We start from the raw sequence: 53,895 nt of genomic DNA on the forward strand, positions 1-53,895 counted from the left end.
TTCTTATTCATACGTATTTCTTTATATCTTATCATATCTCATTGTGATATTAATAGAATAAATTTTTATTTTTAGCTATCATAATAATTTCATTTTTATTAGCATGTAGGGTTCTTATTCACACGTATTTCCTTATATCTTATCATATCTCATTGTGATATTAATATTGCTTTACAGTATTGCCATTTTGAATGGCATTTTTTTATTTCATACATTATGATCTCAAGTCTTCTGTTACAATACATAGGCCATGAATGCAGTGTAATAGGCTATGAATGCAGAGTAATAATGTTAATGAGTTCTGTGATATAATTTATGCAATTAATTATCTGTGATATAAGATTATAACTTGTCTAGATTTATTATCCTTGTACTTAACAATTTTGCTAAACTACATGACTATTCCATGGTTACTCCCACCAGTTTTTCAAGGACCACAATGGAAATAAGTGAAAATCATTTTTCTCTTTTTTGTGTCATCCTTGGTATTGTGTGTGCATTTCATGGTTTCTATTGTCTATGCATTGATAATGATATGTTATAATTTGTCTGCATTATGACGTGCCATGTAATGTTCAGGTCTTTTTACCGAATAAACCTACTAGTCTGACGAACAGAGCCTCTAAGAACACCTTCATCTAAGATAGGGTCTAGCTATGAAACACAGTATTTCTCTTAAAGATCTTAACTCTAACCATAATACAATGTTTGAAACAAGATAATCAGATATATTAGAATAAGTTTGTTAAAAAACCCATATTGTCTATGGAATGGTTTGTCTAGACTCAAGATCATTCTACAAATAAGTGAATAACAACCATTTAAAAAATGCAGATAAAACATGTTTTGTTGTCTATTCGTTAGATTTGTACACAACAGGAGGGGCGGATCCAGGATTTGACGTCTGAGGAAACATAAGCTTGAGGCGCAACTTCAAGCACAACCCTTTCCCCGATACCAACAATGTGCTGTTATTGGTTGTTGGTACTCAACCAGTAAATTGGGCTAATATCAAACTAAAATGGGGATTCCTCGACCATTTTTATCGAAAACAACCTCGGATGTACTTGAACGGTTTACATGTTTTTATATTCAAAAAGCGGTACGTTTAAGTCCGCTGCAAGTAGATCTCGCAGTAATTCTATTTAGCAGTTAAACTTTTTGACTTAATTCGTGAGAATCTTAATATTTGCAATAATACAATTCACTGTCAATCATTCTAAACTTAGATCTATAAATATAATTAAAAAAGTACGACCTACTTCAACTGATGTACCGGCATACATCCGAGGTTGGACGTTGCTCCCATTATTCGAACAAAACTAATTTGGATCATTTATATACCGTAGTTTATATAATAAACGTGAACGACATTTCAAAGTAAACGTTTTAAAATGTCTTGGATATTTCCAGTAAAGACGAATACGTTCCAACAACAAAACCAAAAAATCCAAGTAAAATTATTGTTATATTTAAAGTCCATGTCATTTTGCTGCATTGAAAGGTGACGAGCTGTATGAGTGGAGGAAAAATAAGAGCGAGGAAAGAGCTTGCAAATGCACCAATCAGTGAGATGAGAAGGTCTAAATGTGGCACCAATGCCGACATTCCACCTGAAAAAAGAACAGGTACTTCAGCGGCATTCAAAATTAGATTCAATGTTAATTGAAACCTATAAAAACAGTATGGGCCGTGTATGACGTTGACGTCACTTCCGTCTATGATTGTTTATTTATCTACTGATGAAGGAATAACGCCAAAACGTATAAATATAAAAGTTTCTAAACAACATAAAAACAAATAAAAATTAGTCGATTTTATATGCAAACAGTCTTATATTATACAAGTCACGTGTTTTGGTTATATGAAGCTGCACTCGCACAGATATACCAGTTTTACAACTTTTTTATTTTTCGTTTTGGAAAGAGCAATTTTTTGCCTAAATATCTGCAAACGAACGATAAAAGATTGCTGACAAAAGATCAGATCGCAGATTTTCATACTTCCGTACGAAAATTAATGTTTTATGGCTCAACCGTTACTAACGGTTTAAGAAAAATGCTTAAAACATAAAATTTTGAACTTAAATGTAAAAATCTGCGATCTTATTTTTTGTCAGCAGTCTTCTATAACTGTTTTTCATGTATTTTCGCAAAAATTGGCTCGTTCTAAGACGAAAAATAAGAAAAGTGTAAACATGTTCAATGTGTGAGAGTGCAGCTTTAAAGAGAACTTGATGGTTTATACGGACATTATCATCCCGGGTGTCCGGCTCTTAAATGTTGGAAATATAAGGTTTCTATTTATATATGACGCCAAAACTACATGATGAATCATTGACTGTCAGTCTTTAGTAATTCACTATTTATTTCTAGATAGTTTTATTCATTTCATGCTTTACGGTGATTTTTTAAAAAAATAACGGTGGATTATATCTCGATACACTCACCGTTTGAAACAATATGACGTAATTTGGTTGAAGTTTCGCGTGGTTTTCCAATAAAACATCAATTAAATTTTGTTTCTGTTAAATTAAAAGCATGAAATAAAAAGAAAAGAAAAAATGTTTGTTTCAGTGTAACATTGCGAAATATAATCACCCTGTGAACACCAAAAGTAAATATTTCACTCGTGGCAAAGTCACTCATGAAATATTACTTATGGTGCTCACTCTGTGAAATATATTGCAATCTTAAACTGAAACAAAAAATATCCTCCCTATGTAAATCTAAATAAAATGTACATTTTAAAAACAGAAAATATATTTTCATTCTTAAAACTGTTCCATTCAAGTTATGAACATACGAATATCAAAGTCATTCAAAAATAGAAGAAAATTAAACATACTTCATTACTTACATATCACACACACGAGGCTAAACCTGCAGACATACTCAGCATACTTTGGCAACTCTTTTTTCGTTCGAGCTGTGTATCTTTTTTCCAGAAACGGCCAAATAATGTTAAAAGGAACGTAAAACATTAACCCGTAGCTTATGAAAAGAGCGACAGCAAACATCAGCTTTGTTGAAAGGTATAACCTAAAAGGGATACAGCATATTATTATTATTATTATTATTATTATTAATAATAACATTATTATTATTATTATTATTATTATTATTATTATTATTATTATTATTATTATATATAATGAAGTTTTGCACTAAGCCAGAGCGATAAGTGTACAGAACTACAATTGGTATGTATTGCCAAGTAAAAAGAGAAGTAGGACCGTTGCTATGAAGCACATATAAAGAACGGGAACAGGTCGAGGTCAAAGTTGTACCATGCTAGTTTTATTAAAATAACAATAGATGAGTAACATAGCTTTAATCGTCCATTTTTGAATTGTAACCATGATATGATCAAAATTAGATAAACTATTGAACGAACGATCTGATCTTCCTCCTGTATGAAGTATTTGATTATGATGACCACATGTACAAGGTTAAAAAGTTTTTGAGGTACAAATTTAAGCTCAATATTTCAAACGAAAATGAACGAGAATACTTTTCTTTCTAACGCCAAAGCCAGTAAAATAATAATAAAGGTTTTACACCTTTCCTTTCCACAAAATGCTCTCAAATGATACTAAAATTATATGGGGGTTACCAGGCATAAAACATTGCTTCGACCACCAAAAGTAAATGAGAAAGAGAAAGCAGCAACAAACTCCAGCAACAAAACATTTCATTGACTAAAAAAGTAATATAGTGCTCAGGCGCGTAGCTAGGGCCAATTAAGGAGTACGCTGATCGATGACGTACATCATATCCTCTTTTCATCCTTTCCCCCCCTACCACACTTCGGTTTCTTATTTCAAATTCGGGGTTTTCGATATGACGAAAAATTCGACCTGTCACAATTTCAGTACGCAACTGCGTATTTGCGTGCAGTCAGCTACGCGCCTGGTGCCTATTTGAAATTGAAATACCTAGAATAAAGAAAAAGTCCCGAGTACAATAGTTTAAACTATCTTCACTGACCCTGGTACTTTTAATGTCCCCAGAATGAAATCCACATGAAATATTGCACTCATTATAAGAGCACTATTTAAATCCGACAATAAAAGTTTGAACTATAATCCTAGCAGAATAATTCAATTAAATCCAATAATTTAGATATGTTTCTAGCACTGGTGAATTTTTATAAAAACAACTTTTATTTTACCTCCAAACCCAAGATTAGAGAAGTTTGCTTCTATTTACCAAATTTAAGGAAAATTTCAGAACATACTCTAAAATTCCTCAAGAACTTTCAAATTCTATAAGAGTATTGTTTGTTCTAAAACTTCTTTACTTGAAATAAGTACATGTAGAAATTTCTAAGCAAATTCTGTAAAATTCATTCTTAAAATGTCATATCGGAAAACACAGTTTATTTAAATAAACATAGATAACCTTACACTGGAACTAGATTATTTAAGGAATGATTTGCAGGACATATGTCATTATCGGAGTATGCACGCAGTTGGGCTGGTTATTTAAAGTGTGCGGAGACCGAGGACTCCACGCGTACTTTAATCAGCCCAACTGCGTTCATGTCCCCGATAATGACATTAATCGCGCAATTAATTTCTCATATTTACACCAATAGTTCGTTATTTCATTCAAGAATTGTGAAAAAAAATTCATTTTATTCACCCATTCTGTAAATAGAACCCGAAATAGTTCATCAAATGAAGTCACAATAACGCGGGAAAAAATTAATCACTTCAAATCACTTTTAAACGTAAAATTGAAACGCTAATGACAACAATGCATTTAACATATGATATAACTCTTTTTAACATGTGTATTTACATTTTTCGGGGCCGGTTGACACAAAACAAACAATAAAAAGATAAACAATTTTCATTTTTCATGTATATTGTTTTGCGATGATTCATGGTCCGAGCACATCCGAAGGTGTTGCGTTCATCGGAAAATATTCGCAATTGCCGAAAATCAGTTCATTTAAGGAAAGGAAGTTTAGGTGTAAATATTGAACAATGAAATACTGAATTTAAAACACATGTACTTGCAACAACATAACTTATGATTGATCGAATACCTAAGAATATTTTGTTTTCCAAACTCACCAATTGTCTGAGGGCAAGTTCAATGTCACGCTCCCCTTGGCGTCATCGCCATATTTCAGGTAACCATAGAAACCAACCACATTGTATAAGCAAATGGTTATGGTAAGCCCAAGCGTCAGAATTCCTGTCATACCTGGAAATGCGGCAGGGGTTCGCATTTTGTTGTGTAATGGCAAAACCTGGATAACATTTATATAAGATGGATATAACAACAATTTGGAGCGAAACCGTCGCCGTAACCTACGAAATTTACTAATGACATTAAAATATATCAGCAAATAGAATTTGTATAACAGCTTCAAGAACTACTTTGAACTACTTTGCTGTATTATGTTATCCGGCTGCTGAGTCTTTTTATGCCAGGGACTGGTTTTGTTGTTCCTTGAGGGGGTTCTTTAAGTAAACCACATCAATAAGTATACTGTTGCTGTAAAGACTTTATTAATTAACTGTGTTCAAAGGGAAAGGGTAATGCTTTACAAATCAATATTCATTGATAGGAAATTCACTATGTGTTACCATGTGTTACCATTCTCACCATTTGTTGAAATCCTGAGGGCAATAAGGACCAATAAAACCGGGGAGAGGGTTAAAGATGCACTCTTACTCCCAAATAAGATTTACCACAATTAATACAATTGTTTAAATATACCAAAACGGATGAATAAATGTCAAAACAATATTTACACCTCACCTTCCATTTCTTAAATAAACTGCATTTCGGCAATTGCGTTTATCAATCGATGAACGCAACATCTTCGGATATGTTCGGATCGCATTTCATCGCTTAACAATAGACATGAATAGTTTTGATCTAATTAGTGTTTGTATTATGTCAGCAGGTGTCGTAAAATATAAATAAACACTTTAGAAGGTGTTAAATAATGATATGTATCGTTACCAAAAGTGTTTCAATTTGACGTTTAAAAGTGATTTCAAGTGGTTGATCTATTCCCGCGTTTACGTGACGTCATTTGATAAAACGTTTCCGGTTACAATCGGGTTTCTATTTACAGAATAGGTTAGAAGGGATTACTGAATGGTTTTCTTAAATGAAATGAAGTATTTTTTAACAATACTTCAATGAAATAATGAACTATTGGTGTAAATATAAGTAATGAATTGCGGGCTTGATGTCATTAGCGGGGATATAAACGCAATTGGGCTGTTCAAAGAACGCATGGAGTCCTTCGGACTCCACACACTTTGACCAGCCCAACTGCGTTCATACCCCGAAAATGACATCAACCCCGCAATTCATTCCTAAACTATTCCGCAACTAAGATTCTTGATGGAATTAAAATTAGGATCTAAACACTTGGTGAGGATGGTAACATAGTAACACACAATGAATCAAACGTAGATGTATTAATCAGTGTATGTCTTTTTACATTTTTCGAAATCATGCAACCGTTCAGTATTCAATAGTGAATCTTCATAAATAATTAGATTAATGAAAATCACACAGAAATAGTACAGCGTTGCTATTTAATTTTACATTTATAATTAACATATACTCAACGCACAATTAAATATATCCTTATATTCTTACCAAACCAATTCCTTCAAAAGAATAAATGGCCTGGCCAAAAAACAAAGGCAACGTGTTGAGTTTACCCACTGGGCTGCGTATTTTGTAATCGGGCAAATCCTGGACCAAATTGGCAATTACAACGATTATTCCAAACCAGTTCAGAAGATTAGCGACTGAAAACAAAACATATTGTTTCAAATTAAAATAAGGTATATTTATATATGTTATGTCATTTAATTAAACAGCCAAATACGACTATACAATAACAGTCCAAGCTAGACGAATAAGAATTTGAAATTGTTATTTTCTTAGTAAGATCATTTTCGTAGGTATATAAACCCAAATGAGTATTTATTTTCAATATGAACAATAATGCAATAACAACTACAATGGAAAAAATCAAGCAACTGACAATTAACTGTGGTGTTGTTTAATACATAAAGATCGAAGGCCTAAACCAATCAGATAATCAACAATGGGCACACAAGACAACAAAAAAATGCGACACACACACACATTAAAATATCGTTTATCGATAAAAGTGTGGGTTACAAACTTTGAACTATTTGCTGGGGTTAGGCCGGTTTCAAACGCCAAACATAGCCAAACTCATCCTAGTGTCGATAAAAGCGAAATCAAACATGTAATCCTAATCTGCAACTTGGATCATGTTCAATTTTATTCTCAACCTTATCCTAAGTCATGCCTTAAAAACTGTTTCTATTCATTGTATTGGCCAATTAATTTTGTATGTCAAGCAAAACACTCAGATTTTTCTCTTAAATGTAAGTTAGATCCAAGTTGTTTAGTCCCTGATGATTGACTATTAAGCAATATGTTTTGAGTCGTCTCCAGGACGTTGTACTCGACTCAATACAATTCCAAGCTTAGGTAATTATTTTATGGTGTCCATAATTCAGCTTTATGGTGACGGATGTCAACGTTTATCTACTGTTAACGTCATTGACGGTCGTTTGATCAATGCATATCGAATGATATAAATAAATGAAAGATGAAATAATTTTTGATATCAGCTCGATCCTTTCGTTTTTCTCAATTATAAATGTGTTTGGCAATGCTATTTAATGCATTCAATAAGCTTAAACTAAAAAAACAACATTTTTTAAGAGCGTTATTAACCAAGTTGCAACTTATTGTTATTTTTTGAAAGTAATCTTACACATCACCGGCATTGCATTTTATTTTAAGCCCGTAATCGTTTTCAATGTATTTAATAGCTTTCCCTTAAAAACTCACCTGTAGAAAAAGGAGCAAGCGTTTTCAGACTTTTTATCATCACGTATGGAACAACCAACAAGCCGACAAATGCAATGTATGCCTTGTCATTCAGGGAAAAATCGTGCGCATGCTCAACAACCTGTAACCAATCAGAATAACGCATTGACATATGAAGGGTCACACTCGTGCGCATGCCCAACAACTGTAACCAATCAGAATTACACATTGACATATAAAGGCCAACACTCCTTCGCATGCCCAACAATATGTTACCAGATACCAATTAGAATAACACATTGAAAAATGAAGGCCAACACTTCTGCGCATGGTCAACAATGTGTTACCAATTGGAATTACACATTGACATATGAAGGCCAACACTCCTGCGCATGCTCAACAATACGTTACCAATTGGAATAACACATTGACATATGAAGGCCAACACTTCTGCGCATGCTAAACAATATGTTACCAATTGGAAAAACACATTGACATATGAAGGCCAACACTTCTGCGCATGTTCAACAATATGTTACCAATTTGAATAGCACATTGACATATGAAGGCCAACACTTCTGCGCATGCTCAACAATGTGTAACCAATGAACAACATTTTACATAAAATTAGAATACTGCAAACTATTTATTACAACATAATCACCCAAAATCGGTGCTTATGAACAAAATAAAGTGATAAAAATCCATCAAAGGAGAACACGCATGCATGCAGAATCCTTTCATTTGCATTGTTCTTGTGGGAAACTGGACAAGTACCACAATGTAATTATAACAATTGTTCTTAAGGTACACATAAGAAATTCCAATATTCAACAACTTTGCTATTTCAACATATTTGAAGGTTTCTTATTTCTTAAACACTTTCCAATATACGAGGGGGTATGTCTAATATTATTTACCTGCTGAATATTCTCTGCAATGAAGACATTATAGACGCAACAGAACCCGAACTGCGTAATCAAGAGGAAGACGTTTACTGAAATCCTGTGAAATATAAAATACACATCGGTAAAGTAAATGTTTATAGTTATGTAACATCTCATCAATGTTTATGTGTAGGCACATATTTACAGAAAAAAGTAACTCATGATCAACCTGTGTACCAATTCTACTGAGAACTGCAAGAGGCTGACAGGCAAAACCATCAGTCATATGGGGTAGTAACTAATCTAGTCTAAAATACTAGACGTTCAAAACGGTCTTCTTCTAATCCTGAAGGATTTGCCATATAAAAAAATCGCAAAAATATCCTTCTGAATACAACCATTCGGACTAAGGCCCATCTTATGAATGTACATATGCGAATATCGTAATTATGTAGTCGAATGAACATAAGGCAAGTGTCAACAATACATTTAAACTGTTAATTTACAAATTTAAATACACTAAGTATAACTTTTCCATCCAATTTCTTTTTGAAAGGTATCGCGTAACAACCGATCCTGAATCTGAATTCACTTTGCATGTTGAACGGGAAGTTGTATTGTTCAGTTACTGATAGTGAAAATATTGCCCTCTGTGATCACTCGGTGAAATACATTTTAACAAATAAGCCTATATACATTCCAGAACTGCATTGCTTAGTATTACAGAATAGTGTTGGAATATATACCTTGCAACCTTACTCCATTTCCTTGTTCTGTCGTTGGTAGCAAACGCTTGCTCCATTACATCTGAGTAGTCCAAGTCCGTCAGGCCTGTTCTATAAAAGTATTGCATGAATAATGTTTTAATTCACCTGTTCCAATTGTAGGTAGGAACAGTAAAACAATCAGAGTCGTAGCTCGTCAAAGTGGTTTGACTGGCTTGTCCTCGAAGCTTGCACCTCCTTCCATCACCGTGGATATGTTTATTCCTTTAAGAAACAACAGAAGCGTTTTGCGACTCCAACAAATATAACTTTTAGTAGCACATTTTTGAAAAAAGGTATGCAGGCCCAGGACATACAGTGCTTAAATGAAGCTACACCAGTGTCTACATAGGTTTTAATGGCTGTGGTCACTTGAACATGACTGAAATGTATGTTTGCTGTAAAAGAACACGTAATGTTGTGACTTATCTTTGTAAATATTGACTTCTTTGTAGAAGTCAAGAATGATGAAGTTTTGTGAATACGGTTAGATCACTTGGGGAGTGCCTTAAGTGAATGTTATTGGAGTGTGAGTGGTGACTCAAAAAAACTACAGGAACACGCTCAAGCCTTAAATTTTCAAAACATCTTAAGTTAACAGGATTAAGCTAAGCTTACTATTTTCCTTTCGCCAATTTGGCAATTGGTGTAATATTTTATTTCTAGAGAGTTTTAAATGAAATCGTCTTTATGATAATCTCGGAGAACTATTCTTTATTTGGTGAAATCAAGAATAAGTAAAACAATTGGCTTAATACATTTTGCTACATAGGCTCGTTACGCTTAAGAACTTTCGAGAAATTCAATATCATTTACAAGTCAATATTTACTAAACGTTGGTGTTTTGCATGACTTGTCAATGTTTTATGTAATAGGTAAGGTAGAACATATTAATGTTATATGAAATCATGCAAGAACACGACCATGCACATGTTTATAAAGTATTACGTGCTTGGGAAGGGGAAATTAAAGTAAAAAGACAAAAACAATCAATAAATCAGTTAAACTACAGATTGAATACCTAGTATGAACGTCTCCGTTAAATTGAAAAATTGAAAATCTGTCAACAAACTCAAAATCCACTAACACCGGTTTTAGCCGTATTTCAATTTCATGAATAATAAAAAACATGTGTTGTAATTTCTGAACACAAAACAAATACAAAAAACATCAGCTTATCCACCGAGATTCTTACCTTTTTGTTAGTTCAATCCCAGCCTGGACAAGGATCTGCATACAGTGGGTACATATAACACCGATCAGCAGCACTACTCCCAGGCTAACCTTGCAATGCAGAATATATCACCGACTAACAACACCACACCCAGGCTAACCTTGCAACATAGAACAAAACTGACCAAATATGCTCAAAGCAAAACGTTTTAGTTGGTACCCTCAATCTGTGAGACACTGAGCCGATTGTTCAGAACTTTGTTTACATAAGAGGTGAACAATTTATGATGTGCTCATATATGCAAATAAAACTAGTACAGCAACCTTCGAGAACAAAAATGATTTGAAAGTTAACGAAGGTGACCTATACAACGTTAACAACTTAAACTAAGTTCTGAACATGTTTAATTTTATATACTGTTAATCCAAGACTCCACAAAAGCTTTTATGATGCTCACATAATTTATCTTACTGACTAAAAGACTATAAATCCGAAGATAGTTAAAACGTGTTTAATAGATTCTTTAAATAGTGTGTGAGTTATTTACAATATTTTCCTGCTACATCTACTGGGATAAACATAATGTTTCCTCTATCTCCTCTAGCCGCTCAATGGAATTTAATATATCTACTTTCTCCATAGGAAAAATACGTATTTTCAAGACCAGTGTGTGTGTACCAAGTGATAAAGTACGTCATTTATGCTACGTCGGAAGGCAATATTTTGCTTAAAATGAAAACTTAAAACAAAGATAACTTTTCTTTTACAACACCATTTTAAATGAAACAAAGGGCAGTCTATGCCGCTTAAAGAGCACCGCCTTTGTTTTATTACCGGAGTTTGATAAGGTGATTAGATTAACCAAACACTTCGACAAACCTATTTCAAGATAATGTTTTGACAGTGCTCCGTCAAACGGCCAAACTGTGAAGAGGTTTGTCGAAGTGTTTAAAGAAACTAAACTCTCAATCAATCACCGTAAGCGGCGTAGACTGCGCAACGTTTAATTTAAAATGGTGTAGAAAAAGTGAAGATATCTTTGTTTAAAGTCTTCATTCGAAGCAAAATGTTGCCTTCCGACGTTGCATTTATGGCGCAATTTGTCACGTGGTATACACACACTGAAGACGGTACAAGGACAAATGAAGCGGAGTAGACTTAAGTAAGATTTAAGTAAAAACTAATTATAATACGAATCACGTTTTTCTTGATTATGGTAGAAACACATACCCACAGTCCGCCGTTTTTGTATGCAACGGGCATAGCAAGAATTCCCGTTCCTAGCATTCCTTTCAGAAGATGCATTATACATTCTGTGTTCCTGAAGCAAATAAACACGTAAAAATTAGCAACAACAACAACAAAAACTAGAAAAGAAGTCAACGCGTTTAAAATCCTGTCGTCAGAAGATGAACACGGATAACAATGTAAGTTTTTGGATTACCATACGTGTTGTTCCAACTCAAAGTTTATAAAAATATTCTGATTAAAGTATAAGGTATAAATGTTACACAATATTAGTTTGCTCTCATACAGGCTAGCTAGTAGGAAATATATAGTCCAGGAACTTTCTCCTATATGGTAAACTTTCCTTACAAATGTATAAAAACACCGTTTAAACTGTAAAAAAATGTTTTAGCTTTCATTCGATAATGTGTTTTCTTTTTTATGACACTAATGGTCCAGATACTGGGCAAAAGTAAACCAGTTCAATCGTCTGTGATACGAGAAAAATACATATACGTTGAATCTAAAGCCGGGTTTCTTTAAAAATGGGAACTACTGACAATATTTTTGTTTTACATAGTTTGAGAAATCATGTCCTTTATACGAGTGAACAATTGTTTTGTTAATTTATTAATTATGCTAAAGCATTTGATTATCTTGTTAACATTTGGTATAAATCCTATAAGTAAGGTCTTCGAGAGAAACTGTTTAATAGTATAAAAGGAATAAATAGTAGTGTCAAAACAAAACATAAGCTTCTTGGAAAAACTGGTGAATTGTTCGAAAGTTTCCGATGTGTTCGTCAAGGGGAATGTTTAAGCCCTTTTATTTTTTTTATGTATCTAAATGACTAAGAATATGAGTTATTTTTGAATGGAGCCAAGGAAATAAATGTTCAGACAGTTATTTCTATTGATGTATGCAAATGATATTTGCCCAAACAAGTGAGGAAATGCAACACAATTTATAATTAAATTACAAGACCATTGTTACAGATGGAAGCCTTCTGTAAATAAGAATAAAACGAATGTTGTAATTAGAACTATTAGTAACTATTTCTATCAGAAATAGACGTTCTATCAAAATATTGTTATTTAGGTATTTTCTTCACATCTGGCGGCTCTTTTCTTGAATGTTATAAAACACTATCATGTCGGGCAAATAGGCTCTTTTAAATCTTAAACATTTCATCGGTAAAGTTTTTATCACAGCACTTTTTCACTTTTGTTTTGTCACACACCAGATGGTTACGAGTATAATTTACTGACAATTTATCTCACAACTGGTAAATGAACACTTTCCTTCAACTTTGGTGTTGGGATAACATCTAGTTCGTAGCTTGTCGACTTTACTTCTTGAATTAGACTCAATGTGTGCTGCAGATTCGATGCTTATATTATCTTAGTCGTTTCTCAACTTTGCAATTTTATCAACAAAAAAGATACAGAAATTCGTTGGTAAAAGATATACAAATGTAACATCAGTTACATGCGGTTGAAGTGGATTTTCCTTTGTGCAAAGGGAAGTCACCCCATATAGATTTTTCCGTTCAGGAATAATTCGGGCGTGTAAGTCACATTTCCATAAAGATATTCAGTATTACTTTATAATTTTGTGAAAAAGAAAAAAGGGAAAAACTATGTACATGTGTTATATATTTACAAACGGCAATATTCAAGACTCATCCTCTTGAAAAGTACAAGTTTCACATTACCGGACTATTATTTTTTTCCGCATCTGTACTGAATTATAAGCACTGCTGGTTTGGACCTTGGTGGATATAGAACAGAACAGAACAGAAAATAATAGATCAGAACAAAACATTATTTATTCACCAGGCCATAGACCCATGCGGGCGAATATAAAGTAAGAAACAGCAACGACAATCGTTGTAACAGCCCCACAGATATCGTCGGCACGTGCAGGGATGCTGAGATATCTTCGACATTGCCTACCCCATTTTAAGGCATTTTTGGCGGCATTTTAGCGTATAAAACAGCCTTGTAGGCGAATGGAAAAGGTGACGCAATGACGTCAGAGAGATGCGCCGACGGTCGCGTAACGTAGGGAATCGAGAGACCTAAATAACAAGACCAGTACCGACCTCCTAGCATTTTTTGTTCCGGAGATATCTTCGAGATAAGCATCCCTTTACAAGCTATGTTGGAGCACGTTGAAATGTACGAAAAGTCGCGAATTTGGGGATACTTTGACGCGTTCGAAACCGGTGACCAAATAACGTCCCGGGCACCCCGACGAGTGCATCTTGTAGGGTATAGGGTCCCCTAAATGTCAAAACTGGTCCCAGTCTCAGCACGTGCGGGGATGCTGAGATATCTTCGACATTGCCTACCCCATTTTAAGGCATTTTTGCGGCATTTAGCGTAGGTCAAAGCCCTGTTTAGGCCAGGTAAATCTCTAGTTCTATGGATATTTATGTTTTCGAAACTAGAAGACTTGTTTTCTTGATCGGCCGAAGGTCCCAAAATGATTTTCAGGCACCGAATAGAAAATAGGTCATATCCCTGTGTGCATCATATAAAGGTGAAGTTACATTATTTAAGTAGTAAGTATTTACTGATAACCTTACTGATAGCCTATCGAATGATAAAAATAAATGTGACAGTAGGATATTTAAAAGTAGTCCGATGGTTTGCAATATGATACTACATATGCATATTAAGTCATCTTTTAATGTAAATAATCATCACGACGCTCCATAAAATGAAATTGAAAATATGAGTGACACTCTTTAAGAGAGTAAAGTTAGAATATAAAAAAAAACGTACGTCACAAAATATTGTTTTTGTTCTCTTACTTATTTTATAACAAAAATACTAAACAATTCTTTGAACCTACGTCGTTTTTAATGAAGAGCTTAAGCCTTCCTCGTCCAGTTCAATATCTGTACCCGGTGACGCTTTTGGTCCATCGCGTTGGTCCATGACGTCATCCTTCATATTTTGAATACTGCCCGAGAACTCACCATACGTTTGGTAGGTTTGACCTTGAATGGTTAAAACAGATTGCATATCTAAGGGTGTTTAATCAAACTTAATTGATGAATAACTTAATTCAATATCCACTATTGATTTGAAATTTTGTAAATTATTTGTAGTGGTCAATGTGAAAACTTATAGCTTGCTGCAGAAGTTACACGCTACCATTACAATTTCCAATACATTTATATGTAAATAGACTAACAACCATTAAAACTATTTTCGAGCGTATGCAGACTTTGATAACCATCATGTGAGTCCTACGAAAATATCTCCACTTGAAAAAACAACAACTAAATGCTCACATTGTCCAAATATTCAATGGATGATATACAGTTTAAATATGTGCAATGCACACTATACAGATATACAGATATCTGCTTAAAGGTCAATTTTTGTAGTAACCAATATGTTTATATACTAGTAACAAGTTTGAAGACCGTAGGTCCGAGCGTTCTCCTTATATTGATCGGATAAGGGTTTTCTGTTCAAGGTCAATGTGACCAATATATATCCCGCTTATTCGATGGGGGCATAATTACAAATCAATGAATTTTGTTACATAAACATGATCCTCCGAACATCGGAATGGAATTCATTTTTTAAAAAGAAAATCTTCCGGAGAAAAATAATAACGAGTATAATATAATAACAACAAAAAAGAATATTACAATAACGAAACCAAAGTGCAAAATTAAAGCCTAACCTTCTGATGCATCTAGAATAGAGCGATTTTCGGTTTCCTTCTCCATTTTCAAAACATTATGATCCCTTATTAATCAAAAAGTGAATTTTACACTACTGTATTTTTCCAACGCATTTTTTTCTTCAAAAATTTTCCATTGATTTTAACTAATTGAGCCTTTTTTATGCAAGCCTGTTACACTGAATATATAACAGCCGTTTTGAATAAATTAAATGTTCATTACATTAATGTGAGTCACATTCGTCTATGCCATTTGATAACTATGAGCAGTATCTTTGTAAATACTTCCTTTATCGACCATTTCAATTACAGACGTAATTGCGATATAGTTTATACTTGATTTGATACATTATCGTATTTACTTTGTTAGTACTAAGTAAAATGAAGTAAAACAAAAACAGTACGTCAGAGCAATGCGCAGATGGGATTCATATTTTGGAGCTAAGGCCGATTTTGTTTTTATCTTGTCACTCATTCAAATGTTTTGAAAAAAAAAATACGGACGGGGTGGGGTTAGGATTTTTTTCATTCATATTTTTGTTTCTGTTTTCTCAAAAATAAATGTGGAATTAACCATCTGAAAATGACAATTAAAACAGTATAGCTAATTTTAAACCTGATACGCATGTCTGTATCGACTTCTAAGTATTTCAAAAGTCTCATACATATATTTTCATACGTCCAAATATGTGTATATATTTTTGTGCTAAACACGGGAAAATATATTTAATATTTTGAAAACAATAATAAAGCGGAATGTAAAGGGTTGCTTGCGAATTTAGCAGTGCTTGAGAATCATTTTGGCTTAAGACAGGCTTGGCCGATACAACCCTCCTTCAACAGACCTGTATGACCCACACCTCGAGCACCTGCTTAGGGCTATCTTTATATTGAGGTGTGCGTCTTCCGTTGATGCTGATGTGCACGCATGTTGCATGATGACAACATCGAAATTTGGTGATGTCAGTTTTTTGTCACTTTTATTTCTTTTACCATATTACGTAGATTATGTATATTATGTATAAAGAATATTATGGCGTACCAAGGGGCTCAAATGTTACAGTATGTCATCAGTGACCTACATATGTATCAACTGAAGCTTCAACTGTATTTATAAAGCTTTAACTGTCATATACAGCTCAATGACAGAGCGTTCGCTTCGGGTGCAAACCCCGGCCGCGTCAAACCGAATGGTACCAGTACCTAGCGCATTTAAAGGATAGCTCTAGGAAAATGGTGTACCAAGGAAAGTCGTAACCCGTGTTTCGGCGCTTTAAACCGAGCACGTTAAAGAACCAACGGTCCTCTTGGCAAAGAGCTAGGATATCGCACCCGGATCTCTTGTATCTCACTCTGTTTTTCAAGTCTTCCAATGTCTGGATTTCACTGAGATCGAATTGCTGTCACTTCTATCTCATGTCACTTATGGCATTTAAACACAATTTAAGTCGTGATGGCGTCACGGCGGGGTCAAGCCATAATGCAGACATTGATAAACTGAAATAAAATAAAAATATAGCTGTTGTTGTTTTCCAAAATATTATCCATTTCGGCTTCAACAAATTCGGCCTACTTTTGTATTTTGAATATATTTAGTTAAATATTTTTTTGGTTCATTTTGCATGGAAATGCAATATGTCACGCAAAATGAATTAAAGGACCGACACACAAATAAGCTAGTTCTCTGATGACGAGGATGGATGGATGGATGGATAGATGGATGGATGGATGGATGGATCAGACAGACCGCTTATACCTAGATATAAGTTATAATCAGACGCTACGTTTTAAAGTTATTATACAGTAATAGAACATTTGATCATATGGACTACGATGCACCATATATATGTCTATCATGCTCAGCAGGCGACATAAAAATGATTTATACTTAGTTCCTTTAACATAAATGTAAGAAGCTGCAGGACACTTAATTGTTTTACCGTAAGCACAATGAGTGTTCCTCTTGCCATCCTGTTACAAGTATGATTTAACTTAGCTTTCACGACTCGTAGTATTTCAAATTCAACTGATTGTTTTTATTTTTATTAAAATATGTTTGGCATCACTTGAAAATTTCAGATTATTTTGTAAATGATGAAAACAGTCCATGTATATAATTATTAAAATACTAACGCTGGCTGACCAATTCCTCCTGCGTGTGTGGCAGTGAAGTGACCGGAGACTGGAGACCGGGTTTGGCACATTTCGAAGCTAAAAACGCGGGAAGAAATGTCAAAACTTGACAACAGGTAAACATCGATGACATTTATTTCATATGAAGAAAAATGAACACGATTTGGGTCCTATTATATGATCCTTAGCGTTTCAGTGCATACTTTTCTTCCATTGTCCGTTCAAGGGTAATAACTAGGATAATTAATCACGCCAGATTTTGACGTGGTCGCGTTTTTCATATAATTTCGCGAGTCTTTAATAATGTTCACGGGGTTTGGCTAGTCGTTAAATGTAGACGCGATGAGTACTTTGTACTATTTTTGGGTCTATGTTTCGCACTGTACATTAAAACCGTCAGAATGATTTTTTGGCATATTCATGTAGTTGGCTACATTTAAATGTAGATGTAAATAAAACTTGGGAGTTGTAATTATTGGTCCCAAGAAAACATTGTCATGGATGAGAGTAATACACATGAGCAGCAACCCACAAATCCCCCCCTCCCAGACCCTTGTACACACCCCACTGGCCTGCTTATGTTACATCTGGATATGTTTCATGAAAGTAAAAATTAAGAAGCACTCAAATGCAAAGAAATTTAATATTTCTGAGGTCTAAAAGAATTTAATTAAAGGGCAATTTAATATGTTACAAAACATGTGAATGGGTGGAATTTCATTTTATGGTAAAAACACATAAAACGATACAGTCCTGTTATGTTTTCCACTGTTATGTTAATGTTGCGTTTATGTTAAACACACTGTAGACACACACACGCCAGGTAGACTGGTATTTTGTGCTCAAGTTTTAGACGGCAGTATATTGACTTAAGATACATGTAGTTGTGGGCACCCAAAATGGGGAGAAAAAAAACACAATGTTCATGTAAATCTGTGTTAGACTTTAAGCTTAGTTTTATATCCTACTACTTTCCATACTAAATGACCCTTCAAACGCCATAACTTTCATTTTAAATAGGTATAAGCACTTGTAATTGTTAAATAACCATTTTAAAATCTTTGCACATCATTTTTTTGTTACATTTAAGGACCGTAAAGTTTTAACTGTTTGATTTTCTACTTATAAGTATCTTATGATCTCACTATTTTATAATTTAATGCTGTTTAAAATACTACATGTATTCTCCGTTTACCTTGCTGTACCACGTACCATCTTTACCTTATAATTAATGAACAATAAATCCAATTGGCCAAGTTTATGAATTGTCCCAAGTCAGCAGTGTTGGCCTCTCAAAGATATCACGAAAACTGTCAGCTCAACTGTGTGAGTCCTGACCAGTAATTTTTTACCTCGTCCGAGAAAAATTGTAAAATGTTAAATATTGATTTTAAAAGATGCAACTTTTTTGTATGTGCCATTTTAACTAGCATTGCTGTTTTCCAATTATAATAAAAGCCTTTGAGATATTATTTTTTGCATAAGGATGTTAAATGTTGAATGCCTATATAAATTCTACCTAATAAAATAATTCTTTGCGGCTACTTATCATTGATCAATTATTTTAAAGGGACTACCGGTATACACCAGATTGGCACCAACAAAAGTTTTTTCAGTAACAAATCTCAGGACAATTATTTAATAAAATGTTTTACTCTTTGATATCATAAAAAATTACCAAAATGTAAAAAAAAAATAAGTCGGAGACCGGGTTCGAACTGGGGTCGCCAAAACTCCAACCAGTGTTGTATCCACTGTGCTACGAAGGCTTATCCTTAAAGTGTGGAATAAGGTGATAACATCGACTAGCCAATCACACATGAATTCTATGTATACATACATAGTACAGGGTTCGAATTTAGACTCCCATACTCGCAATTGCGAGTGACTTTTATTCAAGCTCGCAAAATTCTGCGAGTGGCTTTTTCTAGACCACAAAATGTTAAAAGGAAAGTAGAATAAACATGAACTTAATTCCGCTATGTAGTCGAGTGTAAACAGCCTATAAGTGGCATGTTTACACTACCGGTATAAAGAAGACATTACGGAGTCACGCTCTAGTAGGTTTTCAAAAATAGAACAAATACGGAAAAGGCCAAGTTTTATCTCGAATCTTTCCGGGATGCTCCGAGGCGTGCATAATACAAAGTAAATACGAATGACGTAATCACCTAGCTCAGTCATTGGCTAAATTTAGCGCTTTTGCGCACTACATGTACACCCCATCATCCTGTCAAAATGAATAGACTTCGTTGATCGATATAGTTCATGGTCCAAAGTATCCACGCTACATTTACTGTTGCTTTTTTGTTTTAAATTTATTATTTTATTGTTTTTAATACTTATAGACTTAATGAAATCTGTAGCGTGCTTGTCGAATGGGTATTAAATTACCCGATGGCGAGGGTAAATATACAAAGTGAACAATGTCAAATTATTGGACAGCTTTGTTATCAAAAAGCTGCCAGCATCAGACGAGTCTTTCCATACCCTCCAAATAGAATACGCCATCAACAAGTTCTAGTAGTCGAGTCACTCAAGATTGATACTTTTTAATATTCATAAAATGTCTTAGGTGTTAATTTCTACTTTAATTAGACAATATTATAAGGGAATAAAGCAAATAATAAAATTGCAGGTTGATTTGTCATTTTGCGAGTTGCCTCAAAATGCACTCGCAAAATTTTGCGAGTGCTCCTCAAAGTTAAATTCGAACCCTGTAGTAATCTTTTTTTATGGAAAAATACGAAAAAACTGCGAAAAAATTAATTAATTGTAAATATGTGGTCGTAACTTCAGTTAGTTAGTTTCTATGCATTGTACACATTGATACTAAGTTTATGTTAGTTTTCAACAATTTTCTCTTTTTTTCGATATTTCATCATACGGTGTATAGCCCCTTTAAAGAGTTTGACTCACAAATAATTTTAAGCTAGTCTAACACTAATGCTAAATTTTGATGCCTGGTGATCCTATATATATTTGGTATCAATCACTGGCACCGGATTTTCAAACTCAAGTTATTTTTTTAAAAATCTTATAAATTATTGAAAAATATTTTTTTCATAATTATGCACGTTGTATTGTCTATATATTGTAACAGTTAGAATATAAAAAAATATTAATAATATAGACAGAACATTAAGTGCATATTTATGAAAAAAATATTTTTCAGTAAGTTTTCGCATTTCTGGCATTGTAATTTTTAGTTTGGAATTATAAGATTTTTTGGAAGGCACTGTAGTTTAAAATAAGTATAAATATCAATTATAGGCAATATAATTATATAGTAACAGCTGCTGGACTGATGTGATTGATGTCCAGCATGATGTCCCCTGCTGCTTGTGTATTAATTTTTTTTTCTTTTTATTTTAACTAAAATTGGATGTAAAATGACGTATTTTGCACTCTTTCGAAGCCATTAGTTCTTGTTATATAATTATATTTCGTTTTCTTTTTTTCTTTGCATAAAACCTTTTCAAATGTCATGAAAAATATAGTCACCAGGCCTTATTTGGTGCCAGGATTTAAACCCTTTCGTGGGTCAGATACCTCACTGTTCATCTTTCAGATGCGGATTACCCTTGATAGCAGTTTGTAACGAAGGATGGGAAACTTAATAACAAAATTCTTCACAAGAACAAGCTGGTATAAAGTACAGAATGGAACTACAGATAATGCAAAATTGAGGATCGGGCAGCCTCTTCTTAATGAAAATGACAAGGACTTGCTTGAATTAAAATCAAAGGGCAGTAACTGTAAAAACTTCATTGAAGAAGGAACATCTGTTGATGGAGTTATCTTTTCCTGGCTAGAGATACAGCTTTTGGAAAAGATCATTGCTGATGTGAAGAGCGGGAATTATCAGAAAGCTGGAAAAAATGTTGATATCTTACATGGTATAAATGGTATGTATCATTACAAAAACAAAATGGAAGAAACTTGTAACTATTAAAGCTGCACTCTCACAGATGGACTATTTTAACAACTTTTTTATCTTAGAATGAGCCAATTTATGCGTTTTTCATATTATGTTCGAAAGTTTATGTTTTATGCCGCGAAACTCATTTTTTTAAAAGCGTAAGTAATGCTTTTCGCCATAAAACTTTAATTTTTTAACGTTAATGTTAACAACTTTGAAACAGTATTATATCACTGGTTTCCAGATATTTATATAAAAAAAATGTCAAAGTGGTCAATCTGTGATAGTGCAGATTAAAGGGAATGTAGAAAATCTACTTGTGTACAATGTATATCTATATTTTATTTCAGGCTACTTTTTAAAGTAGTGAAATGTTGCTGTGTCAAGTATTAAAAGTGATAACATCGTTCATTTCAAGTTAACATGTTATTAGTGTTGTAGGCACATGTTTTCTTTTTATGAGAAAATAAATTATGGCCAATCACATAGGAGTGTGAAAACTAAGATACTTGCAGCTGGAACCCTTCAACAAATGTTGATATATATGCTCAAATATTGTCTTTGAAGTCTGCGATTTTGAATAGTGTTAGTAACGCGATTCAACAAAAGGCTTGAACATTAAGTTATCCTTACATGTGTATGTTTGTGTATGAGTCCTTGTGGGCGTGAGGTTTTATTGTCAGTTTTCTTATTTTTCCTTGACTGTACCGGCTTGGGTGGTCACCCCACTTAAAGTTGATTGTTTTTTACTTTATATGTATTCTTTTCTGCTATTTCGGCATCAAAGAGTAAAATAGTTACGAGTCTTTTAGATGCTGAGTTCCTTAAAGTGTCACTTAGGAAAGCTAAAATTAAACCAAACTGGATTTCTACAAAAACAAACTGTAATATAGTATACCGACATTATTAACACCACCATGGGTATATAGGACTGTGATACCACAGGGGGAAGGGGCTTGGGTCCTTCCAACATGGAACATTGTCTGCGAAAGTTAACTTTGTATCAACTTTGTACAAGCAACATCAATCGGACAAAGCTGATGGATTTTCTATTTGCCTAGTGTAACTTCAAAGTAATCCAGACCAAACCATTAGGCATTTCAACTGCATGAAAATTTAACATACTAACAATTTTTACTGTAAGAACAATAATTGCATTGGACATTAACTGGGTTTTGTAATATAATATAAGTGATGTTGTGTTGCATAATCAAATAATTTAAGATGCATTGAATGAGATCCCTAATTAAAAATGATTTTTTTCTCATTTTATTTTTTCACATAAGAGATTATATTATACTTAGGATAAACAATTTTGTTTACAAAAACAAAAATGCTCACACACACACACACACACACACACACACACACTCACACACACACACACACACACACACACACACACACACACACACACACACACACACACACACACACACACATACATTCTCAAACCCTAGCGCACGCATAAAGAGACAAACAAAAAAAACAAAAACACAAGCGCATATAAACATACACATCCTCATACACATGCATTCACACATGTATGTTCATATAATATAATTTATTTTAGTGCTAATTTTACTTTGTCCTGCATGACATAAAAATGTCCAACATGTATTTAAGCTACATAGACTTTGGACAAAATGTCCTGTGTACTGAAACAATAACATGCATACTCTATTAAGGTATATATAGGCATTCTTAAGGAATCTGAAAATCTTGTTTTTATTTGTACCAAGATCAATATAGACATCAATCACTTCTTTCCAGCATGTTTCCTTCTCAGGTTCCAGCAGCTGTTACTATATGTTGATATTTATACTTCTTTTAAACTACAGTGCCTTCCAAAATATTCATGTCATTAGTACATTTTTTGATTTTTTTGTTGTAAAATTATGGAAACTGCAGAACCTCGATTAACAAATAAGAAACAGGTTTTAGTTGAGAAACATTAAGCAGATTGCAAAATGTAGATTTAGTGTTATTGAATCATTTAAGTTGCTACAAATGACTGTAAAAACAGTCTGCTTACTGAAAATGAATGAAAAGCTCACACTAAATGCAGGCTCTTTTCCACTCTTCCCTCTGGTCAGATTATTACACATATATCCCATTGGAACATTCTTTAAAATCATGCGGAATCCTCACATTTATCAAATTATTCCCGAAAAACATCACTTTTGAAATACATGATTTTTCAAGCCCAGGGCTTATTTTAGGCTGTTTTTATAGTCATTCTTCAACCTTTTTTCTAAGCCCCAAAAAAGTGTATTTTACTTAATTTGAAATACAAACTTCCCAATGAAACAGAAATTTTAAAGAGGTGAAATTTGTTTAAAAACATACTTTTAAAATACAATAAAAGAATTTCTCTTTCAATGATTGGGTGAGTGTTATGCATAGATTTACCGAGCAATTAACTTCTTGCTACATGTATAACCCGGTATCTTTTACATTATTATATTGCAATACTGAAGTATTTTCCCCAAGTTATTCCAAACTCATGCAAAACATCCCAATTTTACATGATTGTATAAAAGCCCTCTTTCCCAAAATAATTTTACAAGCTTAGAACTTGTTCCCTGAAATGCAAAGATAAAAATCTGAATTGTGATCATTATTAATTAGCAGTTTAGACTTTATGCTATATTATCGATATATTTCATTCAGCAGCCAGTCATTATGAAATAACAGATTTCAACAACCTTTTAGCTCACCCTTTATATATCTATATTCTGTACCTTTAAGCCAGCTAATCTTTTAAGTCTATAACAGCTTGCACCATCTGAGTCATACAGATATATGTATTATTTCTTGCCCAGAACTATCCAACTAATTATTTGCGCTGTAAACAGTTATTATAAGATGGACTATTCATGAAGATAATATAGATGAAGAAGCAAAGTGTCTGGGAATATTTCAAAACCTTGGCAGTTTTGATATACTTTACCAATATGTTTAAATACGTTTGGCCGAGTGAGTTAATTGAATATTTTTTCTATTTTGATTTTACATTTGAACAAAATCATATTTTTTATTTTTTATTTAACTTGGTTAGTCAATAGATGGCAGTATTATCAGTCAGATATGCCTTAAACATACTGTTTTCTGGAAATTGAGCCAATAATTACCGGTACATTTCGACCATCTCCTGCAAGCTTGGCATCGACCTAATTTTTTTAATAGGCTTCAAAGTATAGGAAAATGTGATGATGGTGCCAGGGATTAACTATATTATCACTACACTAAGTAGAATCATTTTATAATGTTATGTACTGACTAAAATGAATGATTTTGATTCGTGTCTTAATTACTCCATGTTGAAATTTAAAAATTAACCGTCAGCACCGGAATTACTGTCACTACTTCTCCTCCCAAAAACATTGAATATGTCCCTTGATGGTTGCAAACATATAGAATTTTTTTTTAATATGGATGACACCATGATGGACTATTTTAAAAGACCAGTATTTATAATTTCAAAGGTCATATCTGTTGAATAATGGCTGAGCTGATCTGATAGGAAATTGAGCAAACCCTGAGGATGCATATAACATATGCAGGTACTTGCAGGCTAAGTATTATATGTTAAATTTGACCACTGTACTTGCAGGTTACTGGAAAGGCACTGGTGTGTACCAGAAAATACCCATAGAAGAAGGTAAAGAAGATGTGCCAAAGATAGACAGAGAAAAGGAGGAGGATGCTAATTCAGATGACAGCAAATCTGAACTGTTAGAAAGTTCTGATAAAACTGATGATAAAGAACAAAGCTCTTGTACGGTTGCAGATAATCTTACTGCAAGTACTAGTAATAGTTCATCTGTTTTACAAGATGGACTTAGCAGTACAATTGATGATGAGTATGCCACAGAAAGAGTTGAAGCCTTTGAAAAGACAATTAAAAAGACAGTAACTTGGAACACAACTGCAGAAGAAAATGCCATCAATGAGAACAAAGCAGAAAAACTGCAAGTCTCAAGCCTGCAAAGTGAACATGATGGTTCTGGAGAATCCTGCAGGCCTCATGATTTATTTCTGGATTTGGACAATAATAAAGACATCGAAGAAGATAGTCTTGAAGAAGATGATGATAATGCAGATGAAACCAGTCCTAAGGGGTTGTTTAAATCTGGCAAAGCAGGGGCTAGTTGGGAGGTTGAATTGGGCAATGAAAGGTCAAGAATTGCAGTTGCAAGATCAGGGCTAGATGGTAAATTGAATAAAAGACTGCAGGCATTAACCCAGGCCAGATCACAGAATTCAGGAGAGCGATACATTCCACCAAGGGTTTTGGTGTCTGCGAACCAGATAGCCCAGAGAAAGGTTCTTGATTTAAAGAGATGGTAAGTTGGTATTTTTTCTTATGATTTTGGAAAAATATAGTTATGTGAGTATTGAAGAAAGTCAGAAATGCATTTTTAAGGGACTTGCTCATGTATTGGCACTATTTCTTTTCCCTGGTAATGCATCTGAAAACACTAACTGGTATAATATTATAACTATTTTAATCTGTGATAGAACACATATACCCGTGCCAAAAAAGGTTCGCTAAAGCTAAGCTAAAAGCTGAGCTAAAAGCACAGCTAAAAGCATAGCTAAAAGCTTAGCGGTATTGGCCCGAAAAAGCGCAGCTTTTTTTTTATAAAAAACGCAGCTTTTTGGGAAAAAAACAACACAGCTGCTGCGCTAAAGCTATGCTTTTTTGCCAAAATAGCTTAGCTAATTTCTTAAAAAAGCTCAGCTCTTGGTGATATTGGGCAAAATAGCTAAGCTTTTTTATGAAAAGCGCAGCTTTATGGCGGTATTGGCCCAAAAGCTAAGCTTTTTGATGGAGCTGCGCTTTTTCTTAAATAGCTAAGCTAATTATGAAAAGCGCAGCTTTATGGCGGTATTGGCCCAAAAGCTTAGCTTTTTCTAAAATAGCTTAGCTAATTATGAAAAACGCAACTTTATGGCGGTATTGGCCCAAAAGCTAAGCTTTTTGATGGAGCTGCGCTTTTTCTTAAATAGCTAGGCTATTTTATGAAAAGCTCAGCTTTTTGGCGGTACTGGCCCAAAAGCTTAGCTTTTTCTAAAAATAGCTTAGCTAATTATGAAAAGCGCAGCTTTATGGCGGTATTGGCCCAAAAGCTTAGCTTTTTCTAAAATAGCTTAGCTAATTATGAAAAGCGCAGCTTTATGGCGGTATTGGCCCAAAAGCTTAGCTTTTTCTAAAATAGCTTAGCTAATTATGAAAAGCGCAGCTTTATGGCGGTATTGGCCCAAAAGCTTAGCTTTTTCTAAAATAGCTTAGCTAATTATGAAAAGCGCAGCTTTATGGCACAATTGGCCCAAAAGCTTAGCTTTTGGATGGGACTGTGTTTTTTCTTCAAAGTAGCTTAGCTAATTATGAAAAGCGCAGCTTTATGGCGGTGTTGGCCCAAAAGCTTAGCTTTATGATGAAGCTTTTCAAATAGCTTAGCTAATTTAGCGCAGCTTTTAAAAAAAACAACGTAGCTCCTATTTTCATAAAAAAATACCACAGGTGAAGAAAAGATTTTACAAAAAAAACGCACTAAATACACACTTGAGTGTATCTAAAGTGCATTTTTTAACAAAAATATACGCTTTAAACGGAATTAAACAAAAAAAAATGCACCAAGTGTGTTTAAACCGCGTTATATAAATATATTGAACCATCAAAAATAGAACACATTTGAATAAATACATAGACATTTTGCTTTATTTAAATTTCCTAAACATGAGTTTGTGTTACATATATTGTTATTATTTCATATTTAATTTTACATGACACCTTGTAACTGGACATAATGTATTTACAGACAGACAAACAAGTACATATTTGTCAAATTTAGCAATAATAAAATAACTTTTTACTCAGTGGCAAAAAAGAAATTTAAGGAATAATAATTCTATAAATGTTGTTATTACATGCAATTGATTATTGCCTATAAGTAAAATGTGTTCTTTTGATTTAAATAAAAAAAATATAATATATTTTTGATTTTTAAAATAATCTTTCTTTTTATTTCATTATTTTATTTTATTTTAGTTTGAAGGTATATTGATCAATAATAAAATGCTTATTTACTGAATGATTGATTGATTGATTGATTGATTGATTGATTGATTGATTGATTGATTGATTGATTGATTGATTGATTGATTCATTCATTCATTCATTCATTCATTCATTCATATTCTTGTATTTATGTGGATATTTCATAAATGTTTACTTTATTACACAAAGATACTACTTTTTTTTACCTAAACTAAAAGATGCACTTCTTAGTAAAAAGATACACTTAAAATGCACTCTTTAATGACAGTAGATTATCAATAAAACTAAAGATACTTTTAAAAGGGATGCCAATAAAAAAGATGTATCTTCTGTTCCTGCCAAAATATTTATGCCAAAAACTACAGAATAATGTGTTATAAATAAATAATAAAAAAATGAATTTCACAATATAAACCTTTGTTTTTCTCCAAAAGCTTAGTCTTTTGTTTGAAAAGCTTAGTCTTTTAAAGAAATACTAACCCAATTTTAATTTTGGAAAAGACGCAGCTAATATGAAAAAGACGCAGCTTTTCTAAGAGGCAATCTTTTACCTAGTCAAAAGACGCAGCTTTAGCGAAGCTTTGAATTAAAAAAACGCATCTTCATAAACAAAAAGCGCAGCTTAGAAGAAAAAACTCAGCTTTTAGAGAAAAGAACATAGCTTTTGTGCAGCTCTTTTTTAAAAAGCGCAGCTTTGAAGAAAAAGCGCAGCTTGTTAGAGAAAAAAACATAGCTTTAGCTAAGCTATTATTAAAAAGCACAGCTTTTGCTAACCTTCCTATAAAAAACACAGCTTTTGCTAAGCTTTTTCAAAATAGCTTAGCTAAAAAAACGCAGCTTTTTGAAAAGCATAGCTTTAGCTAAGCTAAAGCTGCGCTTTTTAGAAAGCTGAGCTTTTTTTTGGCACGGGAACCTTTAAGCCTTCTGTTGAAATCATTATTAAAGCTATTCAAAATCATGGACTTTCAAGACAATATTTGAGCATAATTTTTATATCAACATTTGTTATCCAGCAATTAGTATCTTAGTTTTAACACCCCAAATGATTTGCCACACTTATTTTCATCATTTGAAACTTACTGTCATCATTTTTTTGGCCGTTTATTTCCAAGTTTGTGGCTAAAAGTCAATATCATTTTAAAGTCCAATCAAATGTTATCTGTTTTACTTAAGTGTTAAAATATATCTCTCATATCTTTTTTTTCTGTTAGAAATCGTCGATTTATAAAAAACAGAATCATATTCAGATGTAATTGACTGATTTTTGACAATCTTGGCTATGTTTCCCCAGGTATTGCATGAGTAGGCCACAATACAAGACCTCCTGCGGGATCTCCTCCTTAGTGTCATGTTGGAACTACCTGTTCAGCACACTTGGACATGGCAAGTATGTACTTTAGTAAGATAGAAAATACATTAGTCACCTAGAATCAACTTCAGTCTGTGAGCTAGACAAAATGTATGTACTTAAATCAGCTAGGGGGTGTACTTAAGTCTGCTAGAATGTACTTTTGTTGGCAAATGTCTACTTCTGTTGGCAAATATGTACTGTAAATGGCAATCACTTAAGTTGACAAGTCTACTCCAGTCAGCAAGTATGTACTTAAGTTTGCAAGTTTCTACTCCAGTCAGCAGGTATGCACTTAAGTTGACATTAGTCTTTACTCTAGTCAGCAAGTATGTACTAAAGTTGGCAATTAAGTCTTTACTCCATTCAGTAAGTATGTACTTAAGTTGGCAAGTCTTTACTCCAGTCAGCAAGTATATACTAATGTTGGCAAGTCTTTTCTCCCTTCAGCAAGTATTTACTTAAGTTGGCAAATCTTCACTCCAGTCAGCAAGTATGTACTTAAGTTGGCAAGTCTTTACTCTAGTGAGCAAGTGTGTACTTAAGTAGACAAGTATGTACGTAACTGTACATACATGTAAGTATATGACCAGAAAGGAAGTGAATACTATTCCGAAAGAATGTATGAAACATCACAGTTATAAAGTAAAACTTTAAAGACAAATTTTTAGCTTTCAAATTTCATTTTGAAATTCTCATTACTGATAGGCTTTTAGATTGTTTGCAATGATTTAGGGTCATTGTGTTGTATGATGATATTCTTGCTTTATGAAAATCTTGTTGTTTCCCTTCTTATAGTAGTCTTGTTTTAATGAAATGTTTCCATCACCAAATGTCTATGTATTACTACTTCAAGCAAAAATGTGCAAACGCTGAATAACTTTGTGTACATATAAATGTTGGATTTGAATTTAATTCACCAGTCAATTGTTACCACCGCCCACAGGTCAGGGGGTATACCGTGGATAGCCGGGAGAATGGGCGTTAACTAGGGTCCCTGGGGTGCCGGGCATTTGGCGGGGATTTTACCATCAGATTGTCTCTGCAAGGCGGGGATTTTACCCGGGCTTGGCTGGACTGAAAGTCAAAGTCCCAGCTATTCCCCGGACCTGGGGGTCGTGTTACAATTGAATGGTGCATTATTAGACTGTTCATGTATAGGACAAGGTATTCCATAGAACCCTCATTACGTGAAATTCAATCTAGGCTGTTGGAGTGTTGATCATAGGATTCATAATTCTCTTGTAGTTTGCACCCCATCACCCAGGAAGAGGCACTAACAACTCTTACTTTCCGCCCACCATTTAGCGACATCAGATTTGGGCCATTCACTGGGAATGGAACACTCATCAGGTAATTACATGTGTTATATACTCATTATAAATCTAAATGCAATCATACCACAAAATATGGTAGTCAGTATTCCACTTGACTGCAATACAGCCATTTTTCACTGTGTTGATGCAAATAATGATGCATTTTATTGCACGATGTTAAAATGACATCTTAAACAAAAAAGTGCATCATTAAATGATATTTATAATGAAACCAAGAGTCCTTTAAGTGACTTAACCAATAATATATAAAAAAAGGATTATTTAAGTAATGCAATTAGATCCAGAATGTCGTATTCAACTCTTGTGGATTTTTGCAGATTTTGATTTTACTCAGCTTGAGTCTCGTGAAATCTGTACCTGCAAAAATCATATTGAGTTGAATACAACCTCCCAAATCAAAACACAACTACCAATAACCTTATTGTATTTCTATAAAATATCATTTCTTATTAAATTATTAACAATTAAGGATGGATCACATTTTTTATGCAACTTAAATTGGGCGCTCCCTGGTTGTTTTCTGGGGACCCCCCCCCCCCCCCCCCCCCCTGCCAACACCATAAACCTAATAAATTTTGCTTGGGAGCAAGGATCACAAGTCAGATGGTAACGCCCCTTAGTTATGCCCCCTCTAATGTCAAGTCCTGGAACTGCCCCTGCATAGAGTTTGAAAACAGGATCAAGCACTCAAGAGAATGCTATGAAGCGCACTTGTGCCTCTAGGAAGTTTAATGTGCGTGCTCTCCTGCTTTCATGCAGCATGAAAACATGCAAAATGGGATAAATCCTTAACATTTACACTTTAAATAATTATTGATCATCTAGAAAATGAATTCAACCTGAAAAGTAATTAAATCTTCAGCATCTGAATATTTATAGTTAAAGCAATGGGTTATTGATTGACAATTTGTGTTTGTATAAAAGAATAGCCAATAGTTGTAACATTGTGTACCATTGGTTAATAGAGTTACGCTAATCCAATCAGAGTGCATAATTGAAATAAATAATGATGTCATAACCCCTAGCAGGTTATACAATGACATTACGTTTGCATACAATTTTGTGCTTTTTTCTGGAAAACTACAATGAACTATCATTTTAAATCCTTTTTAGATAAAAATGATAAGACAATAACATAACCATAACGTAGCCATTAAATTTTATTCAAATATAATTACTTTGGCAGATGGTTTCGTCACCTGAACGACCATTTTAAAGTGCGTGGCCGTTGTTTCTACGTATACAAGCCCCATGGAAAGAATCGAACAGAAAACGTGACAGCAGAAGATGCTCTTGCTGCCATGAAGAAGGGCCTCCAGGACCAGAATACAACCTTCATCTACCATTGCCAGAACCACTACTTTTCTCCTATTGGCTATGAGGATGTGCCTCTGTCACCCACTGAGGCCTACGCGTATGACATACATTTTATTTATTATTTTTGCGAAAGGGACTCTCCCACAGATTCTACTGTCTTTTATAAACAAAACACCAAACTGCAACTGGCAGATGCACATTCGATAAAATTTGTAAATTCAAGCCTAGAGGTAATTCAATTTTCAATTAGATTTCTAAACTTTTTTGGCAAATCAGAGTGTTTATTGTGTGTCAATATTTTAGATATTTACTTAACTGAATCAATTGGAGGTCTAATTTTAACTTTTAATGATGTGTATCATTGTTACAAGCATTTTGTTCACATTTCACACAAACTCTTTTATTTTGATGTGTATCCCTATAAAACGAGGACGAGTCCCTTTAATGTAAAAACTATACTTGATGTTAAAGGGACTAGACACCATATGGCCCAAGATCGGCAAATACAGTATTTCCTCAAAACAAGCTAAGAATTGTCGGTATGAGATATTTTGATGCCGATAAAACCTCAATTTACATGATTAAACGAATATTTCATTGCTGTCTTAGCTGAGCTACCTGTTTAAAAATAGTGCATCATGGTTTCCCAGTTTAAAGTGTGTATATCTAGCATGTGAAAGTCACCTGATTAGTACAGATAGATATGCCAACCCTACTTTGAACTTTACTGACATTTACGTGGTAGACAGACCCAGTAAATTTCCAGTTGGAAACATACCCAAAAAGATTCAATTCGTTGTACACAACAATATCAATTGTATGTTAAAGTCTTCGACTAATTTCTTTTTTCTTGCAATTGTTTCATCTGGTGTCTAGTCCTTTTGAGGGAAATGCATCATCATTTTCCTGTAAGCTAAAAGTGTCGTTAACATTTTTTTATACGAGTCTTTTTATCAGAATGTTTCGTTTGATTGCTTCAGAGAAACATGCATTACATGTATATACTATGTTTTAAATAGGAATCAGAGAGGTTCTGAAAAACAGTTGTACATGTATCCACAGGGGGCAGAAAGAATTTTCTTCTTCTAGTCTATACTCTATATATACTATAAAGGCTAGAAAAATAAAAAAAATACAATATCTGCACCCTGTGCATACAACAATTTTAAATTTAAAGTTTACTTATCAAGTTTGCAAACTTTTTAGCTTCAACTTGTACATAATGGTTTGCATCTATTTGCATTGTTCTAACATGTCTGTTTAAAATTGTGCAACATACACATTAATGCACCTTGATGACTTAGTGCACAAAAAATAGCACACATGTACACATACACATACAGGAAGTGGTTCGCAAACCTCTGTTTTTATCTTTTAATGATTAATCCCTTGAAATAGGTACATAGCATTGGAAGTAAGCATTAACCAATAATCTCCTATGAAGTAGGGGTATTGATATGTACTGATAAGCCATACAGTGGCAGGCTGGTCTAATACGGCTTGGTTTGACACGAAGTAAAGGGTTTACAAGGGTGTCTGATCATGAAATATTGCTTGATTGCTACAGAAGCAGTGTGGAGGATTCTGACACATGGATTCTTATTGGAGATCCCAGCAGAAAACACCCCAGTGTTCACTGTAAAAGGTACTGAAAATGGGTTATCTGTTTCCTTTTTATCATTGTATATAAGGGAAGTAAATCTTGTATGCTTTATTTAGTTGATGACTCTCCAGTTGGAGGTTAGTTTCTTTGTGTAGCATGTGTTGTGAAATGGACAGAGTGTATGCCCAAACAGGGTTTTGATCCCCATACCTTTCGACCTGCAGTCGACACCACAACCGTGTCACTATAAAGGCTAGCTAAACTGCAAGGCTGTTAGGAGCTCCCTATACACCCAACATGAATAAGCTATAAAAAGAGTATCTGAGTAAACATTATCTTTCCATTATATTGTATTTTATTTTGTCTAATTATGTTCAGTGTGAGGCTGACTGTTTTGACTAGTATGAAACTGCTGTGTTCACTGAAAACGTATTGATAAATGTGATTGATGATTTGAATTTAGTGATATTTTATGTTAGAAGCTTTGTGAAGGAAAATGACTTACTAATAACCTAGCTTCAGCAGCCAATTGTATAAAAATGGTTATTGATTTGTTTGGTCAAGGTTATCTGAAATTGTTATTGATTGGTCAATATTTCTCCAAGAATAAGTATTGACCAATCAAATCATTTAAATATAAATACTTGCCAAAAGATAACCTGTTAACTGCATAACCAAGTTTTATACAACTGAATGCCGATAACTCCCTTGACCTTATTTTTTTTTATAACTTGTAACTTGTCCGTCCTGATTGGATCCAGTCCATATCTTTCTCATTCATGGTTGGATTTTAGAACTATTTGGCAGAAGTGACAATCATACCATGTGGATGTTTCGGGCACAAGACCCATGTCCCTACCTTCAAAGTAAAGGTTTCAGCAACCTTGGTTTGTGAACTTTGTATGTGTCTGTCAGTCTGTCCTGTTTTTGTCTAGTTTCATATCTTTCTCATTCACAGCAATAGGAATTGTCTCGCACAACACTTGTATCAAGACCACAGCAACCTTCTGAACCTACAATGTAGTATGTTTTGCTATATAAGTCTTACTAATAATAGTTTGTGTCTGGTCCATATTTTTCTCATTCAATTGGTCAGATTTTAAATTATTGGGCATTCCGGCACTTGGGAATGTGAGATATTAATCACATCTTATGATAGATGTATTTAAAACTCAATGATAGAATTTCTTTGATATTAAATTATATAAATGCTATAGGCTACGTATTTGTTGAAGTTGTCCCTGTGAATGTTGTGTGAAGTTGTTGTCACCATTTCCTATACATATCATTTCTTGTATTGCATCGAACCTGAGGGAGGCCAAGCTGACAGAAACTTTATATGTTAAATGCTTTAAGTAATTACTACCAGCCAAAAGGTGGCTTTTTATTTTTATAAATTTTTCATTTTGCTCATGGTAGTAGACATTGGTATCCTGGACCCAATTTCTTGAAACTCCTCAAGCTTAACAGGCTTAAGTAGCTTTATTCAGTTAGCCAAAATACGTACTTAAATTGAAATTTTATAAATGAAAAATGGTTTATTGTGATTATCATAAAGATAATTTCCAACTATAGTAAAAACACCTTTAAAGGAGTAAATATTACGCAGATTTTGGAAAATAAAAATAGTGAGCTTAGCTCAATAGTGTTATAAAGGACTTAATAAGTTTTGAGAAATTAGGGCCAGGATGATCACATTAAACTACTTTTAATTGCCTTGAGGTATAAATGTTGTTGTTTTTTTTTTATTTTTTTTTATGCAACATAATGTAATATATATTGTAAAAAGCTTTGGTGGTTGTAATATTTGTTGCACCTTACACTTCAGATGGGAGGATATAGTTGCAGACCTCAACTGTCAGAACCCGGAGTATCTGGATATAAGGAGACTTGACAAGGGCATACAGAAGAGAAACACTAAGAAGGTTTGTTCCATTTCTTTTGTTGATAGCAATTACATTGTTTTACCATGTACATGTACCGTATGACAGTTATTAATGAACAGTCTCATGTGTTGTCATTACTTACTATGTTTGTTTTATAATTAACTACTTTTTTATTGCACAATTATATAATCATAAATAAGCCATCTCTGAATTGGTATATGAGTGATGCATACTAATATAGTGTTTCTGTGTATGTGTCTGTATAAGTATTTCTTGTTCTATAAACTTCAATTGTTTACGCATAAACTGTCATTGTATGATGTTGCCACATGTATGTGATTGTTTTTTTTTTATCTTAAATGATGAGGGCGTTATGCTGAAACATTGATATGTAAACTTTATAAATCATAATGTTTCTCTGTGATCTTCTTCATTTTTGTTAGACATTTTTCATAAAAATATGAGCGTACAATGAACTTAGGTGACTTTTTTGTCAAGCCTGCTTGCGAGACATAGTTGTCACAATGACAGTTCAGTGTATATGCATGTTAGCGAAAGTGTGTTAGTCTATCGAGACTGATTTTGTTCGGGCTGTATCTGACCATGTATTGTAGGATTTTCAAAAACCTTGCCATGAGGCGGCGTGCAGTGCACAAGGGCCTGGTCTGTAAGTCAAAGGTCAAGGTCAAGGTTAGAGATCAAAGGTTGGAATGATCCTTGTCCAGGATGTATCTTGACCATGCATAATAGGATTTTCAAAACACTTGCCATGAATGATTCCCATTTTGAGGTGGAGTGTTGTGCACAAGGCCCAGGGGCCGTATTCAATATACTTCTTAGTTATTTTTTAAGAAAATATCTTAGTTCACAATTTTTAACTTATGTAAGATTTTTCCCTAAATCCTTATTCAATATACAACATAGAACTTTCTTAGTGAAAAGGTCAAGGTCATGCTTAGAGGTCAAAGTTTGATCCTTGTCCAATATACAAGCAATTGCTTTATTTTGTGTCGACCTGTCTAATACTGTCAAAAATATATAGTGACATTATTTAATAGTGTTGACATCATTTATAATAGAAATATTGGCTGATGTATTAAAATATAAAGAGTATAATTTACTGGACTTTTTCAACATTTATCAAAATAGTATTATACTTCAGAAAGGAGGAAACCTGCACTGTATCATAGGGTTTCAAAGAAGTCCGTTTCTGAGCACAAGGAGGACCAACATCCCAATGCTTACCAGTCGTACGCTGAGCCCAAACAGGGGTTGTAGCCATGAAGCTCGGACACTGAGCCCAGGGAGGGTACACGACCATGTGCGAGTGGAGAGAACTGTTAGCCCTGTGAGGAAATCACCCACATCACCTGGCCCTCATTCTTTGGCTGATAAGCCAGCTGATGTTGAAATGAGGTAACATTGGAGTACATTTGTATGTCATTGTAAGATGATCTGTGAGAAACTTTATTTTTCATTGTCTTAATGATGGTGTTGTTAAAGAACTTTAATCTTGTCCAGGACTCAAAAACGGATCAAAACGTTTGAATGAGACCAGCTATATCACTCAAGTCACCCAAGAGTTATTGCCCTTTATAGAAATTACCTAAAATCAGCCTTGTCCAATTTTGACCAAATTTGTCAGAAAGTGTTTTGGAATAAGATCTTAATAACAGTTTGATAACCAGCCAAATCACTTGAGTCACTCGAGAATTATCGCCATTTAATTATAGAAATTACCTTAAATAAGTCTTTTTATCCTGTGTAAAGCAACCAAATATTTTAGCAGTCCTGCTCAAATTTTACCAGACTTGGCTCGTGAGTAAGACTGCTTTCTCAAACTCTGACCTTTATATTATACAGGTATGAGTTGTTCCTTCCTAACGATGAAGAGGATGACGAAGGAATGTGTGATGATAGCACGACCTGTTCAGAAGGCAGCATGTTGTTATAAGATTGAATTGGGCTGTCTGTACATGTCCAGGTTGTCCGATTGCTTGATTTCCTAGATAACAAATATTGTGTTTGTTATTACGATGGGGTATCATTGTTACGAGTGACTAACAAACCCACATAATGGAAGGCCACACATTATTATGTTATAATGGAATGCTGATTTTTTGCTTCCTTTAGGTTTGAATACATTATGTTTAAATGTTTTATCATATTATAGAACTATCCTTCAAGCGGCTACTATTTTCAAATTTATGTTGCGTTTTACAATTTTTGGAGTAGAGTTATTTGTTTTTGTCTATTGAAATGACCAATGACCGTAGCCTAGTGATTAGGGTGTCTGCATAGGGAGCTGGAAGTCTAGGGTTCAAGCCACAGCACCTAGTTAAATAATGGCTATCGATTGCCTTCCTGCCTGGCGCCCAGCATATAGGATAAGAAGCGGGAGTAAAGATGTTTATTAATCAAGGTGTCTCATAAGTCCAGCCGACTGACCCTTAACTGAGAGGGGTGACACGGTCATAAAACAAACATGTTGCTGTACATAAACACTTGTGACTATGAATGTGAAGCATATCATTAATTGAGAAGCATCAATTTAAAAAATAAAGGCCTCATATATAATAGTAGATGCACATTGTGTGCAAGAAAGCTTTTTTATTCTAAGGCGTGTAAGTGACTTCTGGTTATAACTGGTTTTCATCTTTCGAAAAGATTCGACAACTACGCTTCATCTGTTTTCTGCTTAAAAAAGTTGTTAACAGTGTAAGATTAATTATAATTGACACTTTATGCACCATTTCTAAATATTGTTACCCCCCCCCCCCCCAATCACCAACACTTTTAACAAAATCAATTTAGATTCTAAGGGATGGGCGCAAGTCAAAGGATACGCCCCCTAAGTAACGCCCTCTCTAACAACAAATCCTGTTCCAGCCCCTGGATCTCCTGTAGATAGGGACACGTTCATATTTCATTGAGTCAGACTTTTCACTCTGTGCAGTTCTCATTTAATGTCTGTAACGCCTTGCTCCTTATGACTTTGTGCATCTCTCGTTCAGTGTCTGTAAGGCCTTGGTCCTTGTGACGTTGTGCATCTCTCTTTCAGTGTCTGTAAGGCATTGATCCTTGTGAAGTTGTCCATCTCTCGTTCAGTGTCTGTAAGGTCTTCTTGCTCCTTGTGACGTCATGCATCTCTCTTTCAGTGTCTGTAAGGCCATGCTCCTTGTGACATCGTGCATCTCTCGTTCAGTGTCTGTAAGGCCTTGATCCTTGTGACGTCGTGTATCTCTATTTCAGTGTCTGTAAGGCCTTGTGACGTCGTGAATATCTCTTTCAGTGTCTGTAAGTCCTTGTGACGTCGTGCATCTCTCTTTCAGTGTCTGTAAGGCCTTGCTCCTTGTGACGTCGTGCATCTCTCGTTCAGTGTCTGTTAGGCCTTGCTCCTTGTGAAGTCGTGCATCTCTTGTTCAGTGTCCGTAAGGCCTTGATCCTTGTGACGTCGTGTATCTCTATTTCAGTGTCTGTAAGGCCTTGTGACGTCGTGCATATCTCTTTCAGTGTCTGTAAGGCCTTGCTCCTTGTGACGTCGTGCATCTCTCTTTCAGTGTCTGTAAGGCCTTGCTACTTGTGACGTTGTGAATCTCTTGTTCAATGTCTGTAAGGCCTTAATCCTTGTGACGTCGCGTAACTCTTTCAGTGTATGTAAGGCCTTGCTCCTTGTGACGTCGTGAATCTCTCGTTCAGTGTCTGTTAGGCCTTGCTCCTTGTGACGTCGTGCATCTCTTGTTCAGTGTCCGTAAGGCCTTGCTCCTTGTGACGTAGTGCATCTCTCGTTCAGTGTCTGTAAGGCCTTAATCCTTGTGACTTCGTGCATCTCTATTTCAGTGTCTGTAATGCATTGATCCTTTTGACGTTGTGCATCTCTTGTTCAGTGTCTGTAAGGCCTTGATCCCTGTGACGTCGTGCATCTCTCTTTCAGTGTCTGTAAGGCCTTAATCCTTGTGACGTGCATACCTCATTCAGTGTCTGTAAGGCCTTTATCTTGTGACGTCGTGCATCTCTCTTTCAGTGTCTGTAAGGCCTTGCTCCTTGTGACGATGTGCATCTCTTGTTCAGTGTCTGCAAGGCCTTGATCCTTGTGACGTTTTGCATATCTCTTTCAGTGTCTGTACGGCCTTGATCCTTGTGATGTCGTGCATCTCTCGTTCAGTGTATGTAAGGCCTTGCACCTTGTGACGTCGAGCATCTCTCGTTCAGTGTATGTAAGGCCTTGCTCCTTGTGACGTTGTTCATCTCTCTTTCAGTGTCTGTAAGGCATTGATCCTTGTGACGTTGTGCATCTCTCTTTCAGTGTCTGTAAGGCCTTGATCTTTTTGACGTCGTGCATATCTAGTTCCGTGTCTGTAAGTCCTTGATCATTGTGACGTCGTGCATCTCTCATTCAGTGTCTGTAAGGCCTTGATCCTTGTGACGTCGTGTATCTCTATTTCAGTGTCTGTAAGGCCTTGTGACGTCGTGAATATCTCTTTCAGTGTCTGTAAGTCCTTGTGACGTCGTGCATCTCTCTTTCAGTGTCTATAAGGCCTTGCTCCTTGTGACGTCGTGCATCTCTCGTTCAATGTCTGTTAGGCCTTGCTCCTTGTGAAGTCGTGCATCTCTTGTTCAGTGTCCGTAAGGCCTTGATCCTTGTGACGTCGTGTATCTCTATTTCAGTGTCTGTAAGGCCTTGTGACGTCGTGCATATCTCTTTCAGTGTCTGTAAGGCCTTGCTCCTTGTGACGTCGTGCATCTCTCTTTCAGTGTCTGTAAGGCCTTGCTACTTGTGACGTTGTGAATCTCTTGTTCAATGTCTGTAAGGCCTTAATCCTTGTGACGTCGCGTAACTCTTTCAGTGTATGTAAGGCCTTGCTCCTTGTGACGTCGTGAATCTCTCGTTCAGTGTCTGTTAGGCCTTGCTCCTTGTGACGTCGTGCATCTCTTGTTCAGTGTCTGTAAGGCCTTGCTCCTTGTGACGTAGTGCATCTCTCGTTCAGTGTCTGTAAGGCCTTAATCCTTGTGACGTCGTGCATCTCTATTTCAGTGTCTGTAATGCATTGATCCTTTTGACGTTGTGCATCTCTTGTTCAGTGTCTGTAAGGCCTTGATCCCTGTGACGTCGTGCATCTCTCTTTCAGTGTCTGTAAGGCCTTAATCCTTGTGACGTGCATACCTCATTCAGTGTCTGTAAGGCCTTTATCTTGTGACGTCGTGCATCTCTCTTTCAGTGTCTGTAAGGCCTTGGTCCTTGTGACGATGTGCATCTCTTGTTCAGTGTCTGCAAGGCCTTGATCCTTGTGACGTTTTGCATATCTCTTTCAGTGTCTGTAAGGCCTTGATCCTTGTGATGTCGTGCATCTCTCGTTCAGTGTATGTAAGGCCTTGCACCTTGTGACGTCGAGCATCTCTCGTTCAGTGTATGTAAGGCCTTGCTCCTTGTGACGTTGTTCATCCATCTTTCAGTGTCTGTAAGGCATTGATCCTTGTGACGTTGTGCATCTCTCTTTCAGTGTCTGTAAGGCCTTGATCTTTTTGACGTCGTGCATATCTAGTTCCGTGTCTGTAAGTCCTTGATCATTGTGACGTCGTGCATCTCTCATTCAGTGTCTGTAAGGCCTTGATCCTTGTGACGTCGTGCATCTCTCTTTCAGTGTCTGTAAGGCCTTGATCATTGTGACGCTGTGCATCTCTCTTTCAGTGTCTGTAAGGCCTTGATCCTTGTGACGTTGTGCATACCTCATTCAGTGTCTGTAAGGCCTTTATCCTTGTGACGTCGTGCATCTCTTGTTCAGTGTCTGTAAGGCCTTGCTCCTTGTGACGCTGTGCATCTCTTGTTCAGTGTCTGTAAGGCCTTGATCCTTGTGACGTCGTGCATATCTCTCAGTGTATGTAAGGCCTTGATCCTTGTGACGTCTTGCATCTCTCTTTAAGTGTCTGTAAGGCCTTGCACCTTGTGACGTCTCGCATCTCTCGTTCAGTGTAAGTAAGGCCTTGCTCCTTGTGACTTCGTTCATCTCTCTTTCAGTGTCTTTAAGGCATTGATCCTTGTGACGTTGTGCATTTCTATTTCAGTGCCTGTAAGGCCTTGATCCTTGTGACGTCGTACATCTCTTATTCAGTGTATGTAAGGCCTTGCTCCTTGTGATGTCGTTCATCTCTCTCTCAATGTCTGTAAGGCCTTGATCCTTGTGACGTCGTGCATCTCTCTTTCAGTGTATGTAAGGCCTTGCTCCTTGTGACGTCGTGCATCTCTGTTTCAGTGTATGTAAGGCCTTGATCCTTGTGACGTTTTGCATCTCTCATTCAGTGTCTGTAAGGCCTTGATCCTTGTGACGTCGTGCATCTCTCTTTCAGTGTATGTAAGGCCTTGATCCTTGTGACGTCGTGCATCTCTCATTCAGTGTCTGTAAGACCTTGCTCCTTGTGACGTCGTTCATCTCTCGTTCAATGTCCGTAAGGCCTTGATCGTTGTGACGTCGTGCATCTCTCATTCAGTGTCTGTAAGGCCTTGATCCTTTTCACGTCGTGCATCTCTGTTTCAGTGTATGTAAGGCCTTGATCCTTGTGACGTCGTGCATCTCTGTTTCAGTGTATGTAAGGCCTTGCACCTTGTGACGTCGTGCATCTCTTTCAGTGTATATAAGGCCTTGCTCCTTGTGACGTCGTGCATCTCTCTTTCAGTGTATGTAAGGTCTTGTTCCTTGTGACGTTGTGCATATCTCATTCAGTGTCTGTAAGGCCTTGATCCTTGTGACGTCGGGCATCTCTGTTTTGTGTCTGCAAGGCCTCGATTCTTTGTCATATTGTGCATCTCTTTCAGTGTCTATAAGGCCTGGATCTTTGTGATGTTGTGCATGTCTCATTCAGCCTTTGAACAGGATTATGATTCAATTTCAGGCTGCTGAACTTTTACATGTAGTTTGCAGTGCATACTCATACATTTTCATGACCGAGTTATTGTCGATTTTACATTCTCTTCTTATTGAGGTCATCCCTATTATTTCTCAATTGATGGAACCTGTTTTTGCTTGGGTCCCAAATTTTCCAATATCATCATGTCCCTTATAGCAGGATCAAGTAAATCTCACTGTTTTGATTAATTACAACTGCACGTAGTGTTTTTCTTTCGTTTTGAAGTTTTGAGACTTTGGAGGATTTTATAAACGATAATCATGACGTGTTATGTTTGGTTTACAAATGCAAGATTTAGCAAATTACTTGGCTGATTGAAAAATTATACTTTAACCTGTTAGATACTCATTTCGAGATACTTAATTTTTATTTATTTGGAGAAATTGGAGTAAAACATCATGTTCTGATAAATCAAATATATTTAAAAAAAAATTGCATGTTGTTGAATTTGTTTACTTTAATATTATATTGAAAACATTGACCAGGAGTCACTTGAACCTTTTGTATCACTTGTTGTGAGGCTGTAGGCTGTAGGCCTTCAAATTTTAGTATTGCAAATTGAAATCAGGTATCGGTAGATCTTCTTTTTAACATGACATATTAAATTAATTAATACGCTGGGGTTACAAAATAGGACGAAAGGTGTTATGTGGTTTAAAAAAGTGCGAATTAAACTTTAGTTAATACGTTCATAAGATTGCAATGTTAAAGTGAATTTGAAAGCGAGCGGAATAATCTTAGATAAATCTTGGTGAGTAATCGAGGCGAATAGATTATTATAGATAATTACGCATGAAATAGAAATGTGTTTTCCAACAGACGCTGTCTTACTATGCCTACTACAAATAGTCAAAATGTCACAAGCCAAAAGGCTTTCATTTGATTAACTTTACACTAGCAATTACCTTGTGAGATGGAAGCAATGTTCATATGCCCAAGTACATAAAGACTTCTCGTTTTTACTGTTATGAAACTAACTAATTGAATTAAAAAATCATCAGTTTACATTAACTGTTCTTAGGTTATGACAGGCACTTATCGGTTACAGTTTAGGGCCATGAATAACATCTTTTGGAATCGATTTTTATTGCATGTGAACAGAAATGTTAAAATAGTATAATTAGGCCTGTCGCGCCTGCAAACTTTCAGCAATTCTATCTCTACAGTCGAATCCCGTTGGCTCGAACTCACAGGGACCGGCGAAAATACATCGAGCCTAAGAAAATTCGAGCCAAGTCTTCAGTTTAAAGAAATCGGTCCTTTATACACAGTTCGAGCCAACGAGGAATTCGAGACAAACGAGCTCGAGCCAACGGGGTTCGACTGTATTTATATGTGGTGTGGGCAAAACAATGCATTGAACTTTGTTGTTTCTTAAACAGAAATACGACGCCATCATTTTAATTATAAATATATGTATTTATTTGATTTGTATACGTTTATTCTTCTTAATATATTTTGTTGAAACACTATTATATTTAAAATAAAATGGTGAAAGTGTCCGGATATTGCTCTTTATTTAATAAACACTCGTTTGAAGATATATCGTAGAATACAACTGGAAGAGATCAAAGTACGTGTTGCCTACCGTTGTTTACATGTATCACTTTTTAAGTGCTTTATAATCTGCATCACACATTAAGATGCTCTTGTTCGTTCGTCCCACAATTGCGTCATGTGGCCGATTTGCTTCAAACGTTTACAAATGAGTAGCTATCATGTATAGATGAACTTCCACAAAGCAAAAGTGGTTCGGACACGTTAAATAACAGAAATACGAAGATACTTACCAGAATTCACGAAAAAGTTACCAAAAGACGTTACACGAAATCAAATTTTATGTTTTTACATTAACATGATATAAATACCCCACCAACCTAAATTATAGGGAAAAAATAAAATAATGATATTGTAGGTGGGGAAGGCCAAAATTTAAAATGTTTGAAAAGTTAATGTCAAACCAAGTTTGGAGGAACAACCTTTTTCAGGAGTAGAACGAACAAAATTTTCAGCATATTTTGGGACAACAAGAAGTAGTGCAAATTTTAAGAAAAATATTTATCATATTTTGGTTCAAATCCACTACTACTACTACTACTTCTACCTCTACTACAACCACCACCACTACTACTCCTGCTACCACCACCACCACCACCACCACAACCACCACCACCACCTCAACCACTTCTACCACTCATCCTATTACTCCTGCTACCACCACCACAACCACCATCACCACCACCACCATCACAAATACTACTACTCCTGCTACCACCACTACTACCAACAAAACCACCACTACTACCACCACCACTACCACCATAACAACCAATAATATTACTCCTACTACTACTCCTGCTACCACCTCAACCCCACCACCTCCACCACCACCACAACTACAACAACTACTACAATTCCTAATTCTCCTTCTACTTTTACTGCTACCATCATGACCACCTCCACCACCATCACCACCACAACTACTACTACTCCTCCTACTTCGACTCCTCTGCCACCACCACCATATCCACAACTACTATTCCTACTTCTACTACTACGTCGACTTCATCTTCTACCACCACCACCACCACCACCACCAGCATCACCACCAGCACCACTTCCACAACTACTACTACTCCTCCTCCTACTCTTGATACCACCACCAACAACACCACAACTACTACTGCTAATCATACGTTTACTGCTACCACCACCACCACCACTACCACCACTATCACGTCTTCCTGGTCTTCCTCCTACCGCCGCCATCACCACCACCACCACCACCACCACCATCATTACCACTCCTACTTCTCCCCCGCCTCCTTCTCTACTACTACTACAACTACATTTTCTACTTTTACTCTTGCTACCACCACATCCACCACAACCACCACCACAACAACCGCAACCGCCATCACAACCACTAACCACCACCACCACCACCACCATTACCACTTCTCCTCACCCCCTCCTCCTCCTCCTCCTACTACTACTACTCCTGCTACTATTCCTGCTACCACCACCACCACTACTTCAACCGCCACTATCGCCATTACCACTCATCCTTCTCTTCCTCCTCCTCCTACTACTACTTCTACCACTACCACTACAACTCATCCTACTACTCCTGCTACCACCACCACCACAACAACCACCACCGCCACCAAAACCATCATTACCATTCCTCCTCCTCCTCCTCTACCTCCTCCGCCTCCTCCACCTACTACTACAACTCCTCCTACTACTCCTGCTACTACCACCATCAACACAAATCGTTCTACTACTACATCTACTTTTCGTTGTTCTCAACATGTTTGTATGAATTGAACATGAGAAAGTAAAAATGAACATTGAATGTAGGAAACAAAATTATTAAAGATTATTGATAATATCCTTAAATGAAACGGGTGTCAAAAGAATAGAAAAACAAATTCCTCACTGTTTACCGTGTTAATGGTTAAATATAGAACGCTTGTTTTTCATTTTTTTGAAATTATAATTGATCTTGTTCAGTCATGAAGAATGTTCATGTTCGTTTGAATATATATAATGTAGATATTGATGTTCACAATATAAGTGCTTTAGGACAGAAAGGGTTATTGTACTCAAGAGAAAGTTTCAGAAAAACAACATGTGTTTCTATCGACTGAAATGAAGTCATTTAAGGAGTGCCATTATCATTTAATTGTATCGAAATAAATAATGGCTAAATCATATTCGTCATTGGATAACAGCTGGGACTGAATATAACAAGTCTTATTAGTGTTATTTTATTGTTTTATAAAGATACCATTTGTTTTAAGTTTACAAGTTTTGAACAGTCAAACTGTTTTATTTAGTGTAGTCTAACAATCAAATTTTAGTATTTGATAATAGGCATTGGTGAGGCTTATATTTTTAATGTTGTAAGTATTAATAAATGTTGGGATCAGTGTGACATTAGTTATGGCCATAGAGACTACTTTAAGCCCAAGTAGACTCGTGTTCCAGTGATCTCGTGTTACACTGACCGTTCTCAGGGTAATCCCATCATTTATGCACCATACAAAGGTCTCTAAGGTCCGGGGAATAGCGGGGACTTTGACTTACGGTTCAGCCAATCCCAGGTAAAATCCCCGCCCTACGGGAACAAACTGCTGGTAAAATCCCCGCCAAATGCCCCGGCAACCCGTTGACATCCTAGATAAGACCAAATTCCCAGCTATTTTCTTCGCCAAAACAAAACTTACGCACTCAATCGGCACTGCAGGGCAACCTGAAAGGTAAAAACACCCAGAAAGCCCAGTTTTGTTGAATTTTGGTCATTGTACGTTGTAATAAGACCATAGATAGATGTTTTGGACTTGTGAGGGTTATTTAATTATCCCGGTAATAACAATGTGGTTGTTTTGGACATGGGAGGGAAGGTTATTTATGTACCCCATGGTTGACACTGGTTGTTTTGGACATGGTAGGGAAGGTTATCTATTTACCCCCATGGTTGACCCTGGTTGTTCTTGACATGGGAGGGAAGGTTTTCTATTTACCCCCATGGTTGACACTGGTTGTTTTTGACATGGGAGGGAAGGTTATCTATTTACCCCCATGGTTGACCCTGGTTGTTTTTGACATGGGAGTGAAAGTTATCTATTTACCCCCATGGTTGTCACTGGTTGTTTTTGACATGGGAGGGAAGGTTATCTATTTACCCCCATGGTTGACCCTGATTGTTTTGAACCAGGGAGCGAGGATTATTTATTCCAATTGTTGAACCTGGTTGTTTTGGACCTGAGAGTGTTATTTATTTATCCCCATGGATAAACCCTGGTTGTTTCGGACCTGAGAGGGTTATTTTTTATACCCATTGTGTACCTGGTTGTTTTGGACCTGAGATGGTTATTTATTATACCCATGGATAAACCCTGGTTGTTTTGGACCTGAGATGGTTATTTATTTATCCCCATGGATAAACCCTGGTTGTTTTGGACCTGAGATGGTTATTTATTTATTCCCATGGATAAACCCTGGTTGTTTCGGACCTGAGAGGGTTATTTTTTATCCCCATGGATAAACCCTGGTTGTTTTGGACCTGAGATGGTTATTTATTTATCCCCATGGATAAACCCTGGTTGTTTCGGACCTGAGAGGGTTATTTTTTATACCCATGGATAACCCCTGGTTGTTTTGGACCTGAGATGGTTATTTATTTATCCCCATGGATAAACCCTGGTTGTTTTGGACCTGAGATGGTTATTTATTTATTCCCATGGATAAACCCTGGTTGTTTCGGACCTGAGAGGGTTATTTTTTATACCCATGGATAAACCCTGGTTGTTTTGGACCTGAGAGGGTAATTTATTTATTCCCATAAATGAACCGTGGTTGTTTTGGACCTGAGATGGTTATTTATTTATCCCCATGGATGAACACTGGTTGTTTTGGACCTGAGAGGGTTATTTATTTATTCCCATGAATGAACCCTGGTTGTTTTGGACCTGAGTTGGTTATTTATTTACCCCCATGGATGAACACTGGTTGTTTTGGACCTGAGAGGGTAATTTATTTATTCCCATAAATGAACCCTGGTTGTTTTGGACCTGAGTTGGTTATTTATTTATTCCCATAAATGAACCCTGGTTGTTTTGGACCTGAGAGGGTAATTTCTTTATTCCCATAAATGAACCCTGGTTGTTTTGGACCTGAGAGGGTAATTTATTAATTCCCATGGATGAACCCTTGTTGTTTTGAACCTGAGATTGGTATTAATTTATCCCCATTGTGAACCTGGTTGATTTGGATCTGAGATGGTTATGTATTTATCCTCATGGCTGAACCGCGGTTGTTATGGACCTGAGATAGTTATTCGTTTATCCCAATTGTGAACCTGGTTGTTTTTTATTTAGGAAGGTTATTTATTAATCCCCATGGTTGAAACCTTGCTGTTTTTGATTTGGGAAGGATTATTAATTATCCCCGTTGTAAAAATGTGGTTGTTTTGGACCTAGGGGGGTTGGGGGGTTAATTTATTTATCTCCGTGGTTGATCCTAGTTGGTTAGGACCTAAGGAGATTATTTATTTATCACAATGGTTGACCCTCGTTGTTTTGGACCTGAGAGGGTTATTAATTTAACCACATGGTTGAACCGCGGTTGTTCTGATCCTGGGAGGGATACGTATTTATCCCAATGGTTGAACCGCGATTGTTTTGGTCCTGGTAGGGTATTTGTTTATCTCCATGACTGAACCATGGTTTTGTTGGTCCTGGGGGGTTACGTATTTATTTCCATGTCTAAATCGCGGACGTTTTGGTCCTTGGAAATATAAGTATTTATTTTCATGTCTAAAGCGCGGACGTTTTGGTCCTGGGAGGGATCAGTATTTATTCCAATGGCTAAACCGTAATTGTTTTCGTCCTAGGAGGGATGCGTATTGATCCCCCATAGCTGAACCGCGGATGTGTTGGTAGGGAGGGATACGTATTCATCCCCATGGTTGAACCACGGTTGTGTTGGTCATAGGAGGGATACGTACTTATCACCATGGTTGTTTTGGTACTGGGAGGGATTCGTATTTGTCCCCATGGCTGAACCGCGGTTGTTTTGTCCTGGGAGGGATACGTATTTATTCCACATGACTCAACTGCGATTGTTTTGGTCCTGGGAGGGATACGTAGTTATCCTCATAGCTGAACCGCGGTTGTTTTGGTCCTGGGAGGGATACGTATTTATACCACATGATTGAACTGCGATTGCTTTGGTCCTGGGACGGATACGTAGTTATCCTCATGGCTGAACCGCAGTTGTTTTGGTCCTGGGATGGATATGTTTTTATCCCTATGGCTGAACTGCGTTTGTTTTGGTACTGTGAGAGATACATATTTATCCCCATGGCTGAACTGTGCTTGCTTTGGTCCTCGGAGAAATTCGTATTTATCCCCATGGATAAACCGTGGTTGTGTTGGACCTGGAAGGGATCCGCATTTATCCTCATGAATCACGGTTATTTAGGTCCTGGGATGGTTATTAATTTATCCCCATGGCTGAATCGCGGTTATTTTGGTCCTCCGAGGGATACCTCTTTATCCCAATGGCTAAATCATAGTTGTTTTGGGTCTGAAAGAGATACAATCTTCATGGCTGAATCGTGTTTATTTTGTGCCCCTTGGAGGGATACATATTTACCTACATGGTTTAACTGGAAGAGTTATTTATCCCTATGGCTGAATCACGGTGGTTTTGGTCCTGGGAGAAAAACGTATTTATCCCAATGGCCAAACCGTGGTTGTTTTGGTCCTGAGAAGGTCATTTATTTATCCCCATGGCTGAACTGTGGTTGTTTTTGTCCTGGGAGGGTTATTTATTTATCCGAATGGTTGAACTGCGGTTGTTTTAGTCCTGGGTAGGATTCATATTCATCCCTATAACTGAACCGCGGTTGTTTTGGTCCTGTGAGTGTTACGATTGTATTCCCGTGGCTGAACCGCGGTTGTTTTGTCCTGCGACAGATACGTTTTCACCCCCCTGTATGAACCGCGGTTGTTTTGGTCCGGTGAGGGATACAATGTTATCCCCATGGCTGAACCGCGGTTGCTTGGTCCAGGGACTGATACGTGTTTATCCCCATGGCTGAACCGCGGTTGTTTTGTCCTGCGACAGATACGTTTTCATCCCCCTGTATGAACCGCAGTTGTTTTGGTCCGGAGAGGGATACAATTTTATCCCCATGGCTGAACCGTGGTTGCTTGGTCCTGGGACTGATACGTTTTTATCCCTATGGTTGAACCGTGGTTGTTTTGTCCTGTGAGGGATACTTTTTATCCCCATGGTTGAACCGCGGTTGTTTTGGTCCGGTGAGAGTTACAATTGTATCCCCATGGCTGAACCGCGTTTGTTTTGTCCTGTAAGGGATACGTTTATATCCCCATGGTTGAACCACGGTTGTTTGTCCTGCGACAGATACGTTTTCATCCCCCTGGTTGAACCGCGGTTGTTTTGGTCCGGTGAGGGATACAATTTTATCCCCATGGCTGAACCGCGTTCGTTTTGGTCCTGAGAGGGATACGCATTTATCCCCATGGCTGAACCGAGGTTTTTTTGGTCTTGAAATAGTTATTTATTTATTCCAATGTCTGAATTAGGGTTGTTTTTGTCCTGGTAACGATACGCATTTATCCCCATGGCTGAACCGCGGTTGGTTTGGTCTTGAAATAGTTATTTATTTATCCCAATGGCTGAATCAGGGTTGTTTTTGTCCTGGGAGGTTTATTTATTTATACCCATCGTTGAACCGCTGTTGTTTTGGTCCTGAGAGGGTACGTATTATCCTGAATGGCTGAATTAGGGTTGTTTTTGTTCTGGGAGGGTTATTTATTTATCCACATGGCTGAACAGGGGTTGTTTTGGTCCTGGTAGGGATTTGTATTTATGCACATGGCTCGACCATAGTTTTTTTGGACCTGGGAGAGAAACATATTTTCCTTATAGCTGATAATTTTTTATGTGTTTATTTTGGTCCTGGGGGAGATAAGTATTTATCTCAAGGGTTGAACCGCGGTTGTTTTGGTCTTGCGAGGGTCATTTATTTCTCCACATGGCTGAACCATGGTTGTTTTGGTCCTGGGAGAGATACGTTTTCATCTCCATGTTTATACGCGGTTGTTTTGGTCCTGGGATGGATACGTATTGATTCCCATGGCTGCACCGCGCTTGTTTTGGTTCTGGGAGTGATAAGTATTCATCCCCATGGTTGAACCGCGGTTGTGTTTTGTCCTGCGAGGGTTATATATTTATCTCCATGGTTGAACCGTGGTTGATTGGTCCTGCGAGAAAATTTATCTCTCCCCATGGCTGACCAACGGTTGTTTTGGTCCTGGGAGGGTTATTTATTTATTCCCATGGTTGAACCGGGGTTTGTTGGGTCCTGGGAGGGTTATTTGTTCATCCCCATGGCTGAACCGTGGTTTTGTTGGTCCCGGGATGGATCCGTCTTCATCCCCATGGTTGGATCGAGGTTTTTTGGTCCTTGGACGGATTTGTATTTATCCCATGGTTGAAACGCAGTTGTTTTGGTCCTGGGATGGGTACATATTTATTTATCCTAGAAGGGATTTGAACTCAACTCCATGGTTGAACCGCGGTTGTTTTGGACCTTGGTGGGTATTTATTTATCCCCATGGTTTGAACCGCGGTTGTTTTGGTCCTGGGAGGGTTATTTATTTATTCCCATGGTTGAACCGGGTTTGTTTGGTCCTGGGAGGGTTATTTGTTCATCCCCATGGCTGAACCGTGGTTTTGTTGGTCCCGGGATGGATTTGTCTTCATCCCCATGGTTGGATCGCGGTTTTTTGGTCCTGGGACGGTTTCGTGTTTATCCCATGGTCGAAACGCGGTTGTTTTGGTCCTGGGATAGAAACATATTTATCCCCATGGTTAAACCGTGCTTGTTTTGGTCTTGGGAGAGTTATTTGTTTATCGCCATGGCTGAACCGTGGTAGTTTTGGTTCAGTAAGGGAAACGTTTCTATCCCCATGGCTGAACCGCGGTTGTTTTGGTCCTGGGAGTGTTATTTATTTATCCCAAAGGTTGAACTGCGATTATTTAGATACTTGGAGGGATACATATTCATCCCAATTGCAGAACTATAGTTGTTTTGGACCTGGGAGAGATACGTGTTTATCCTCATGGCTGAATCGTATTTATTGTGGTCCTGTGAGGGATACGTATTTATCTCAAGGATTGAACCGCGGTTGTTTTGGTCCTGCGACGGTCGTTTATTTATCCACATGATTGGACCATGGTTATTTTGGTCCTTGGAGAGATACGTTGTCATCCCCATGGTTGAACCGCGGTTGTTTTTGGTCCTGGGGGTGATTCGTATAATATATCCACATGGCTTTACCGCGGTTGTGTTTGACCTGGGTGGGATACGCATTTATCCGCATGGTTGAGCCGTTGTTGTTTCGGTCCTCGGAAGGATTTGGTTAAACCATAGTTGTTTTGGACCTGAGGGTGAAACGTATTTATCCTCATGGCTGAATCGTGATTATCTTTGTCCTGGGAGGGATACTTATTTATCTCAAGGTTGAACTGCGGTTGTTTTGGTCCTGTGAGGATTATATATTTATCCCGATGGTTGAACCACGGTTGTTTTGGTCCCGCGAGTGTTATTTATGTATCCCCATATTTGAACTGCGGCTGTTTTGGACCTGCGAGGGTACTTATTTATCCCAATTGCTGACCCGCGATTGATTTGGTTGTGCGAGGATTACTTATTATCCTAGGAGAGATTTGAAGTCATCTCCATGGTTGAACCGCGGTTGTTTTTGACCTTGTAGGGTATTTATTTATCCCCATGGTTTGAACAGCGGTTGTTTTGGTCCTGGGAGGGTTATTTATTTATTCCCATGGTTGAAGCTGGGTGGTTTTGGTCCTGGGAGGTTTATTTTTCCGTCCCCATGGCTGGGTGGTTTTGTTGGTCCTGGGAGGGATTCGTATTCATCCCCATGGTTTAATCGCAGTTGTTTTGGTCCTGGGACGGATTCGATTTTATCCCTTGGTTGGAACGCGGTTGGTTTGGTTCTGGGATGGATACATATTTATCCCCACTGTTGAACCGCGCTTTTTTTGTCTTGGAGGAGTTATTTATTTAGCCCCATAGCCGAACCGTGGTAGTTTTGGTCCAGTAAGGAATTCGTATTCATCCCAATTGCTGAACCGTGCTTGTTTTGGTCCTGGGAGGGAAACGTTTTTTCCCCTGGCTGAACCGCGGTTGTTTTTATCCGGGGAGGGTTATCCATTTATCCCCAAGGTTGAACCGCGGTTGTTTTGATACTGGAGGGAAACGTATTCATCCCAATTGCAGAACCATAGTTGTTTTGGACCTGGGAGAGATATGTATTTATCCCCATGGCTGAATCGTGGTTATTGTGGTCCTTTGAGGGATACGTATTTATCTCCAGGATTGATCCGTTGTTGATTTGGTCCTGTTAGGGTTATTCATTCATCCCGATGGCTGAACCGTGGTTGTTTTGGTTCTGGGAAAGATATATTCTCATCCCTATGTTTGAACCGCGGTTGTTTTGGTCATGTGAGCGATACGATTTTATCCCCATGTCTGAACCCCGCTTGTTTTGGTCCGGGGAGTGATTCGTATACATCCACATGGTTTACCCACGGTTGTGTTTGACCTGAGAGGAATACGTATTTATCCCCATGGTTGAACTGTTGTTGTTTTGGTCCTGTGAGGAATACGTTTTTATTTCCATGGCTGAACCAAAGATTTTTTTCACCTAGGAGAGAAACCTCTCTATCCCGATGGCTGAATCGTGTTTTTTGTGGTCCTGGGAAGGATACGTATTTTTCTTTATGGCTGAACCGCGGTTGTTTTGGTCCTTGCTAATCTTACTAAATATACCCATGGCTGAACCGTGATTGTTTTGGTCCTTGCTAATCTTACTAAATATACCCATGGCTGAACCGTGGTTGTTTTGGTCATGAGGGAGATACTTTATTTCCCCATGTTTAAACCGTGGTTGTTTTGGTCCTGGGAGAGATACGTATTCATCCTATTATATTTGTCACTAATAAAGTCATTTTTAAATAACTTTATACAAAGCATCATTACATTAAAAGGATGTGTCGCGCGCAATTTCCAGGTCCAAACCTCAAAGACTAGAATCACCATGGGGGTGCGTTAGCAAATCCGTGTCCGGACCACAACTTGGTCACTAATAAAGTCATTTTCAAATAACTTTATACAAAGCATCATTACATTAAAAGGATGCGTCG

General features: G+C 36.6%; 2 protein-coding genes across 3 annotated transcripts; one reads left to right on the forward strand and one right to left on the reverse strand.

Moving 5' to 3' along the window:
• Positions 1-1,339: 1,339 nt before the first annotated feature.
• On the reverse strand, positions 1,340-15,765 carry LOC128220253 (proton-coupled amino acid transporter 2-like). Its single transcript, XM_052928574.1, has 11 exons — positions 15,611-15,765; positions 14,765-14,912; positions 11,909-11,999; positions 10,700-10,788; positions 9,487-9,576; positions 8,774-8,858; positions 7,875-7,995; positions 6,636-6,790; positions 5,084-5,262; positions 2,860-3,041; positions 1,340-1,613 (listed from the first exon to the last, which is right to left on the reverse strand). The coding sequence occupies exons 1-11, from the start codon at positions 15,654-15,656 to the stop codon at positions 1,390-1,392; spliced, it is 1,410 nt and encodes a 469-aa protein (XP_052784534.1). The 5' UTR covers positions 15,657-15,765; the 3' UTR covers positions 1,340-1,389.
• Positions 15,766-17,832: 2,067 nt separating this feature from the next.
• Positions 17,833-43,628, forward strand: LOC128220251 (basic immunoglobulin-like variable motif-containing protein). 2 transcript variants are annotated; one of them, XM_052928572.1, is made up of 10 exons: positions 17,833-17,859; positions 21,315-21,651; positions 25,282-26,014; positions 29,024-29,119; positions 30,329-30,433; positions 31,604-31,831; positions 33,302-33,379; positions 35,166-35,262; positions 36,386-36,639; positions 37,087-43,628. In XM_052928572.1, the coding sequence occupies exons 2-10, from the start codon at positions 21,351-21,353 to the stop codon at positions 37,175-37,177; spliced, it is 1,983 nt and encodes a 660-aa protein (XP_052784532.1). In that variant the 5' UTR covers positions 17,833-17,859; positions 21,315-21,350; the 3' UTR covers positions 37,178-43,628. The 2 variants fall into 2 exon arrangements, with proteins under 2 accessions (XP_052784532.1, XP_052784533.1); XM_052928573.1 differs by lacking the exons at positions 17,833-17,859; positions 21,315-21,651 and adding an exon at positions 24,510-24,644.
• The last annotated feature ends 10,267 nt before the right edge of the window (positions 43,629-53,895 follow it).

The sequence above is a fragment of the Mya arenaria genome, chromosome 15 (genome assembly GCF_026914265.1).
Source record: "Mya arenaria isolate MELC-2E11 chromosome 15, ASM2691426v1".
In the NCBI taxonomy this organism is placed as follows: domain Eukaryota; kingdom Metazoa; phylum Mollusca; class Bivalvia; order Myida; family Myidae; genus Mya; species Mya arenaria.

What these genes read in the sequence shown, in the direction of transcription:
- LOC128220251 (XM_052928572.1), top strand. Translation starts at nt 21,351, where the DNA reads ATGGGAAACTTAATAACAAAATTCTTCACAAGAACAAGCTGGTATAAA. An exon ending in AGCACACTTGGACATGGCAA is followed by an intron (nt 29,120 to 30,328) that starts GTATGTACTTTA and finishes ATTCTCTTGTAG; the next exon opens with TTTGCACCCCATCACCCAGG. An exon ending in TCACCCACTGAGGCCTACGC is followed by an intron (nt 31,832 to 33,301) that starts GTATGACATACA and finishes TGATTGCTACAG; the next exon opens with AAGCAGTGTGGAGGATTCTG.
- LOC128220253 (XM_052928574.1), bottom strand. Translation starts at nt 15,656, where the DNA reads ATGGAGAAGGAAACCGAAAATCGCTCTATTCTAGATGCATCAGAAG. An exon ending in AAATGGAGTAAGGTTGCAAG is followed by an intron (nt 8,859 to 9,486) that starts GTATATATTCCA and finishes TATATTTCACAG; the next exon opens with GATTTCAGTAAACGTCTTCC. An exon ending in GCTTGCTCCTTTTTCTACAG is followed by an intron (nt 6,791 to 7,874) that starts GTGAGTTTTTAA and finishes TTTTGTTTTCAG; the next exon opens with TCGCTAATCTTCTGAACTGG.